Here is a 72,089-nt window from a genome sequence, read left to right as displayed (position 1 = left end):
AAATAGGAACTTAATAGAGTTAGATAATGGACTTACCTGAAGCAGAGTCAAACACTTTGACTTTACCATCCTTGTGGTCTTTCAGGTAAATACATCAGCTTTGCATACAATGCCCCTTCTCTTGGCAATAGAAGAAAACAAATTCTTTTGGAATGGCACACAGGACAATCTCAGACTTAGTCTTTCCCTTTCCATTGGGAAGACTTTTCTGGACTTCCAATGTTTCCATTGTTAATGTCCATGGAAGTTTGGGAAACAGATCTTCCAATCAAATTTGTTTTACTAGTATGTCAAATCATTGTTGATTCAGCAGCAATTATCAAATATGTAAGATCAATATGGGTCACATCGTGATCTGTCATATAGTAGTCTTTACCAAACTGACCATACGACTCAGGGAGTGACTGAAGAACCAAATCAACAGCCAACTTCCTCGGGAAAACGACACTCAATATTCCCAGCCTGTCAATATGCAACTTCATCTCCAAGACGTGAGCACATACAAACTTTACATCTTCGTGTTTACTTGCCAATAAGGTTTGAGTGACCATGAGCTTTTCAAGTCAACGAACATGTGGGCGAGGGAGAATTATTGGAGGAAATGGAGGAAATGAAGTATGATTTTTGGGAACATCATCTTCATGATTAGTTGTCAGAACTAGACATCTACAAGGGAGAAATTCAAGTTTAGTTGATTTAAGTCCTTAATATAACACCCCAAATGAAATATTAAGGCTAGGAACCAACACAATAATTTACATTTCGAAAGAGGGATGTCGTAATCCAATTGCAAACTATTTGTCAATAGGTAAATGACGATTTACCAATTAAACCACGAAAATGAAATTTTAAACGAATTAAGTTTTAAATGAAACTCCTAGATCTTTTGATATTCATTGAACGTTTCAATGGCATGTTTAATCTCGAGTATATCCTTCAAGTTTGTGACTGGGATACCAAGGATCACAAACAATGTGTGAATAACCATGCAAATTAGCTTGGTACTCTCGAAGTCATTTATCACCTAATCAATGTGCCGGTTAACCACACACGCTCTGTTGATTTATGACAAGCTACGAGCTACCCATTGCCACCCTTCATTAGTCCACATTAGTGTGTCGGTTAACCAAACACGCTCCACTAACTGACCAATAAGGTACATTGTGTCCTATCCTACCCGTTCGGCTAATGACCCTCCACTAGTCAAGAGTGCGGTGGGTAAGAGTGGATACCTAATGACGGTCATTTTACAGGCTGCTTCCTTAAACACCCCTTATAGACCAACTTCGTGAATGAGGCCTACTAACGGTAAGACTGACTTTTTTACTTATACATATATAATTTATTAAACTTTTAATTTTATATAGTATAAGTGTGAATTTTACACATTTAAAATACTAGGTGGTTTAATCTATTAATAAATTCAACTTTTAATTTAATTAAATTTAAACCATATGATTATGTATTTATTAACTATCTCTATTAATTAAACATTTAATTACCTTAACAAGATCCTTAAGAGTGTAATTGAACTATTCAAAACATCAAGGTTATAAAAATTCACAATTAAAACTATTTAATCAATTTTTAAGTTATGGACCCAATAGTTGCACCTTTTGAAACCTTTCAATTACTAGATGTTTTAGAATTCAATGTTTCAAATTAAAACCTTTTAATTTAAATTTTTCAAATTCCAAAACTTAATTCAAAAAACTCTTGAATTCCAAACTTGATGGCACGTTTTGTAACTCCTTAAAAAACTTTTGAGTTCCAAAACTTGATGGCAAGTTTTATAACTCTGTTTAGTCATAAAAGAGACTTTCCAAGTTCCATAACTTGAGGGAAAGTTATGAAACTCTTCAAAGCCATTTAGATCAAATGTTTAACTAATAAAATAATCATAATTTTATCCTTTTACCAATTTGACCTATTGCAACTCTTATAGCAAGATAACTTCAAATCAAAGAATTATAAACAATTATCTTACATGTAAACTAGTAATTTGAAACAGATTTGATGATATAAAACAGTTCATGGTAATGATCCTAATCCAATTCTGGCAAAAAAACCCAAAAAACTGCAAGCAGCCTATCCAACTCGTCGAGTCAGATACTAGACTCGTCGAGTTGGATTGATTTGAGCTTGACTTGTTGAGTCAGATCATAGGACTTGTCGATTCCACTATCTAGAGGGCAATTTTTCAATTTTTCCAGCTTTGAACAAATAACCAATACATCTATATAACAGAAAACAACCCATCTTTGATACCACTGTTGGGTTTTATGTAATATAACACTCCTATGGTGCACATACAACCCTAATGCTTTGGATCTAAGTTTTCTCTTTCGTTGGGGATTTCCTGGAAAAAATCATCGGGTCTTCCTCCAATTTCTTATAAAAGATATTCAGTCTGTCAGAATAGAAGTGAAAGAAGGTATTTATGCTCGTTGTGTCCTGTATATGGATATCAGAGGCCAGGGATCCATTCCATTGACTCGTACTGATGAGAATTTTACTCCACGGGAAATGGAACAAAAAGCTACTGAATTGGCCTATTTCTTGTGTGTACCAATTGAAGTATTTTAAGAAATGAGCCATAATGCTTTCTCAGCAGGAGGGCAAAAATGCAAGAATGCTCTTTTTCCATAGCATAACTTAATTGAGGTTTCTTCAGAACATTCATTCGAGTGAAAGCAGACATATATGGAATAAGTATAAAAAAAATATTTTGGGGATCTTTTAGATCATCCAAAGCATGAAGCCTACAACAAGCATACAATTTGATATTTGCAACATAAAATCAAGTTGGATGAATACATCTTATTGTAGCTTATAGAATTTAGCCTTTCAAGAGCTTAGCACCTCAAGTGTGATGTCTCTAATGGAATCATAAGACACCATGAACAAATGGATGATAATGAGAGAGAGGTCATGAACACACAATATCGACTAGGGTTATACTTGGAACTCTTGGGTTCCAATTTTGGAGCTAAGGGGTTACACTTATAGTGTGGAATTCCTAGAGTTTAAACTTGTAAACCCTAATCCACTCCTTAGGGCCTTTAATCCAATAATCCATATGATAAGTCCTTTGGACTAACTCTTAGTCCATTCTAATCAACATGGATCATTAGCCCAAACTATAAATATTATTGATTTACTTAATCAGTCCCCGTTAATTTAATTAGTCTCTTTTGATCACAAAATTAATTCCAAATTAATTCTTGATCAATACTAATTAAATAATATGATTTCTCAATTAATATATTATACTTATAATATATTAATAAATCACAAATAACCTCTTTCTTAAATATCCATCCTATCAAATTGTCCTGGTGAGTGCAACCCAAAAGGACCATGCTACTATCGGGTCAAGTACATATCAATTATAGTTATGGGCTTAGATACCTAATCCAACAAAACGCACCAAATCTTGAAACTGGTCCCTTGATCAATCTCTGTCCAAGCTAGGCTAATTAGAAATTCTTACACCCAGCCAACAATTTTCCCTCCGCCACCGATACTCGGCCTAAGTAATCCCAGTGGTTCCTCATCTATTCATTGGCACCCCAAAAGGAATCAATATCTGCAATGGGCTCCTTGCTCACCCACTTCCTGATGGGGGACAACCCATTGGTCTCCTACACACCTGCATATGATCACTACCTACTATATACCCCTTCCTTGACCAAACCCTGAATCGATATCCCACACACTCGCACCGCAGAACCCAAAAAGACATTCTTCAATACCGTGAATCTCATCAGATCGATGATCCACTAAGCAAAACGCCCAGTTCTCCCCCACTTAGGGTTCAAACTACTACCCACGGGTGTTGAAACCAATACCGACTTATGATCCAAAACATACACTCCTTGCCTGCAATTTCCAACCGCCAATCTAGTACCTGACCTGCCTATGACCCAAGAACACGGACCCTTGATCACATCACCAACATCCATACCACAACAACTCACCTGCACCATATCGTGTTGAAAATCTGTCTCCGAACACAGCGACCAACAGTCCCCATAATAGGTTACATCCCAACACTGCAATTCACAAGCCTGATTACTCCTCCTCTGAACCCGAAAGACTAAAAGGTAAAAATTGCTACTATTGATAGCGACATACCAAACCATTTATCAACCATTTTACTTTCAACTACAATCCCCAACTCAATCATAACAGTCGATCCATCCTTGAGTCCAACGACTCGAATATGTAGCCTTAAGCAAAACCCTCGAGGCTTTAAAACCAACAAGCTCCTTTTGGTCTGCACCAATCAATCCAAATCAATTTCATCACAGGGGCCGAACAATCCCAAGCCCATCCCCATGCCTAAGCAACCATAACCAAAGATCAACATATACAGAGCTACTACCACGAATAATGGTATCAAACCATCCTAATCTCTCACAACCAGTCTTTAGAATTCCTAAAATTGTCCTTGTTTCGAGTATGGATCATGTGCTTCCAATAGTACGGGACCAATACTACCTTCCACACCTATCCATACTTTCCTCAAGGTTCATCCCGGGTCCTCCAAGACCTACCCATAATAATACTTTTGATACCTTCTCAATAGCAAACAATCATGTTATAATACTTCCTAGGATCCCCCACCTCCCCTGCCATCAGCTATTGAAGAACTCCACATAATGTCAGTTAGCTACTTTGTGAACAATATCACATGTAATAAAGCTCAGATAATCCTTCAAGTAAAAGACTCATCCCTCCAACGATTGGACTCAGACAAGAGTTGTGCAATAGGGTCAAACTCATCACTTTGAGATTATTTAAGCTTGATTACATGTGACTTAACATATTCACTTAACAACTAACTCACACCACTTAAGAATCCCACAAAGCACAAAGTAAGCAACATTCGAGCAGTGGAGTCGACTGGCACTAAAACATAGTAAAATTAGATGGATTCTCATACGAAGTTTCGATCTCTATCTCCCAGCATCTCGGACACACACTAGCATACACATGCACTTCATCCTCACTCCCTAAAGAAAGGCTAAACATATCGCGACTGGCCGACTGACCCCACATAACTCATCCTACCACCAACTACCCCACGACCCTCCATTGGTGCCAGATAACTATCGCATGAACACTATCACATACTACACAACTTAAACAATCTTAGGCTAAAAGATTCAATCCTGTAACGGTTGGACTCAGAAAAGCGTTGCGCAACAGGACCAAATCCCTTGACCTAGGCCATTTAACTCATGTTGTTACTTAGCACATTCACTCAACAGTTAGTTCACACACGAAAGAGTCATACAACAACCAATAAGGCATTATACAAGAGATAAGTCATCATATAATCAGGAAATTCTATCGTGAAAATTCTTGAAGATCCCTAGCCTATCACTAGCATGCTATTCTAACATATCACAACATAATCTCAAATGGTTTTGTGGTAATTTGGAGTCTACTTACTGGTTCCGGCTGATCGTACTCATCGCATCCTCCTTGTTTATTTTGAAAACCATTTGAAAATCACTTCTAAAATCTTTTTCCTTAGTTTGAGACTGGATTCACACGAGTGTTCCTCTAATTCACTCAAACCAAGGCTCTGATACCAACTTGTAACATCCCAAAATTCAACAAAGTTAAAACTTTTCAAAACGACCCTTTTTGTAACATCCATAAAATTCGAGCCAAATTAAAATATTTTAATTCATTTAAAAACCATTAAGTTCATACACTTGTTTTCAAAATAGTTTAAACATCAGAGTATCTCCCAGAACCATATCATAAAAATCATAAGCATGAGGAGCGGTATGATCACGCCTTTTCCTTGCCACGGTCTCTTGAAGTACCTGAAACAATACACTGAAACTGTAAGCCTGAAAACTTATTGAGTTACCCCCAAAATACCAACCATAATACCATACACATATCATATCATATCATAAACAGAACAGCCATGCATATCGATTCTACGGTGTGACTGGTCCGCCTACCCCAGGCCTTCAGCCCACCCGGTCCACTCTCTCTCTCCGAGTCTACAGTATGACTAGTCTGCCTGCTTCGAGCCTTCAGTCCACCTGGTCCACTCTTTGAGTCTACAGTATGACTGGTCCGCCCGCACCAGGCCTTCAGTCTGTCTGGTCCACTCTCCGGGCCTCGGCACGTATGGTCCGCCCTCTTAGGGCCTTCAACCTATCCGGACCGCTCACCGGGCCCTCGGTCTAACCAGTCCGCCCTGGGTATGTTGGCCTACAGCACAAAGCATGACCCGCCTCAACCCAACCCCAATCCAACAACCACGTGCACATAAACATATAATCATATAGCAATTCACAACTAATCAACCGATCTAACAGATCACATAACATAACAACATCCTAACCAGGATACTGACCTAACCGGTCACTAACATAGCATCATCCTCCATACCAGGATACCGACCTTAACCAGGTCTCTAACATAGCATCATCCTATATACCAGGATACTGACCTTAACCAGGTCTCTAACATATACCATCCTAACTACCAGGATGCAGACATAGCAAAGCAATAACATAACAAACAACTACCCGGATTCCCATCCGATAAAGGGCCGGCCTTGGTTCCTTCGAACCTGTCGATATAGTGAGGATAACTCACCTGCTATAGCTGACTGAAGAGATAAGATCACACTGCTCCGACCACCGACACGAACTCCACCACTGAACACTACCAATTAACCAAATCCAATAAATGCCAATAATTACCAAAATACCCTTGGAAGTCAAACTGGTCAACCCTTGGTCCAAGTCAAAGTCCTCAGTCAAATTCAACCTTCCTGATTAACCCTACTCGCCGAGTCAACCCGTTGACTCGTCAAGTCCCTATACTCAGAAACTCCCAATCACGACTCAATTCGCCGAGTCACCCTAAGACTCGCCAAGTCCAACAATCTACGGGTCTCATCCTGCTCAACACACCGAGTTGTCCCCCAACTCACCGAGACACGGCTTAACCAGAAAAGGCTAGGGTTCCATGACCAGACTCGCTGAGTCCAAGAACAGACTCGGCGAGTCCAAGGCCATCTTCAACAGACTCGCCGAGTTGTTCTTCCAACTCGCCGAGTCCACACGTGTCATCTTAATTCAGACGATTAGTGGCCATTCCATTGCTTCCCATACATAGATCTGGACTCATAGGGTCAGATTCACACGTAAAGTTTCCAACTTTACGTGCATGCAAGGCTCAACAAGCTCCAACCAAGCTACAAGAAGGTTTTGGGACAAAGGCACTCTCAAACAAGCCCAAAGACTGATGTTTTCTGCCCTTATGGCTCTAATACAACCTAGATCTGAAGTTGCAACTTCAGATCTAACCTCTAAACCCGAAATGGTTCCAAACCAAGCCAAAGAATCCCCAAAACAACCACCATGGATGACAATAAGGAAAAAGGCTTAAGGCAGTGGCTTCTTACCCCAAAGATGAGTCTAAACTGATGTAGACTTCAGATCCACAATCCCTCTTGATGCTATCCTCAATTTCCTCCAACTTCTCTTCACAAATTTCTCCTTCCAAACTTTAATCTTCTCAACAATGGAGCCTCTCACGATTTAGGGTTTCTCTGGAACACTCAGGGAAGATAGAGGCTGAAATGAAGGCATATCATTCTTTAAATAGGGTGCAAACCCTGAAAATTAGGGTTTCTTATTCCACCACCGACTCGCCGAGTCTAGGCTCTGACTCGCCGAGTCGGGTCACTTATTCAGGCGACTCGACTCGCCGAGTCCAAACCTCCATTTACACTTTACACCCCCCCCCCCCCCCCCCCCCCGATCTCTTGCTTTGGAACTTGGGGTGTTACACTTTTGTCAAATAGAAGTGTTACAAAACTATTATTTCAAAACATTATTTAAAATCAGAGTCTCCTAAGATCCAATTAGTTGTAAAACCAAGGATGTGTACGGTCACACCTTGGCCTTGCCACGGTCCACTGAAGTACCTGAAACTATAAACCAAAACTGTAAGCACGAAGCTTAGTGAGTTTCCCCAAAATGCCAACACACGAATAAACAACATATTCAAATAACATCATGAATTGGGTCCGTAACTAAAAGACTGGATTACCCTTGAGCCCACAGTATGAGTCTGGTTTTCCTATCTGGCCCACAGCTCATATCTGGCTTGCTCCTAAGCCCACATCATAAGTTTGTCTTGCCCTCAAGGCCCATATCTTATGCCTGGCTTACTCCCTATTCCAATCAGTAATCATATTAGAATACAAATGTTCGGCCCTCAATACGAGTCTGACATACCAACCGATCCTACACTCATATCTGGAATGCTACTGAGCCCTCAGTATGAGTCTGGCATGCCCCACCCGGCCCACAGCTCATATCTGGAATGCTATAATATTTTTAATCCCTCAATACGAGTCTAGCATACCACCCAGTTCTCAGCTCGTATCTGGAATGCATCTGAGCCCTTAGTATGAGTCTGGCATGCCACACCTGGCCCTCAGCACATATTTGGAATGCTCCAGGGTTGGTTGGATATAAGACGAAGCAGTATAACCTCAACCCAACACAATATGTCTAAAAATAACAACATATACAAATAATCATGCAGACAAAATCATAGGTAGTCCTACCGATCTACCAGACTAGCATATCAATAACTAGCATAATCACGCATATCTATTCCATACTCAGCATATCAGCAAATATCAAGTTATCAAACCAATGGGCCGACCTTGGTGCCTTCGACTTGTAAGTACAATGAGGAAAACTCACTTCTCGATCTGATTCATAGCTGATAAGAACCGACTATGAATCTCAGCTATTTAACCGATACTTATTTCCACCCAGTGACCAATTCCATCAAAATACCTAAAATACCCTCAAGGTCCAACTTGGTCAAAGTCAATGGTTAAGGTCAACAGTTCATGTTGACCTAACACGCCGTGTTGACCTAGAACACACGATGTTCCGCCTGCACCCAAACAGTCGGGAAAATCCCAACCAACACATTGTGTCTATTTAGAACATGTCGTGTTTGCCGAAGATCCAACCGCTTAATACGTTAAGTCGTTTTCCTTGATTCCAAGAGCTCCAAAGCTCAGATCTAGGTTGAAATGTGATCTATAAGGATAAAGTTTCCAACTTTATCCATTGGGACTACTCAAAAAGTTCCAACACCCAATCCATGAAGCTTAAAAAATGCAAGGGCTTAACCAATAAGCAATTAATCCTTAAAGTCCGAAGTCCATCCTTTCCAGAAGTGAGTCTAACACCAAAACCATCCCAAAGGTTGGTGTTGTATAGACATACATGTCTAATGCATGTCTTGAACCTATATTAGGTCAAAATGAGGATTTATAACCTAATCTCCATGCATGGCATCAAAACTTGATTAAAGACTATATCCAAGACACTACTAGGTTACCTTGACTTAGAGATTCATAAAGTTTCAAACTTTTTGAGATCTAACCATTCCAACATTCAAGAACAAGAAGCAAAAGGCACAAAACCCAAGATCTAACCACTTTGAATGATAAAAATCGAGTCTTGGACACTTACCAAGGTCCAGAAGAGTATCAAACTAAAGAATGGGGGCTTGCTTACTGGATATTTGCTTCCTTCTTCCACTTTCTTCCTTCCTTAGCTCCAAAAACACCAACTAGCTCAAAAATGGGAGGAAAAGATTATTAGGGTTTCTTTTAGGGCTTGAGGGGCTGATGGGGGATGAGGACGAACAAACCCTAGCCTCCATATTCCTTTAAATAAGGAGCAGAACCCGAAAGATTAGGGTTTCATTACCAACCATCAACACGTCGTGTTCCAAGAGGTAACAAGTCATGTTGTCCTTGATAAAATCCACGTTTCCTCGTATTTGGACACGTCTTGTTGGTGCCTCCAACACGCCGTGCCAAATCCTCAAAAAGAGATTTGTTCCCAAAATTGCTCCTCAGACTTTCCGGGTGTTACAAACACCACATGGCTTAAGCAATAAGCACTTAATTTATAACGTCACTTGACCAACCACTCCAGAAGAGTTTCTAGCACCATACTCATTATAAAAATGTGTGCTTTTCAGACATGCATGTCTTGAACTCTTATTAGGTCAAAAATAGGGCAAAACGCCAAGATCCATGCATGGTCTCAAAGCTCAATCCTAGTCTAGATCCAAAGTACCAAATACTCCCAAAGGCCTGGAGATTCATAAAGTTACAAGCTTTATGAGATCAAACCATCCAAAACAGCAAGACATAGAGAAGGGTGGACAAAATCTAGAGATCTATCAATTTACTCATCAAGATAAAATCCTTATACCTCCTGGAGATGTTTGAGCAAGACAAGCTTCTAGATCTACATTGCTTTGGACTCCCAAGATGATCTACCACCACCTTCTTACTTCACAAGCACCTAAACACACACTTTAGGATAAAAAAAAACTCACACAAGAGGTCTAGGGTTTGCAAGGGACGGTTATGAGGGATAGAGGCTGATAGGAGGGCGGCTACAAGAGGTTGAGGTTGTTTAAATAGGGCTCAATCCCTTAAACTTTAGAGTTTTCTCCAACATCGGCCACCACGTCGTGGCACCTATTGCCACATCGTGGTGGTTCATTAAATCCCTGCGGCCCATAAACTATTGTCACGTCGTGGTGAGGCTCCACCACGACGTGGTGCGACCTAAAATCCAACACATATAAATATATAAGTACTTTAAACTAAAGTACCTCCACGAATCCGCATGTTACAGTTCTCATGAGCCTTCCCACTTATTACTTCTCTCTCTTCAAAGCACCAATTGGGATTATTGATGATCTTGAGAAATTAAGAATATGCTTCATATTTGATGGAGATGATATAAAATCAAAGATGCATTGGGTGTCATGGTCAAAAATCATTGCATCAAAGAAAGATGGCAAGCTTGGAGTGGGGTCTTTAAAAGCACAAAATATATCCTTACTACATGGTGGTGGCGACTTAAGATGGATACTAGGTCACTTTGGAGGAACTATATTGTCAGCAGACACAACCTTTACTTAAAACCTGTCACCTACATAGCTAAAAAAATCATGTACTGGTGTGTGGTGCAACATTGCGAAAGCCATTAATTCTCTCCCATACTTTCACATTAATCACCATGATCTCTTCTTGCTAATACCAGGTCCGAATGTTGACATCTTGTTTTGGAGGGATATATGGTGTGGTGAATATACATTTCACGATCAGTTTCCAAGGCTATACAAATTGGAATCTTGTAAGCGTTGCCTTGTAGCTGATAGAGTCACAAACTCGAGTTTTGTATGGAATTAGAAAACCACTATATATGAGGGGTATGGTTGTCCTTTCAGAATTCATTGAACTGTGCTCTATGTTAAACCCCATTGTTATTGATCCATCTTCTATTGGATTCCGCTTCAACCTCAATTCAAATGGCATTTACACGATCAACACTCTAAGAAAAAAGATTGTGCATTCGATGACGACATATTCAGGTCCAACGATTAACTGGTCGAAAGAAATCCCGCTTAAAGTTCATTGCTCTCTGTGGAGAGTAGTTCTTGGTAGATTGCTTGTCGCATGCAATTTAGCCTCTAGGGGTATTATTGTCCAGTCGAGTGTATGCCCAATGTGAGATGCAGTCCTAGAATTGGTTGATCATTTGTTGATTAACTGTAAGGTGGCAACTGAAACTTGAGATTCGATATTCAAATGGTGTTGCCTATCGAATGCATAATTTTCTAATGTGAAAGAACTTTTTGACTTTGTTGCATCTTGGGGTAATTGTCCTAGAAAAAAGATCATTATCAACGTGGTTTTCTACTACCTGTTATAGCATATCTAAAGGCTAGAAACAATGTGGTGTTCAAAAAGATTAAATTTACTCCAGTTACCTTCACAAGCAAAAGCCGAACAATTAAGACCCAAAATGTTTATTCTATTGCAAGTGCCTTGAGCTCGAGCACCTCTAGTGCTTCCACTTGGAATAGAGTCAATGTTTTCAGCGTGATTCACATAGTATGCCCCACATTCCATGTTATCCTGAAAGTTTTTAGAAAATATGACAAAAAATAGTGTGCATACTATGAAAAAAAATGCACATGTAAAAAAAACTGTATACGGTGAAAACAAAATGCATAATGTAATTCTGTAAAAAGTTGCATACTATGAAAAAAACTGCATACATATAGGGGAAAAAAAACATACTTTAGAAAAAAAACTACATACTGTGAAAAATAAAAGAACATATCGTAAAAAGACTACAGACTGTAAAAAGATACAGTCATTCATATATACGTAATGTAAAAAATGTTCTTGATGAGTAAAAACCACATAATGATGTGTGATACAAAACATAATAAAAGCATAGTATACTAAACATTTTATAAATGCTATAAAACATAATAAAAGCATAGTGTACAAAGAATGCTACAAAACATAATAAAAGCATAGTATACAAAGCATTTTATAAATGCAACTAATAGTAAATAGTTTAATAATAAATGCAATAAAACTAATAATGTACATTATAAATGCCGTCAATTGCTAACTTGACCATAACATGCTAATATTAGAATATAGCATACAACTATACATCTATATCTATAGACTATAATAAACATAATAAATGCAGTCAATGAGCATTATAAAACTACATTAAAGACAAATATATGCATTATCTATCACTTTTTTTTATACAATTTATAACACAAATGCCATGATATTTATGCTTGTATAATAATTATGTCTATTAAGAAAAACATTTAAAAACGATAAACTTATCAATAACTCTGTCTCGTAAGAAAATTTGTCTCGTAAGAAAGACTTTCAAAACTTGTAGACTTTATCATGGCAATCAAATTGAACACACAAAATCATTAAGTCAATTTTTTTTTGCTTTAACTTTGCTAAAAACTTGAAACAAATCACTTTACTTCAAAAAGAAGTATAAAAACATTTACCATGCTTGTAAATATTTCAATGTAAGAAATAAGAATAAACTTATATTTAAAGCTTTATTTAAAATAATTAATTTGCCATGTATCCATAGTGGGTAAATAAAAACAGCATGTACTCAACTCGAGAGATTAGATAGCATCTAATTTTAATCCATTTTCCAAGCTATTTGATCTTGCATCAAACCTATTTAATTCCAACAATTATATTTCTGCAACTATTTCATATTTCATATTGTTTAACTAGATGTAAGACTCATGTATTAAATGAGTTAATTAAAAAAATTAAATATTAAAATATAAATACTAAGTATTTTTTTAAAATTAAATTTTAAAATAAGGAAGAAAAAACATATTTATTGTAATTTAAGATCATATTTATTACATTTAATATTTTACTTATATAGCTATATGTATTACGTGGCTTTTTAATTTTAAAAATTAAAAAAACCTAGAAATTGACATGTGGATATTATTTATTTCAAAAGTACCACAAAATGACAAGTGTCAAAACTTTTGAGAGATTGACATGTGGCAAAAAAAACCTTCATTTATTAGAATAAAAATGTTTATTAGGTATTCCATTACCTAAGAATTCATTCTATAACGGTATAACCCTTTTAGGTCTTATTTTTCATACATAACAATTTATTTTATTTTACAAACTTAGTATAACTTAATAAGTTGCTTCATGACTCATAACTATTTCATGACTATTTTAGTCTAGTCATTCTAACATTATTTCAAACTCGTTCCAATAGTCAAACATGTCTCACAAGCCTTTCTTTTTTTTTTTTCTGCTTTTTCAGTCTTTAACCAAATTTCCTTGTTTTTTTTTCTTCAATTCAACTATCAGATGATGACTAATACATTCTAGTTATTCCAATAGCCTTTCATATCAAATTCAATAGTTAAACATGCTTCATAAAATCATAATATTCGTATTTGGACATTTTTGCTTTTTGTCACACTTTTTACCAATTAGTAATTTTCTTGCATAAATGTGTATAAACTCCATGAAATATAGCCCAAACATATACCAATAATGTTTAAAACATGTGTAGAGGTTCATACAACCTTTTAAACCAATTTCCATTTAGTCACTTTTTGACATTTTTCTCATTTAAGAGTCCTGCTTTTCGGAAATGTAGTTTTCTTATGTTTTAACATACCATTTAAGTAACTTTCAAGTTATAACATGCTTATAAATTCATTATAATGCTTAGAAATCAAAACATCTCTCTTTTTATTCTTTTATGTCATTTTTGGCGTTTTAGCCCGTTAAAGTTTCCAAAAATGGAAATCGTCGTAAGACCAAGTAATTTCCATTTAATTTGCTTCTATATGTTCCCAATTCTTTTAAAAATATTATTCAAAGTCTATCTCATATTCATTTGTATCTCAATGTACTAAAATATATATTTTTGATTTTAACTGTATCTGTTTAAGTCATTTTTAGACTAAACAAACCTCTTCTTATCTTGACCGAATTATGTTATTTTTTTTCTTTTTTGCACTTTTTTAAAACTGCAATTTAACTAAAATAATTAACTTCTAGTCTTTTTACAACTAAATGATGTTTAACAAAATACTTGTATTTCCAACTAAATGTTGCCATCTAATAGTTTCAAATTGTTAGAGTTTTCCAAATTTTTAATCCCTTCTACTTTTATGTTATTATCGATGGAATTCCAAATTCCATTCCATTCCTTTCTTACCCATGTCGCTTGTGCTTTAAACTAAATATTATCATGTAACTGGTACTTGTTCCAAGTAGCAAAAACTAACCATCATTTTAACTAAAATCATAAATTTCCAATTCTTATACAAAGTATGGCTTTTTTTTTATCAAAAGTCAAATATGTTCCCTTTTTAGCTTAATGATTATCATCAAGATACATAGCTACATTTTCTTGATGGTTTGATGGTAATAACTCTTTGTCAATAATATTTCATAAGTCCCAACTTAATTCTATTGTGTATTAAGGCTAATCCAAGTGATTTTGATTTTTAACCCTCACTGTTTGACTTTGTATAATCATCAATTTACATGCTTTTGTTCCATTCTAACTTCCAATTTTGACATCAAGCAGCATTATAGTTGCTAACTACTTTACAACATGTATTTTGTCAAGTTTCATTTCATCTAATATCTGCGTAGACTTGGTTCATTCATCACTTTAAGGCTATGTTTGGCGTACAAGCTGAAAAGCTAGCTGATAAAAAATAACGTTTGGTTAAACTAGCTGAAAAGCTATCTGAAATATATAAAATTACATAAAAAGACATATAAGAGTATGTGTTTCTATAATTAATTAAGGGGTGTATTTGGAAAATTTAAAAAAAAACATATAAAAAGTTAGTCTAAGTAGCTTTTCAAAAAACTAGCTTATAAGCTAGTTTATAAGCAACTTTTTGGTTTACCAAACACGATAATATAAAAAAACTCGAAAAATAAACTAGTTTATCAACTAGATGTGGCACGTCAAACACAACCTAAATTGTCATGGAAACATTTCAAGAACTTAAAGCATATTCATACAAGACTTCAAATCATTAACAAAATCATTCGATTCTTGATGTTTTTATGCTCCATATAAAGTGTATTCCCATAACCCAAATCCAATTTGACATACATTTAATTAATTCCAACCAATTTCATGTTTCTAAAAGCAATTTACTTAGATTTACTGAATCCCATACAAACTTGTGCGACAATAAGAATTCTGAACTTCCATTGATGTTTGCTTGAACAAGATTGCGTCACATGGCACCACCACCACTGTCGGACGTCACAGCCACCGCCGCCGGCAGTGGCGCTGCTGCCTTTCCTTCTTCATGTCGACCAAGTCAACCTCGATTTTCAGAATTTACCTTTTGGTCCCTCTCAATAACTAAGATTTGTCACATTTTACTCTTGTCTTCTATTTTTTTCAATAAGACCAACCATCAAATTTAAAATCAGAAAATATCAATAAATAATTAAATACTTATTTTCCTTTAAGTTCGAAAATAATAAGTAAATTTTGAAAACCTTGTATTTTAATCTTCATTCTATAAAATAGATGCTTAGAATTTTTTTTTTTCATGTGCCAAACAACTCATGAGCCCATATTCTAAATATACAAATCAATTACCCTTAAGTCCATTAGAAGCCCAATCCTATATATATTTTTTTCGTTACATTTTGGCTCTACAGTATTACACCAAATTTGAATATCCAGTTTGCCGATCTTATTATTCCCTTGAAAAAACAGTTGTTGAAGATTACTTTAACGTATTTCTTTGTTTAGAGTAGTCGGTATGGGTCCAAACGAGGTTCGACGAGGGTGATCTGGCATCTCTCGACGCCGTCGTAATAGGGGGAACACCCCCCCTGCTCGTTGCATCTCATCGAGGTGATTCTCGTTGGCGTGGCGACGGAAGAAACGGAAGAAAATGACCGTTTGAGTTTGCAACGGTTTGAAAAAAAAAATTATAAAAAAAAAACATTTTATCCTATAAATACTCTCATTTTATTAAAATTTTCACACACTTTCTCTTATCCTCTCTACATACTTTCAATTATCTTCAAAAAAAAATATGGATCCTTTTGACTCGTCCGATGATTCAGATGACGATATTTTCTTTAGGATGATGTATCATTATTACACTACCGACCTGCTACAACCAGACCCAACCCCGCTATTAACAGGACGTGCAATGTTAAACAGAAATCGCGAGGAAGGACACGAACATCTATATCGCGATTACTTTGTGGATAATTGTGTATACGTGGCGAAGGACTTCAAAAGAAGATTTCGTTTGAGTAGGGATGTGTTCTTACGAATCGCCAACGCCTTGGAAAGCCGGTATCATTTGTTTACTATATTTTTATACCAAATAAATAAAAATGTACTACATGTTTCTTTAATTTTACAACATATGCAATATATTTTTAAACTGTAGTTAATTTATGTTTAGGTACGAATTTTTTCAATTAAGATATAATGCTAGAGGTAGACGGGGGTTTACAACGTTGCGGAAATGTGTTGCGGCCATTCGTTTGATGGCTATGGGGGAGTCACCCGACACCATGGACGTCTATATGAGAATGTCCGAAAGAACCGAAAGAGAGAGTTTGTATACATTGTCAAGGGGTGTTGTTGAAACTTTTGGAGACGTGTATTTGCGGAAACCTTCGTTGCATGATTTGCAAGAATTGTATGCGGCGCATGAAGAACGTCATGGGTTTCCCGGAATGATCGGAAGCATTGATTGCACACACTAGAAATGGAAAAATTGTCCGGTAGCATGGAAAGGGCAATACGCAAGTGGTCATCACGGATCACCTTCATTGGTGTTAGAGGCTGTCGCTTCTCAAGATTTATGGATTTGGCATGCATTTTTTGGGGTTGCGGGTTCCAACAACGACGTCAACGTTCTTGATCAGTCGCCAACATTCGACGATCTTTTGAATGGAAAAGCCCTGGATGCTCCTTTCACGGTGAATAGAAACGAATACAAATATGGGTATTACCTTACAGATGTAATATATCCTCAGTATTCCACATTCGTGAAGGCATTCCGCCACCCGGTTGAAGAACGAGACAAATTTTTTAAGAGAAGACAAGAAAGAGCACGTAAGGATGTGGAACGTGCTTTTGGAGTGCTAAAGGCGAAGTGGCATATAGTCGAACATGCAGCACGACCATTGGATTTAGAAACTTTACGATATATCATGTATGCATGTATCATAATGCATAACATGGTAGTAGAAGATAAAAGGAGAAATATTGCACACTATATCCCAACAGAGCCCAGACACGTTCAGTTTCAACCAGGAACAACAGATTATTTGCATCGCGTTGTTGACATTCAGGACGCAAATAAACACAGACAACTTCGAGAGGATTTAGCGGATTATATCTTCTATGGTAACAATAACGATAACGAATAGCGTTGTCTTTTTTTTTTTTTTTTTGAATTTGGATGTTATTTCTTTTTTTGTTTTTGGATATTATGTGTAATTTAGTCTTTATGTTAATTTTAATCTTTAAAAATTAAATTTTTTTTTTAATTTTTAAACATTATGTTTTATTTATTATTTATATTTAAAAAATATTTGTATCAATTTAAAAAAAAATCGAAATAAATAAAAAATAAATTATAAAATGGAAAAAAAAAGTAACAAAAAAATGAAATAGTAAATAAAAATATTTATTTTCAAAAAGTTGGTGTTGCATCTTGTTGCATCTTTTTGCTCATTTCTCCACTTGGTGTCATAACACCATTAGCTTAGGTGGCATGTGAGGTGGCACAACTTGGTGTTGCATCTTGTTGTCCACACCCAATGCTCTTATTCTTCATTATAACGGAATGCCCAAATGCAAGTGTAGGCTTAGTTATAGAGCTATAATGGATGCTCAAATTCGAGCAACAAAAGGAAAAGTTGTCGATTTGCAAGTCATTAGATTTCATCAATAACCCTTTGCAATCTCAATGTTGTTTTTGCATATTATTAAAAAATTATCACAATTACATAATTGTTGTTTCTATGATTATGTTTGGTGTATTAGTCGATAGCTGAGAAGCTAGCTGATAAATAAAAAGCTAGCTAATAAAAAATATTGTTTAGTAAAACTTGCTGAAAAGCTAGGTGAAAAATATAAAATGATATAAAAAGACATTTAAAAGAATGTGTTTTTATAATGAATTGAGGGTATATTTGAAAAAAAATAATAACTCTAAAAAAAGCTAGTCTAAGGTTGTGTTTGGCGCGCCACAACACAGCCAGCTGAAAAGCTAGCTTATTTTTTGAGTTTTTTTAAGTTGTCATGTTTGAAAAGCTAAAAAGTAGTTTATAAGCTAGCTTTTTAAAAAGCTACATAGGGCTCGCTTGATAGTCAAAGCTGACTGGGTTAGAAGTTATGACTGAGTTAACTTCTGATTGAAACTTGATGTTTGGTTTTGTATACGACTGACCGTGCAAAATGACTATATTACCCTCCAACAAATTTTTTTATAATAACACATTAATTAGTGTAATTAAGTAAAATGCAATAAACTGACTGTTGTAACTTTTTGGATTTAAATTAAAAGTAGAGTTCTATAAAATGAAAGTAAAATACAACAAATTGTTATAAAATGAAAGTTATTAATAGAGGTTAATGATGTAAAATTAACATAAAATGCTATAACTTAAAGTGAAATACATTTCCGTCTACAGTGATGTGTAACCAATTGAGTACAAAAGATGGACCGAATATGGTTAAAAGTAGATGTAATAACTCATAACGTTACTCTTCTCTTCATTCACAGATACAATCTTGTTCTCATATTCCAAAGAAGATGATGATACCTTGAAATCAACTTGAGCCCAACTTGTTCCAAAACATAACCATATCGGAGTGTGGTGATTCTTTAGTGATGATATCTTAGAAACAATTGGAAAAATCAAGCAAAACTGGAAACCATTCCAAAAATCAAGTTGTCAAAGAATCAAAATTCAGAAAACAAGTGTATAACTATAGCAATTAGCATGATCAGAAACAATATTGTATATAATCACTATTGTAATTGTGTATCAAAATAAAAAAAACATTGTAAAAATCATCAACATTGAGTCAATTACAGCTTACCAGAAGAAATCAACAGTAATTGGTAACCGACATCAGGGGATTCGACCAACAAATCCAAAATCGATTTTTGAGGATCGACTATCAAAGTAAAAATTGAAAAATAAAGAACAAATTACAGATTGATTAAGAGAGGGAGAGACATTTCGGAGGATGTGGGAAAGAAGGAGGAGACAACGTCGATGGGTATGACGGCACCGAATGTGGGCGACGAAGGCATCGATCAGATGAAGTTGCGTTGGAGTAGGTGGAGGAGGAGGGTTGCACCGATGATGACAGAAGGGGGAGCAAAGGCGAAGATAGAAACGGAGGAGGGGGAAAAGACGGGTCATTCACGATGGGCAATGTGGGAAATGTTTGGTCGGCCTCTTTTTCACCTGGGACCGAGTCAGACGTTTTTCATGACCGAGTCAGCACATTAGACCGAGTCAGACATGATTAGATCTTTATCAAACAGACTAACTGGACCGATTCAACCAAAAAAGCTGACCGGACCCAGTCAGCTACATATCAAATAGGCCCTTAGGCTATGCTTGGCGTACTAGCTGAAAAGCTAGCTGATAGCTGAAAATCTAATTGTTAAATAAAAAGCTAGCTGATAGCTGAAAAACTAGTTGTTAAATAAAAAGCTAGCTGATAGCTGAAAAGCTAACTGATAAAAAATAACGTTTGGTAAAACTAGCTGAAATATATAAAATTACATAAAAGGACATTTAAGAGTATTTGTTTATATAATTAATTAAAGGATATATTTGGAAAATTTTAAAAAAGCTCCTAAAAAACTCGTCTAAGTAACTTTCCAAAAAGCTAACTTATAAGCTACTTTTTGGTTTGCCAAACACGACAACATAAAAAGAACTCAAAAAATAAGCTAGCTATGGTGCGCCAAACACAACCTTATATTAGCTTTTAATGAGCTTTTTTAAAATTTTCCAAATATACCCCTTAATTAATTATAAAAGCATATTCTTTTAAATGTCCTTTTATGTCATTTCTTATTTTTCAACTAGCTTTTTAGCTAGTTTTACCAAATGTTATTTTTTATCAGCTAGCTTTTCAGCTATCAGCTAGCTTTTTATTTAACACCCAGCTTTTCAGCAATCAACTAGCTTTCAGCTAACAACTAGCTTTTTAGCTAGTACGCCAAACATAGTCTAAGTATCTTTTTAAAAAAACTAGTTTATAAGCTACTTTTTGGTTTGACAAACATTAAAACTTTAAAAAAAAAAACTAGCTTATCAACTAGTTGTGGCGCGTCAAACACAATCTATATGTGTATAGCCCACTCAATATCATCATATTAATACCATAAATCATAAATTGTATATCAGTTGTAAGACAGACCATATTGATGAAGCTTTTGATTAGGATCTAGCTTAAAAGAATGATCATACATAACTCATACCATTGAGCAATATTTGAGAGGAACCATGGACAAGGAATTGGAATTGAAAAAATATCACTTTGTTCTAAGTGAATTATCCATCAAAAACTTCAAATTTCATAGTAAAGGTATGCAATGTTAAAAACCACTAAAATGGAATGATTATTTTATATATTTTTCACGTCCCAAACAACTTGTTCAAATTCCAAAAGTTATATTTACTTTTGTTATTTATCTCATTTATGGCTAAAGATTAACTTTTCCATAGATTAATGATATGCTATTCGGCATTCCCTACCTTTTGTACTTGATGATTAATAATCAAAGCTCAAATTTTTGTGTTAGTTGGTGTTTCAATAGCATGTTTATTTTCATTTCTATCTATCTGTGAACTAAACAATGTTTTTCTATTTTTCTATCATATTTATGATTTATTGTGAAAAGTGGCCATGGATTATGAGTGTTTGTAGGTTTTAAATGAAATTGATCTATTAGTTTACATATTTTGAATGAAATTGCTTCAGACTTTGGAAAAACATGTTTTCGAATGAAAAGAGATCCCCACGATACCAAAAGGAATTGACATTGTCACACCCCCGGACCAGGCGGCGAAAACGTCCGGAGGTGGGTGACTTCATTGTGCAGTATCACAACAATTGAGTATAAATGAAACATAGCAAATTCAAACATCATACATCAATATAACAAACTTACATTGTTTTACATCATGTTTATGTTTTTGAATTACACAAAAGAAACAATGGTGAGTAAGTTCAAAAATACATCAAACTACTTCAGCATACGCGACTCACAAACCTACTTACTGATTTCCATTTCCTAACCACTTTCAATATTTTGTTCATCAATTTGGTTTTGAGCAAATTTTTAGGAAATCCTTTGGAGTTTTTGTCATAAGACTTGTAACATCACATATTGTAAACATACTAGTTTTGATACTTTCCATCATTTGAGTATTATGGTTTAACCACTAAAATCATCCCAAAATTTCGAACTCAAGAAACTATTTCACATGGAGTTTTCAAAGATATAACACACATATAACTTAGTATACATGTCTAACAAGCAAGAATAACTAGATTCAAACAAAACCTTGACTTGTATCCTCCCCCAAAACCATGAAAAACATCAAAAAGAGGGGTATGAAGCTCACCTTGGGTAGTAGATAGTGTGGGTGAAGAGATGGGATGAGGAGTTAGAGCCTAGAACACTTGAAGTGTGGGGTGATCCTCTTGAGAATTTTTTCTAGGATAAGATTATAAACACATAAATTTATGTATGAGTTGGAGTTTAAAATATCTAACTGTATGAAACTCTTACTAGACATAAACACTTACAAGAACTTAGGAGGGTTGATGAAGGAATTGGTTCTTGAACTTGGATGAAGCCTTGAGAGTGTTTTCGTGGTTTACAGAATGCAAATGTGAGTTGTGAAATGGGGAAATGTAGTTCACGGTCCCTAATATGGGATAAGGAAATGATAAGATGTTTACTTTGGTTATTGTTGGATAATGCATGAATAACTGAGGTTGTATTGGATATCTACGCATTACAGCTTGCACCCACCGTGAACACCATTGAGTTGAAAAGGGTTCACGGTCCAAATGGACCATAAACTATGATTTACGCTCAAAAGGTAGTTCTCTAGGGTAGTTTATGGCCAAAAAGGTATCATGGGGGGGGGGGGGTGTTACGACCTAAAGTTTGCCTAGAATGGCGTTCATGGTCAAGATGCTCCCCTTTATGGTGGTTTACGGCCAATGTGTGATGGCTTGTGGGGGGTTTACGGCCAAAGTGTCTTCTTGGGGTGTGTTCACGGCCAACATGATCCCTAAAGGGTAGTTCACGATCAAAGTGTGTTTCTAGGGAAGAGTTCATGGTCTAGGTGTGTAGAAAACCTTAATAAGTGTATTTTGTTGTTTATGTAACTTGTATTTGACGTAACTTAAACATCTTTTTTTTTGCATAAACTTAGGAGGCTTTAGGGTAATATAATTCTCCAAAAACATTACATTACCAAGATATAATATTAGCATAGATACAACTATTACATGTACGAGACTCTTTTAGCTTGGTTTCTAGACTTGGAAATTTCTTGTTGTGACTGACACCTTAATGAGCCTTAGGGTATCTCAATGATATATCTGAAAGTACTCCTTGTTTTCTTCTTTTGATGTTTATTAATGGATTTTCTACATTTCTTCTTAAAGAGTGTTGTAATTTGTGTATTATAGCATATAGAATAGCAACCTACTTCCATTATTTGTATCTTATAGTATCATACTTTCTTTCTTACTATTACCTTTATTCTTTTTAACAGTTTAGGCAATGCATTTTATTTACCCATAAGTAATATATGTACATGTATTTATCCTTTATAATAAGTAATAACGTAAACTTTGTTTATCGCTAATGTCCTAAAGGTTAACTGCTTTATATGTAACTCTGTTTTACATGGGTTATAACCTTGTGTGTGTGTGTATATATATATATATATATATATATATATATATATATATATATATATATATACATATCATATCTTATCCTATTCTATTCTATCCTATCCTATCCTATCCTACCCTACCCTATCCTATCCTGACGTAAACACCCACACCCCCACCCCACAAGCCATTCTAAATTGTTTATGTACATTGTGAAAATGTATACACATTTAATAATGACAAACATAAATTTACACAAATGACACCATCCATTTTCTTTAATTATGAAAAGCGAAGAACCACATTTATAAGATTTAGTAGCTTAGTTGACTTATAGAACATGAGTGACACAAACAACAAAATCCCCAAATCTAATTACAAAGATTTTATTAAAAAAGAAAACCTAAAAAATAATAAAATAAAAAGTTGACTTGATAAAAAATAAAGAAGAGACTATATGTCGAGAGGTGTACCTCAAGGGGTGGGCGTGAAGATCTGTACCGATGGATGACGATAGTGGTTAGTGAAAATCCATGGACGGTAGCGGCGTTGGAAAAAGAGTCACCGACGATAGGGTCTTGGCTTGAGGTGGTGCAAAAGAGACAATGGAAGATCTTTGGGAAGAAGTTGATGTCGATGGAAGAAAGAAAGAAAAATATGTGTTTTTTTAAGTATATGTGAACACTTGTAAAGATGTAAGAAGTGGTTAACCCAAGTGTGTTCCAAGAAGAGGACACACTAACATTTTTAGTTCTATGATATTCTAAAAAACAAATGGTCTATGAGTTAAAAGGTTTGTGCAATGTAGACAAAAGTGGCCAGAAAGATCTTTCAGGAAAAAACACAAAACACCATAATCAATGAAATGAAATTAATAATTATCAATAATTTAAGGAATACGAACCTTTTTAGGTTTTAAACCAATATGAGTTGAGATATCAACTTGTTCGTAACCATATATAAAAAGATAGAGTTAGTGTTACTATAACTCTATGAAGTATTGATTATGTCCTTATTTGGTCACTAAAACCTTTTTTTGAGTATTATAGACCCCTAAAGTTTCAAAAGCCATGTTAATAAAGCCATTAATAGAAACATGAAGCGTTCATTCGGTTCTTATGTCTACGTGAGTATATGGCATGTCATGTGGTGATGATACCAACATTCGATTCTTATGTCTACGTAAGTATATGGCATGTCATGTGGTGATGATATCAACATAACATGTAGTATTTTCTATTTAGTTATATCTTTTTCATACATATTAAAGTAATAATTATACTAAGTAAGTAATATTTATAAATTTTTATTGAACATCAAGAAAACCTTCTACTACTACCACACACCACTATTAGCATCACCTCCAACCAACATCACCATAGACATCCATCCATCTCTCACCACTATCATCAATCGATTTATTCCACCACCACTACCATCGATCTCCCAATGAATATAAAATCAAACCCTGTTGAGCAAAAAGTTGTCAAATTATAGTCTTTACATGTGAAAATCAAAAGGGAACATGGAAAAAGAAAAAGAAAAACGATCAATGTTTCATTTAGGTGTTAGAATAAATGGGGATTATCGACATCTGTGTTTCTTCAAGATCAAAAGTTGATAGCTCCACCAGTGGTATTATGTAACATCCAAAAAATCAAGGTAAAATTTTCATTTTTAAAACCATTCAAAAACCGTAAATGCTTACAAAACTTAGTTTCCAAAAGTCATAATCATAAATCAGAGTATCCCAAAATCACAATCTCATAAAAATCTGAAGGATGTGCACAATCAAGCCTTCTCCTTGACCCTATCCTCTGAAGTACCTTAAACCATAACAATAAAACTGTAAGCCAAAGCTTAGTAAGTTCCCCCAAAGTACCACATACAACCAAACAGATAATAACATACATATATGAGCCTTCAGCCTGACTGGACCGCCTCGCATGGCCTACTGCTTATCTGGACCGCTCTTTGGGCCTTCGGCCTGACTGGACTGCCTCTCGGGCATTCAGTCTATCAGGACCGCCTCGGGTATCTTGGCCTTCAACACAAAGCAGGACCGCCTCAACCCAGCAAACCATAACATGCCGACAGATACAATAACACTCAATAACCAGCAAGTACAGACAATCATACAGATCTATCAGTCTAACACATACTCAGTGAACACAAGTAATCATACAGATCTACCATCTATCATATAACTAGCATAACATCAATCCAATATACCAAGATATATAATCCAGTGGGCCACATTAGTACTTTCGACCCACAAGTATAGTGAGGAAATTTCACCTGAAAATCTGAAATATAGGTGAAATGAATGTTGCTCCAAATACCAATTCTACATGTTACCTATACAACAAATAGAGACCTAATCTCAGACTACTTCTCAAATTACCCAAAATTCCCCTAAGTCAAATTTAGTCAAATTCCCGGTGAAAGTAAAGGTCAAAAAGTCAAAGGGGTCACACAGATTGAGTACATCAAGCGTACTCAGTAACTACGCTTGACGTAGTAGACCCTTGGCCAGGTTATAGGGCCTTTGCATAGTACGCCCAACGTACTCGACCTGAATCTTCTTTTCCTCATTAAGTGGTTATTATATTAAGATTTTACATCCAAAGTTTAGATCTAGTGCCAAATATCATTTTAAGTCATAAAGTTTGCAACTTTATGACATTCCACGACTAGAAGTGGTCCAAAACCCAAAACCCTAACTTAAAACACAAACCCAAGCATCATAACTCTTGCATGGAGGGAATAAAGGGACTAAGGTCACATTTTTATGGTTCCTAGAACTCATAAACGTCTAAAAGGACAAGTTTTATGGTTTAGAGTAAGACGTATTCATGAACACCAAGATTATGGGACCAAATGCACAAAACTTAAGAACTTAGCAAGATTTAAGGAAACATTCACCAAGCTCCTAACTTTATACTGTGACATCCCCATTTTCACAGCCAGAAAAGACCGATTTGTTTATGCTTCGTTTTAAAACCAGAGTAACCGTTTAAAGAAAATTGTTGCGGAATTTGTTCCCAAAACAAAAGGTGATAAGAATTTATCAAAAAATTTCTTTAAAGAAATGTATTTTCATTAAATAACAAAATCTCGGGATGTCATGTTCCGATACAGACCAAAAGCATAAATAGTATAAAATAGACCTTACAACAGTTATTTATACCTACTGATCTATAATCCAAAATCTCTCTTCAAGTCCACCAACTTATACTCTTGTGCCATTACCTATAATGCAAAGAAAATTGAGTGGGTCAGGCTTGAGAGCCTAGTGAGCATATAGGGTTTTCAACCTACAATAATATAATTATTATATTCAATCATCAAACAATCAACCCAATTACCCATCCCCATTATCTTCTTTATTTATTAAGGTTTTACCCTAAGAATCAACTATCCTTTATTCATTCGTTCCTAAGGTTTGACCTAAGGAATTGGCACAAAGTCCATTGTTGCCCGAGGTTCCTATAACAAACACTAAATCCATAGCTACCAAGGTTCATCTACACCGTACTAAATCCATAGCTACCATCGTATTATTATAAGGCACTAAGTCTATAGATGCTAGGGTCAATACGTGTCCAGTAAGGGTTTGGGTATCATCGCATGAATACGTAGTTACAACATCGCCTGAACTCCTAATTCATAGTAAAGGGTTAGAGTATCATCGCATGAATACGTAGTTACAACATCGCCTGAACTCGTAATTCATCACCAACAGGTTATCAGCCCACTGGTGTTTCCACATGACTGTCTAGAATAGTCAGTGGTCACCATCTATACTCTGGTAGATGACTACATTTCCACATCGTCGGTCGAGGATATGGTACCTCCTCTCATCTCACATCACCTATTTCTCACCACCTACATATCATCACCTTTCTATCATCACCTAACTCATCTTTCATCGCACACCAGCTATTTCATCTACCCATGTTCTACCCAACATATTTGTAGATATAAATTACATATATAGTTTAAATCATTTAAAAACATGTATAAAACATTCATTCAACAACCATCTCAAGTAACAAACAATGTATAAACACATAACATGTATTTCATAGCAAATACTTCATATCTATGCGGTAGAAGAAAGTAACTACACACTCACTTGATTAGATGATGCTCGAATAGCTCCTCGTCTCTTAAAATTATCTTTTCCGATAAAACCGGGACGTTTTCTCCAAAACCGGGCTTCATGCGGGCAGAGTTTTTGGCTTGAAAACTATTTTTCTCGGGATCTTTGGGGCTTCGGGACTTGCTTCGGGTCTCGGGATGATACCAGGGCTTCGGGGGTATAACTTGCACGTAGATCGATGAAATAAGGGTGAGAGAGAAGAGATTTGGCAACCACAAACGGCTGCCCTTTGTGTTCTATTTATAGGGTGAAGTCTGCCGCGAACGCAAGGCGTTCCCCAAACGAACACAAGGCGTTCCCCGAACACAGGGTTCCGATCCTATCCCTTATTCGTTGAGTCAGCATCGATGTGGCCAATCCGGAGCCAAGCACTGAACGCGAGGTGTTCCCCAATTGAACGTGGGGCGATCCCACTTTGGGATGCGTGCCTCGAACTTCAGAAATTCATAACTTTCGCATATGATATCCGTATTCGACGTTCTTTATATCCACGTGTAGGTGAGATTATGCTCTACAACTTTCGTTTAGACTCCGTTGGCTAATTTTGACTTTATTTTTATTATATTATTTTTAGTAGGTCGGGACAGGAAAACTCCGTTAGAAAATCATAACTTCTTCATCTGACGTCCGTTTTCGTCTGTCTTTTCACCGTTGGACTACTATCAATGAGATCTTCGATTCTCGTTTAGATTGTTTTGGCCAAAACTCTCTCGATCTCAAATTCGAACTTCGGGCTACATACCGCTAAGTTGAAACTTACAAAAATCATAACTTCCTCATACGACGTCAGATTTGGACGTTCTTTTTATGCACGCTCTTGGTTTAATGAACTCTACAACATTCATTTAGATCACTAAGGCTAAAAAACATTTTATCGTAAATTCACTTTTTACGTCACACAACGTCGTGTCGGTTTTGTAGCGAAACTTTGACAAGTCATAACTTCTTCGTTATAACTCGGATTTACGCATTCTTTATATATCTGGAATCCTTGTCACGACCACTACAACTTAGTTAAGATTATTCATTCTAAATAATCTTCTACCAAAAAGTCATTTTTGACGCTTATCGTTTCTAAATTGACTAACTCGGATCTATGGGCGTTACATATACCTTATGGAGGTTTCTTGCAAGGTGAAAGTTCCAGATCTATAATTACTTGAAGCTTCCAAGATGATTCCACTGCCTTATTCTTCCTTCAAGAGCACAAAAACACACTCTCAAGCTCAAAAAGGCTCACACAAAGGATTAGGGTTTGCAAGGGGAGATTTAGAAGAATGGATCCTGAAAGTGGAAAGGGTTTTGAGGGATAAGGATGCTTAAATAGTGCTAAAAACCTAAAAGTTAGGGTTTTCATATCTACTAAGTACGCCTAACATACCCCATGAGTACTCGCAACGTACTCATATCTAATGAGCCACGCCATGCGTACGCCCCAATTACGTATGGCATAAGGACCAACTTTGCAACAAATTTTCATATTTAGGGATAAAGTGGAAAATACCTAATGTCTGGGTGCTACACATTAGTTATGAATTCAATAAATTATTGCCTTCATTTTTGTTTTATTAATAATATTATTATAACATAAATATTATTATAACATAAGTTACAATCGTTATTATCATGTATGATTTTAGAAAGTAAATTAGGTAACCATATGAGCATATATAAAAAGTGTGGTTTTAATAGTCATTTCGACCACCACAACTAATAAATTTTATTGTAACTTTATCGTCAATGATTTGAAGTTGTATTGCAATTATAGGTCTGTTGTTGATCTTGAGCATGATTGTAACACCCGAAATTTTGAGGAGCAACTTTGGGGATGAATCACCTTTTAAGGATTTGACATGGCGTGTTGGAGGCACCAACACGGCGTGTCCAAATATGAGGAAAAACAAATTTCATTAAGGACAACACGACAAGTTGCCTCTTGGAACACGGCGTGTTCATGGTTGGAATGAAACACTAATCTTCCGGGTTTTGCTCCTTATTTAAAGGAATATGAAGGCTAGGGTTTATTCACCCCCAACCCCCATCATCCCCTTAGACTCTGAATGAAACCCTAATCATCTTTCCCTCCTATTTTTGAGCTAGTTTGGTGTTTTTGAAGTTAAAGAAGGAAGAAGGAAGCAAAGATCCAGCAAGCAAGCCCCCATTCTTCAGTTTGGCACTCTTTTGGACCTTTGTAAGTGTACAAGACTTGATTTTTTATCATTTGAAGTTGTTAGATCTAAGATTTTGCCCCTTTTGCTTCTTGTTCTTGAATTTTGGAATGGTTAGATCTCATAAAGTTTGCAACTTTATGAATCTCCAGGTCAAGGTGACCTAGTAGTGTCTTGAATCTGGTCTTTAATCAAGTTTTGATGTCATGCATAGAGATTAGGTCATAAATCCTCATTTTGACCTAATATGGGTTCAAGACATACATTGGGCATGTATGTCTAAAAAGCACCAACCTTTGGGATGGTTTTGGTGTTAGAATCACTTCTGGAAATTAAGGAGGGACTTCGGACTTTAAGGATTAAAGGCTTAATGGTTAAGCCCTTGAATTATTAAGCTTTATGGATTGGGTGTTGGACCTTTTTGGGTAGTCCCAATGGATAAAGTTGGAAATTTTATCCCTATGGATCATATTTCGGACTAGATTTGAGCTTTGGAGCTCTTGGAATCAAGGAAAATGGCTTAACGTATTAAGTTGTTGGATCTTCGGCAAACACGACGTGTTTCTAAGTCAACATGACATATTGGTCGGGATTTTCCCGACTGTTTAGGTACAGACGGAACATGGTGTGTTTCTAAGTCAGCACGATGTGTTGGGTCAACATGGACTGCTGACCTTGACCGTTGACTTTGACAAAGTTGTACCTTGAGGGTATTATGGGTATTTTGGGATTTTGATGGAATTGGTTACTTGGTGGAAACAGGTATCGGTTTGAGAGTTGAGATTCAGATTCGACCCTCATCAGTTATGTTCAGTCAGCGAGGTGAGTTTTCCTCACTGTACTTACGGGTCGAAGGTACCAAGGTCGGCCTTTTGGATTGTTATTCTGGTTTATCGTATGATGGTGTGCTGTAGTGATCTGTTAGATCGGTATCCTGGTATATAGGATGATGCTATGCTATGTTTAGACTGCTATATGATTATCTGTTATATGTGTGCATGTGTGGTCGATGGCTGAGGCTTTACTGCTTTGTGCATAAGCCAACAAGCTAGGTTATTCTATCTCGAGGATGATTGGACCCATAGTATGTTGGCATTCCAACCTGATGGTTGAGGGCCTAGGGTATTCCATCCCGAGGATGATTGGACCCATAGTATGTTGGCATTCCAACCCGATGGTTGAGGGCCTAAGGTATTCCATCCCGATGATGATTGGACCCATTGTATATAGGCATTCCAACCCGATGATTGAGGGTCTGGGGTATTCCAACCCGAAGGTTGACTGGGCACATAGTATGTTGTTGTTGCATTTGTGTTATTTGTTTGTGTTGGTATTTTGTGGGAACTCGCTAAGCTTTGTGCTTACAGTTTTGGTTTATGGTTTCAGGTACTTCAATGGACCGTGGCAAGGCGAAGGCGTGACCATACACATCCTTGGTTTTACAACTAGTTGGATCTTGGGAGACTCTGATTTTAAATATTGTTTTGAAACAATGGTTTTGTAACACTTCTATTAGACAAAGGGGTTGTTTTAATTTTTTTTTTAATTTGTTGAATTTTTGGGATGTTACAATGATTATTGTTGTCACCACCATCAGTGGCAAACTTTGGAAAACCAGGGGCTGCACAAATTTTTTAAGGGTTGTAGTATTAGAAAAAACTCATTTTCGAACGAAGTTTCCAACACAAATTCGTCACTAAACCGAAAAATTTACACTACATTTAGAATTATCAGACTTTGTGATTGATTGCTAATGAATTTGTGACAGATTTTTTTACGGATTTTCAAACGGGTTTGTGATGGATTTTCGAAATTTTTTCACTAAATTTACATTTGACGAGAAAATTTTAGAGGTAGCCCATGCTACCCCGTGCTACATAGTAGTTCGCCTCTAACCATCATTGTTTGTTGGGTAAATACTCTTAAACATCTACAGTCAAAAAGTCTTATGTTTCGTGTTTTTTCATCATACCTTTGTTACATTTCTTCCTTTCCATCATTATCACATGATCTCTGTGTAACGTCCAAAAATATGGTCCAAAAAATTTTCAATTTAAATAATTGATAAAATAGTAATTTCCCATATCATCCAAACATTTGAAGTAAACCAGTGTATCAATTTGTCATAAATCAGAGTAAAACATCATAACAAAATCCCAATGGTGTGTGCGATTCAATCATCCCGAGCTCTTCCCCTTGGAACCAGAAGTACTTGAAACATAAACTGAAAACCGTAAGCACAACGCTTAGTGAGTTCCCCAAAAATACCACATACCAATCATACAATAACATATAGTGGGCCCCTCCCGGCTTCGGACCCCATCCAACATCGGGCCTCGCCCGGCATGGAGCTGAGCTCGGTAAAACGACCCCTCCTAACATATAATAACATATATCAAAATAAACACATACACATGCTACAATTCATGGCCCTGGAAATCAGCTCTCTCAACCCCTAAACAGAAACAATCCCTTAGATACCGATCAATATTTCAAAACCCCATAAAGGTCAAACTTGTTCAAAGTCAAAGTCAAAGTCAACATTTCGATTTGACTCAACTCTCCGAGTTTCCTCATTAATCAATAGAATTGCGAAAAGCTGGTCCAACTCGTCGAGTTCACCCATGAACCCGCCGAGTTTCCCCTTTAGCCAGCAAAATCGAGAAAAGTCGATCCAACTCGCCGAGTTCTTCAGGAAACACACCTCTTAATCCATTAAGTCACCATTCTCGAAACTAAAAGGTCCACCACTCAGAGCTGGACTAAAGTATAGACTAGAAGGATAAAGTTTCCAACTTTACCCTTAAGAACCATCCTAATGGGTATAGAACCAAATCCCTAAGCTTAAAAGGTTAAGGCTTAAACAATAAGCACTTATTCACCAAGACAAAGCCTCAAAATACAGATCTGGTCCTTAAAGGCTGCAAACACACGTAAAGTTTCCAACTTTACTCTCAAGTACGCTTGGAAGAGACTCAAATGTTCAAAAGAAGCCATAAGATGGACTTAATGCATGCATGGAGCCCTTAAGACCATAAAGTTGGCACCTTTGTGCCAAAAGACCTCAAGAGGACCATGAATTTAGAAGAATAGCACTTGGGACGACCTTCAACCCCACCAATCACCAAAACATGGCTAAAAGCCTCAAAACTAACCTAAAAAGATATCTAATCAAATATTAAGCAAGGTTAGAACTTTATACCAGAAATGAAGTAAAGAATCAAGATCTTGAAGGCTCCAATTTGAATCACCACCTTGCACCAAGCTTCTCTTTCTTCCAAGGGCTTCAAACATACCAAAATACACTCTCAAAGGGCTCACAACACTAAAAAAGGCTTTAGGGTTTCAAGATTAGGGTTAGGGACTTTGGAGGCTGGAGATGAGGCCAACACCTTGGACTTAAGGTGTTTAAATAGGGTGCAAAACCCTAAAATTAAGGTTTCCTCCAGAGCGGTCAACTCGACGAGTTGGGACTCCTCAACTCGTCGAGTTGCCTCATGAAACCCAGCGGCTAAAACAATTTCAACACGTTTAGTTGGGGCTTCAAACCCGACGAGTTCTTCAGAAAAAATGCAATACTTTGAATTAAAATCATACCGAAAATAAGGCATTACACTCCGATGTCCACTTGAGCTCATTGACGAATTCATTAGCATACTAATTTCCTATCTTCATTAATCGTTCGTGATTAGTGGGGCTTCGAGTGTACTTTTTTTTGGAAATGAAACATCCCTAACGAGGGTTTTCGGGAAAAATTTCACGTACTGACTAGTTCTAGAACCAATATAGGTGAACCTTCATGGCCACATCAAGATTTGAACACGAGTCAATGTGTTATTATATCTTCCACACGCCTTACCAAGTCACCATAAGTCACAACACAAGTGGTTACTTCAGATACAATTATAAACCCTACGATGGGGAAAATGAAAGGGAGAGACATAATGTTGTAGGGAGAGAGGGATGAAGAAGAAGAAAAGGTGTGAAGAAGAATATGTGATCAAGAGTTAATTTATTTTTTTGTTTATTTTTATCGATTTTTCAAAAATTCAAATAACTAATATATTTATATGGACTCGATATAGACACCCAATCATTCCATTTGACATAGTCGCTTGACTCACCCCCATAACCATTAAAACCTGTAAAATAAAAGGCTCTATCTTTTATTTAATAGTCTTTAGGACCTACACTAAAAAAAGAATAACACAAATGACATCATTGCTGTATGAGAAGTAAATATGACATTAACCAAATTTAATCGACACTAGTTTTTACTTTTTTATGTACATCCGAGTCGCTAAACCAAATCAAGTAATCAGCAATGCATCCGAGTCGACTCACTCAAGATGATCGAGAAAAAACCATATAGGCATATAGCACTGTAGCGATATGAATTGTAGTTGACTAATCTATCTGCTTCTCAATACTCGTTTCCAAGAAATCGTAAAATCGGGCGCCAACATTCACAAGTCAAAAGATATGAAGAAATTGTTCCCCAATCGGATATTGTTTAGTTTTACCATCTCTATTGTCTGTTTTTTCTCCACCATGTTCGCCGATTCCGCTGAAGACTCGCTACTCGGATCAGCTCGCGTGGTTTTTCAGGTTTAATTCCTCCAAATCACACAAACACATCGTTTTGCTTGCAATTTCTTATCAAAAGTGTGAATCTTGGTCAATGCTTACTTGATAATCATGTATTTGCTTCTGGGTTAGGTTATTTTGCCGTGTCTTGGGTTTAATCCTCAAATGTAGCTCATCTGTTTCAATTTCCCAAATTGGGGATGATCAAAGATACATCTTTTACTAAAGAACTCTAATTGCATAACGGGTGAATCGGATCTTTAACCAGTTTTTACTTCGTTAATCGCGTATTGGCATCTGGTTTAGGGTTTATCTTAAGATTTTTTTGGGTTAAATTCACAACTACAATTTTTTTTTTAATAAATGCTACACTATTCACTCTTTTATTTTCGACCTTTTGCCAAAGACATGATCTTTGATCACTTGATTACTTGAAACATGTGCTAACTTCTGGTTTAGTGTTGTTCTCTCATACTTTTAGGTTTCATTAAGAAAAGTTAATCCATTTTTCAGTCTAGGAGAGTGCCTATGAGTTTATGATCTAATGATTACTTTTTCCTGAATGCAATTTGTTGCCATAAAGTTGTGATTTTAAATCTCTATGATTTGAACATGTAAGGCGACTCTCATTTAGGGGTCTTTTGTCATGTTTCTGTTCAACACTGAAATTACCTTCTATTTGCAATTTAATTCCAGAATTACAATTTTTATTTTTTACCCAACAGTATCATATATATTTTATTAGGGTTGAATACAAATTTCATGTTTGATTGTGAAAAGAAACCGAGTGATTGATCAACTATGTGACTAAAACTGCTGATTGTGAAGTGAACTAGAGCAATTAATTGAAAAGAATTTGCAATAAAAGAAAAAGGTGATCACTTTCGGTTTCAGGTTTGATTCCAAAACGATATTGTAACAAGTATTTACTCAACATGCGTGTGTTTGGGTGACATAAACATAGTGTTGGAGTGTTGGATCACCTTTGAGGTATACTTTACTCAAGAAGGTCAATGCAATAGTCACTTAGTCAAAGCTGATAGTAATTCAAGTCAAATGCGTTGTTTACTTTGTCTCTGCATTTTGTATTAGTCGGTTACATAAGTGGTTATATTCTAGAAGCCAAGGAAGGGATATAAATAAGAGTGTCTGATGTCATAAAGGCATTCAATCTTTATGTAATTTAATCCGGGAAGATTTGAAGAAATTAATTCTCAATCAGTTTAGTAGTTAAATAAGATTCTTTGGTAATGGAATACAAACGAAAATTTGTACTGTTAGCAACACCTTTGAGTGAGATTGTTAGAACCATAGGTAATTAGGGCAGAGGTTCGTTTATTAGCTCCAAATGGATTACAGAAACCAATGGAAAGAGGAGATGAAAGGAACAAAATAATTCAAAAAGGTACAAATATAAAGCCCTTCTACAATTCTAAAAGAGAGTAGGAGAATTCTAGTGATAGAGAATGTGGGAAAAACAAATTTAGAAAACAAGTTCAAAGACGAATTCAAAAGACTTTCCGACAAAGAATAGCAGCAAAAAGAGCTTAATATCATAATTGTCCAAGAAAGTTTAGAAAACACAAGGTTATGTGTTAGATTTTGGGTTTCGAATATCAATGAAATCGCTTGGATGAATCAAGGATCGTGTATGAGAAACACTTTCCAGAATCTATGATTTCGACCCAATTGCCTAGGGTATCATGATCATCCGATTTGGGCTAATCCAAGATCAAATCGATTTGGAATACATGCCTATTCCAATTCTGAAACACAGAAATATACCTTGCAATCGATGTCTTTTCTTTGCTGAGAGAAGAAAACAGTCTTTGTTATGTTCTTACTTTTCTGCAACTTTCTAGTGTTCTATATATATACATAGAAGATGATGGTTTTAAGGGTGAAAATTGCTCCCACTTAATGGACACAAAGTTTGGGTCATTTGGCAGGAAATATTCGGCTTGTCCCTTGGACCGCCAGGGGCTCTACCCCTTGAAACCCTACCACGGGCGCTGTTGCCGGACCACTGTGTTCCCAAGTCCATTTAAGTCATTTGAGTGTGCACCTCCATTGTCGAAATATAACTAAAAGGTACATGACTTGTCTCAAATAGAATCCTGACAACACTAAAACAACACTAAAATATGGATGACACTAAAATCATCAACATTATGAAGATGTAGAAAAAGAGAAAGATGAAGTGAAATCGTCTAATGTAATCAAGAAAGAAAAAATTGAGGTTACTTCAGTAATTGGTTTTACTACACCTAGAACAATGATGTTAGAGGGCTTTATGGGATCATCAAAGGTTGTAGTATTGATAGATTGTGGGGCATCTCACAATTTTATCTCAAATGCATTGGTTTGTAAAGCTAATTTGAATTTGAGTCCAAACGAAAGGTGTAGTGTGTCTATGGGAGTAGGCGAAGAAGTAGGAGCTCGAGGAATTTGTAAAAAGTCAAAGTATGGATGCAGTGGATTAAAATAATAGAGGATTTTCTACCTTACTCTTAACAAATTCCGTTATAATCCTTGATATACAATGGCTGACCTAATTAGGTCCAATGGAGGTGAATTGGCAAACTCAAACAATGAGTTTGAATGACAAGGGGAACAAGTCAAATGGCAAGGAAATATGTCTTTGAGGCGTTCTTTAGTATCTCTCAAAGCTATATCAAGACAATAAAACAAGAAAAACAAGGTGTGCGATCGAATTGGATTGTTTAGAAGAGATGAAGACCCATTAACATACCCACTTATGCAAAGGACATTTATGAAATACTAAAGACCTTTGAAGGAGTTCTCAAGAACCCAGAGGGATTATAATATAAACCAAATTGGAACTTCTTATTGAAAACAAAACATGGGATAGGGTTCATGACTTTCTAGACACATGGTATCCCCTTAACCCAAAAAAGGCGTATAATTTCTAGACGCCCATCTAACCCACCTTCCCCTTATTTTTTCTTATCTAGACTTGAACTAGCAAATTATTGTGAATTAAGCAACTACTTAAGATATGGTAATAGTAATTAAATAAGGTAATGATATTACTTTCCCTTTAACTACTAAAAATTAACAAAATAGCCCATGTACTTTCTTTCCTTTGCGTCATTAGAAAGCCTACCCTTATCTCCAACCTTCCTGTTGACTTGGGTGTCTCATGAAAGAACGTATAGAACCAGTTAACATTCGACCATATAGATATCCACCGTTCCAAAAGGATGAGATATAAAAGTTGGTTAAAGAGATGCTAGAAGCCTACATAATAAAACAAAGGGGTCGTTTAATAGTTGCTGACTAAGTTAGAGCTTGTTTGATACCATGTAGACTAGTCCGAATTTCGGACTCGGTCCGAAACCGAGTGTTTGTTTTGCATGTTGTCATTGGACTCGGTCCAAAATTTGGATTCGTTCCTCACAAATGCTTCAGTCGGATAGATCCGATCCGACTGGAAAAAGGGTGGGATTCAGTCCTCAAATTTGTGTCTATTTTGCCCTATTAGAAGAAACACAAGAAGAAGAACAACGCAACTCCTTTTGTCGTTTCTTCCTAATCGTTGTCTTCTTCCTCAGGTATGTTCCCTTGCTCCCATTTCTTTCACTCCCAAGTATTGTTGTGTACATGTTCTCAAATATCATCAATTCAAAATTGTAAAACCCAAAATCCATTGCTGTGTAAAACCCAAAATCCATTGCTGTGTAAAACTTGAAATCCACTGCTGTGTGAAACTCAAATCTTGTTTTGATGAAATCAGCCTTTAAATTTGTGTTATGCTTATGAAATCAAACCTTATGTGTATGTTAATAAAATAGAATATTGCTTCAACAAATTGATTGCTTTTATCATTCTTATGTCTATGAAACCAACCCTTATGTGTGATGTGTGTATGTGTATAAAATCAGCCCTTATGTGTATATATGTGTATGGTTATGAAATCAGCCCTTATTTTGTTTATGTGTGTTATAGATTTTATGTTTAGACATGACAAAAAAGAGAAGTAAAGCTAGTTGGTTTTCAAATGTTGTGAATAAATGTTTTCTAAAAGCATGTATACAAGAAATAACAACTAACAGTTGGGTGGGTAGTTGCTGAAAAACTGAAAATCGAACATGAATTTGTAGTTGAAAAAAAAATGAAACATATCGTTATGACTACTTGAAAAACAAGTATGCAGTTTGGTTGAAGTTCAATAACACAACTGAGAATCCTTATAACCCTAAAACAAATACGTTTCACATGATAAAGGAAGAATGGCAAAAGGAGGCGAAAATAGTCTTTTATTTTAAAACACATGATAATTTTGTTAATAATTTTTTCAAACAATGAACAAGATGGTTGACAAATTAAAGAAGTGTGTCTCTCCCTTTCCCAGATCTATGCACCCAATTATTTGACGGGGCTACCTTGACCGGTTGTGACAGTTGAGGACCATCTTCGACACTCCCTCATCATACCGAAATGTTTACTACATATGATTTTGAGAATATTGAGATAGAAGATCCAACACTTCATATAGATATCCTAACCTTAGCCTCAACAGTATCCCTACCTACAAGTGTCTCACTTGCAAGTGAAGAATCCTCTGGTGGTCAAAAAACAAGAGAGGAAAACGAAATGCAGCCAAAGATACACTAGATGATGGCTTAAGAGAAGTTGGCAAGAAAATTTAAACATAAAAATTCAACTAGTACCACAAGAGTATAAGGAAAACTAAAAATTCACCTTCTTTATCCATAAGTGACCTATTAAATGTTAAATAGAAATTACACATTACAATCCTAAACATAAAAATCTATAACATGAACCTTAACATAAATCCATAACATATAACAATAGTAAACATCATACATGACAATCTTAAACATAAAAATCCATAACATGAACCATAACATAAATCCAAAAAGATTCTAACCCATACTAAAATCAACCAAGTAATCCAAACTTCTTTGCTGTGTGCCACGACTTACAAGTCGATGGCTTGAAGCGTAACCAAAATTTCCGATTACCAACATTTTAAGTGAATAACATAAGAGCAGTAGTGTATTTCGGATCAAATTCTCCCTATTCCAAGCCTTATAACTTCTTCATACATTCGTCCATCTCTTTGTCAAGATTATTTGCTTGTACGAATGACAATTTCCTTTCTAACTTCTCTTAAGTCATCATATAGTGTCCTTGGGTGCATTTTGTTTTCCTCCTTTGTTTTTTGACCGATCAGAGGATTCTTCACTTGCAGGTGAGACTTGTAAGTGGGGATACCGTTGAGGTTGAGGCTGAGACATCCATCTAAGGTGTTGTGTCTTCATTCTCACTATCCTCAAAATCATGTGTAGTAAACACTTCGGTGGGATGAGAGAGTGTCGGAGATGGTCCCCAACTATCGTAACCGGTCGAGGTCGCCCCGTCAAATAATTAGGTGCATATATTTGGGAAAGGGAGGGGCATATGATAAGCCCCCACATTTCGGTTATCTTTTTGGCCAGGGGTAGAATGGTCTTTTATGGTATTATGGTTGCTATTGGCTGTTTTGTTAGTGGGAAGAGCACCTGAGTATGTTGGCTGTGATTCCCTTTTGTCTTGTCTCTAGTAATAGTATATATAGTCCTTTGTTTTAGAGAGTCAGTAGCTAAGAATTAATTTGTATAGAACTTTGTTCTTTTGGAGAGCCCCTTTCCTCTCGAATGACTGAGAATTATCTTAATATTATCAAGTAATTTTGTTAGTATGTCGGGAGTATACGATAGATTCAACAGGGGTCTATCAAATGGTATCAGAGTAGTTGATGCTGGGGAAAGAATGATAGCAAATGAACAACAACAACAACAACAATCTTTGTGGATTCAACAACAAGCAAAGGACCAGGAAGAGCTGAGGATTATCCGAACAAAGTTGCTAGAGATGGTGAAGATAATGGAGATGCATCGGCAGAACCAGATCAAGAGAGAGGAAGAGACAGAAGCTGAGATAGCAAACATGAAAAAGGCCAAGTGGAGACAGATTTATTACTCAACCTTGAAGGAGAAGAAAGCGGTCAATGAGGAGGAAGAAGAATCCTTGGAAGAGTCTGAGCCGGAATTGGAGCCCAACACGACACCACAACTTCCATTGTCTCTGCTGACGACTCCACCAACACCATTGCCGTCATTTCCATCACCACCTCTGTTGGAACAGGAATTATTGAAGGAAGGAACGATGGGATTCATTTTGAACCCGAAAGAATTGCACAAGAAGCGGAACATGCCGCCGCTGGCGTCTCCACCGTCAACACCACCAAGACCACAACCGTCGTCTCCACAATCTCTAGGGTCCAAGTACAGCAGCGGGGCAGCGATTTTGAATACAAGAGGCGTAAATCGATATGATAGAAAGATGGAGGTGCACATGTTCGATAGCTACAGACCACCGCCGCCGACGCCACCACCACCACTGTCGGGAATTCAATCAATGAGGAAAGGAACGATTGATTCAATGCCGGACCAGGCGGGAATGAACCTGTTGTTGCGATGGGTGTTTTCACAAGACGGAATGCGAACGGAATGCCAACTGCGTTACTGGGAGATAACAGTTCCGTTGAAATTAGGTCATTACCGATATGGGCTGAAAAAAAATATATGGGCTGAAATTAGAATGTTGAGAATGGGGCTTCACAAATTAGGTCATACGACGGCCTCAACTATGAATGACGAACGTAAATTAAGCCCAAAAGAAAGTAAATTGGCGGTAACTAATTCAGCCCTACAACTGGAGACAAGCTATTTCTCTATGTTGGCACCTGCGACACAGTTACCAGCAGCAGCTTCAGACTCTCGAAAGATTTTTGAATCTATCACGACTCTCCATTACCAATGGTGTTTTTATAGGGAGCTATTAAAGTTACTTGGTGAGTCGGGGTTGAAAGATGCAGGTAGTTGTGGTATTAGTCCTAAATACCCAACTAAACAGGAAGGGCAGTTGTCCCCCCAGCCATCATGGCATTCTATCTTATGTTGTTTGGGACTTAGCCGTCAATTGGAGGGTTTCATAAGAGATGTTGCTTTTTACCCTACTATGTGGAGTACACCAGGTCTGGTTCCTTTACAACTTTACCCTCTTACGGATAAGAGAACAAAGCATGTTGTTTCCATAGGAGAAAACCATAGAATTGTAGATATTCCTGTTAGCAACTGCCTCAACAACATATCCAAGTTTTATGTCGTTACGAAGATTAATTCAGCAACACATAATCGCCATTTGTCATGTGTGTATGCAAGCAACAGGGGCATTGGTAAGGATGAAGGGTTAGTTGAAGTCGTTGCTGCTCAACAAATCCTTAAAAACCCAAATGAGTTCCTGGATACCATTAATGAAGTAGGGTGGAATTTAGAGCTACATGAAGAGAAGAATGTTCTGGAGTACCAACTCCTTGCTGGAAATCATGTATACCTTATGAATTATAGGAGATTTATTCAAACTCGAAGGGAAACTAATGCTGACACATCTGTTCTGATCCTACCAACGCATGAAAAACATGCAATTGGATTTGGGTTAACGGTGATTGATGAAGAAAGAGATAAAGAAATACTTGATAATGTTAGCAAGGGAAAATATGTTGTTATCAAAGATTTGATGTTAAGGTGGCTGCAAGATAAGTTTCCTCGGACAAATGGAAGTGGAAGTGAAGCAAATCTTGGACTTGAAGCTGAACTAGCAAGTCTAGGTAGCAAGGGCTTTAATGCATTAGTTACTTTTGGTGGGGTTAGCTTGTACATCACCTTGAATCCTTATGAGAATGGTTTGGAGGTTATGAAAAAAGGTGAGTATGCACAGGTCATTAGTGAAGTCCCACATAAATTCAAGAATGTTTTTGAGGTGATGAAGACACCAAGGGAGGGTCTCAGTTTTCAATACCATTACTTCCCCTCAGGTGTGATGAGTAATACAAATGGGAAGGCTGATGAAGTTGTCAAAATGATCCTAGAAGAATTGGAGCCAATGGGTGTAGTAGAGCTAGTGGAGGAAGTGATTGTAGGGCATGCCACCAAACAAGGATTCGAACTTGGAGAGACGGAAGGAGAACAACAGCAACAGGAGTCTCTTAAGAAGAAGTTTGCGGAAATTTCAATATATTCTTTTAAGTTATTGATGTTACATGTGCAGTTTGAGTTGCTTCGGGTTTACCTTTCATTTTGGCAGCCACATTTGAATAGGAATACAAGGGCGGCCCATTTTTTCCTTCACCTTGAGGACAAGGTGAAAGTTTGGGCGGCCGGTATTGATAAGCCCCCACATTTCGATTATCTTTTTGGCCAGGGGTAGAATGGTCTTTTATGGTATTATGGTTGCTATTGGCTGTTTTGTTAGTGGGAAGAGCACCTGAGTATGTTGGCTGTGATTCCCTTTTGTCTTGTCTCTAGTAATAGTATATATAGTCCTTTGTTTTAGAGAGTCAGTATCTAAGAATTAATTTGTAAAGAACTTTGTTCTTTTGGAGAGCCCCTTTCCTCTCGAATGACTGGGAATTATCTTAATATTATCAAGTAATTTTGTTAGTATGTCGGGAGTATACGATAGATTCAACAGGGGTTTATCAGCATACTTCTTAATTTGTCAACCATCATGTTTAACTGCTTGAAAAAATTATTAATATTATCAAACTTTTAAAACAAAATAATCATGTGTTTTAAAATAAAAGAATATATTTGCCTCCGTTTGCCATTCTTCTTCTGTTATATGAAACGTGTTTGTTTTAGAATTATAAAAATTCCCAGTTTTGTTTTTGAACTTCAACCAAACTGCATATTTGCTTTTCAAGTAGTAATAATGACATTTTATTTGTTTTTTTTCAACTACAAAGTCATGTTCGTTTTTCGGCTTTTCAGCAACTACATTCCATGAGGTTCCTTTCAGGCCACTACCCTCCGACCGTTAGTTGCTAGTTCATGTATACATGCTTCAAGAAAACATTTGTTCACAACATCCGAAAACCAACTAGCTCTACTTCTCTCTTTTTGCAATGTCTAAACATAAAATTCATAACACACATACACAACATAAATGACTGATTTCATAAACATACACACATCAGACATAAGGACTTAAGGGCTGATTTCATACACATCACACATAAGAGCTAATTTCATACAAATAAGAATGATAAAAGCAATCAACTTGTTGAAACAATATTTTATTTTATTAACATACACATAAGGTTTGACTTCATAAACATACATACAACTTTAAAGGTTGATTTCATCACAACAAGATTCAAGTTTTACACAACAATGAATTTCGAGTTTTAAGGGCTGATTTTGAGTTTTACAATTGGATTGGATGAATTTTGAGAACATGTACACAACAATAGTCGAAGAAGAAAGCAAATAGGACAAAGGAACATACCTAAGGAAGAAGACAATGAGAACGAAGTAAACATCAATTAGGAAGAAACGGTGAGAGGAGCTGCCTTGTTCTTCTGACAGGGCAAAATTGGCACAAAATTTTGAGGACCGAATACTACCATTTTTCCAGTCGGATTGGATCTGAAGCATTTGTGAGGGCCGAGTCCCAATTTTGGACAGAATCCAATGACACCATGCAAAACAAACATTCGGTTTTGGACTAAATCGGAAAATGGACCCAGTCCACATGGCATCAAACAGACCCTAAAAGTCCTTTCTCAAGTCCAATTATATTGGTTACGAAGGATGAAAGTTTGCGGTTTTTTATTGACTACCGAGCTCTAAATAAAGATACCATTCTCGATAAATCTCCAATTCCAGTCATCGATGAACTTCTAGACAAATTATTTGGAGCAAATACTTTTCAAAATTGGATTTGAAATTGGGAAATCACCAACTTTGAATTAAGAGAGTGAATGTGCTCAAAATGGCTTTTCGTACTCAAGAAGGTCACTATAAATTTTAAGTAATGCCGTTGGGACATACAAATTTATGTTGGTTTTCTTTGATGACATCTTGGTTTATAGGAAAACAAAAGATCATGGGGAGCATTTTAGGAAAGTATTACAAATCTTGTTAAAAAGTTGATTGTATGCAAAAAAAAGAAGAGATTCGGTATTTCAGGCTCATTGTGAAGCTCATCATTTTAGAAAATGGAGTCGAGCAACAAAACAAGGTGTTTCTAGACTTAAGGAACAAAAGCTTATTGTTGTGTTGACATTCAAAACAAAAATAAAAGCAACCTTGGATTAAAGTTAACTTGATTAAACTTTCTGTCAAAATTCACTTTGAACCATATAAACCGTGATCATATATTATTATTGATTATTGATGTGGATTTATGTCAAAATTTGAAATGTAGACAAATTATGGGGACATTGAATTTGGTTTCTACCCTAGTGTGGCTCCTCAAACAGTGGAACACATTTACAAACTTGTTCGTTTGGGATGCTATAATACAAATCACTTCTTTCGGGTAACCTCTCAAATCTAAAAAAACATTTTTTTAAGTTAAATCAATTAACTATTTTCATACGGGTAATAAAAATTTGAAAAAAAAAAACAGGTGGATAAGGGATTTGTTGCACAAGTGGCTGATGTTAGTAATGGTAGAACAGCTCCTATGAATGAAGAACAAAGAACCGAAGCTGACAAAACCATTAAAGGTGAATTCAGTGATGTTAAACATGTAAGAGGAATTCTTTCTATGGGGAGGTAATTAGTAATTAGTTAATTACAATTATGCCCTTTACTTTTTATTATTTGCACCTTTAAAGGAATAATGTAGCTACTTGAATTATTTTTTAGGTATTCAGATCCGAATAGTGCTCAATCATCGTTTTCAATGCTTCTTGGAGATGCTCCACACCTTGATCATGAGGTTTGACTGTTGTTGACTTTCTTTGAATTGATGCAAATGAAAATTTTGGAAAAATTTATTAACTTTTTTGGTAAATATCTTTGCTTAGTATGCGATTTTTGGTAAAGTTACTAAAGGTGATGAGACACTAAAGAAGCTTGAGGAATTACCCACTCGACGTGAAGGAATATTTGTAATGGTATAATTTTTTTTTTCCCATTTTTGTAACACCAAATTTAGACCATAAAATATATAATCCTTCATTCTTTCATAATTCATATATATTATAATTTTTATATTTTTCTCGTCGTTTAGCCAACTGAGCGCATCACAATTCTGTCAACATACTACTATGGTGAGTACTTATGTCTTGTGTATATTTTTCTTTTCCTTTTATTTCAAATATAAAAGCAACAAATATTATGTAATTTGTAAGTTAAAACTGATATTTTTCTTATTTGTATTTTTTGTTGGTAATTTTGAAAAATATGATTCTAGGGAAATAAAAAGATTGTAGTAAAAGTATTTCTCAAAATGTCCTAAACGAATCCCAAAATTTCTTTTTTTGAATATTGTATGAAAATGGCAATATTTCCAATTTTTTGAAAGTTTGGAATCTAAAATTAAATATCTAACTTAATATATTATCCATCAAGTGTTAGTTATTTTTATTTTTATTTTATTTGATGATTTAGTTTTTTGTTTAATTGATAGATACAGAGATGGAGAATTGTCAACAGGATAAAACCGTGTTGAAGAGGAGACTTGCTGCTTCTGCTGTTGAGATTGAAAGACAGGTAATTAATTTAATTTCCTTTTTAAGTAATTATTTAACATTAGTAGTTATTTTTATGAAAAAAAGATAAAAATAGCCATTTTTCTTTTTTGACTTTTTCAACAAATAATTAAACTACCAATTTTGCAATGGGCCCACTGCAAAATCACTATTTACTGACTGCAAAATTAAATTGCCCCCGTTATTTAAGGCATTTTTTTAGATTTATTTTCATTTTTACACAGTTTTTTTTTCCGAAAGTCTCTCTCAACCTAACACTCCATTATTTTAGGCATTTTTTCTGCGACAAATGGTTTTTGAAGATCCCCACAAAAAAAAAAAAATTAAAAAAAAGTTTTTTTTTTTGATAAAAAGTTATGATTTTTGCAGTAAGTTGAACAATTTCACAGTATATGTCAGGAATAAAAATTTTGCAGTATACATAATATTTTTTAGTTTTGTAATATGTTTTTAGTGGGGACCATACAAAAAGAAAATTTTGCAGTAAATAGTGATGTGGCAGTGGGGGTGGGGAGTGGGGCCATTGCGAAATTGGTGGTTATTTGTGGAAAAAGTAAAAAATAAAGAAACTTTTACAGGGAAGTGGCTATTTTTGTCTTTTTCATCTTTCTAAAAATTATAATATTCAATAAGCGTATATCACACACCTTATAGGCTTATATTTAACTAGACCCAACTTGCTGAGATTTATACACGACTTTCAATCAATGTTTTAAAAACCGGTTTTTTAGTTGAACCGGTATGGTGACCGGTTCCCGGTTCAACCGGTTCGACCGCCGGGTGAACCGGTTTCTATATTTTTCATATTTTTTTTTTAATTTTCCTACATATACATACATATAGAAATTATGAATTTGATGTTTACAAGTTCAAACACTAAAAATACACATAAAAATAAGTTGTAGATGAATCCAAATACATTAAAATAACACATAACCATAAGTTTTAGTGTTTTACATCAATCCATATACGTCAAAAAAAAAGTATAATACCGAAACGAAATATAGTTTTTGATGAATACAAACACATCAAATGAATTTATAACATTTACTATATGTTTTTATTTAGAGAAAACTAAATAGATTTGAAAAAAATCACCAAAGTTTATTATGTAAATGGTTTTTTTTCACGTGTTTTTATTCGGTTTAACCGGTTCAACCGGTTTTTTTCTAAAAATCGGCCGGTTCAATCCGATTCAGAAATCAATGTAAAACCGGTGATAGTTGAACCGCTCCCTCTCCCGGTTCCCGGTCCAACCGGTTCGACCGGCCGGTTCAAACCGGTTTTTAAAACATTGCTTTCAATTTGTATTGAAGTTAGTTTTGTCCTTCCCTACTCACCCTCCACATCATATTTTCTCTCTCTCCTCTCTCTTCTATTTTTATTTCCAATCCTTCTTTATCTTTTCCAACCCACATAATTTTTAATTTTTGAATAAACACAAATTAATAAAAATCATACAAAACTAATTTACAAAATATTAAAAACATACAAAACTAATTCACAAACTAATTTAAAAACATAAAAAATTATTTTGGTACAAGTCTTAAAGCAAGAAGTACAAGTACTCAATGCATGAGGGAGTAATTGGTTGAAGCGGGTTCTTAAAGCCGCTGACGTGCGTTACTACCTCCACCCGCTTGACCCGCCTGCTTGACGGTACCACAAACCGGCAGTAATGCCCTAACCTATCGGCGTTCCGCTTTACTTTTATATTGATTTTTAAATGTTAAAATTGATACAAAATATATATCCAAACATATTTTCTAATTTTCTAAAACGGATAATGACTTAAAAGGGTAATATATTTTTCGATTTGTACACATTTGGTCAATGAGTTTTTTTTTTCGTCTGCATTTATCCCTTCAACTTGTTAAACTGTACACATCCAGTCCTTATGACCGGATACTTTAGGTTAGCCGGTAAAAATGACTTAATAGGGTAATATATTTTTCACTTTGTACACATTTAATCCTTAATATTTTGTACACATTTAGTCCTTAGTATTTTTTTGTTGTAAAATAAGTCCTTTTTGTTTTTTGTACTCATTCAGTACTTATGAATGATTTCTTTAGGTTTTTCTCACGACATCTTACGTGGGACAATCACTAATGAGGTGTTCGGGGCTTTTGATGCTTATGTCCATCGCGATCTCGACTACTTAGTTGCTTAGGTCATATGTTCTGAATGTCATAACTTCTTCATACGATCTTGCATTTTAACGATCTTTATATTCATGTGCTCGTATTTTAGTCTACTACAACTTTCGTTTAGATTACTCCCGTTAAAAAGTAATATATTTTTACTTACGATCTTTATATCCATAAGTTTTTTATGAATGTATGTATGGATGTTTTTTTTTATAAAACGGTAAGTAAAAATATATTACGTTTTAACGGGAGTAATCTTAACAAAAGCTGTAGTAGACTCAAAAACCGAACACGTGGATATAAAGATCATTAAAATTTGATATCGTATGAAGAAGTTACGACGTTTAGAACACAAGACCTAAGCCAAACCACAAGACCTACACAACCAAACAGTCGAGATCGCGATAGACATAAACATCAACAACCCCAAACCTCTCATCAATGCTTGTCCCGCATAAGATATCGTAAGAAAAACCTAAAAAATTCATTTATAAGTATTGAATGAGTACAAAAACAAAAATGACTTATTTTGAAACAAAAAAATATTAAGGACTAAATGTATACAAAATGAGAAATATATTATACTATTAAGTCATTTTTCCCGATTAACCTAGAGCAACCGGTCATAAGGACTGACAGTTTAACAAGTTGAAGGGTTAAATGTAGACAAAAAAAAAACTCAGTGACAAATGTGTACAAATCGAAAAATATATTACTCTTTTAAGTCATTATCCCTTTCTAAAATGAAACTCAATTAGTTTTAACAAAATACATTTTCTAAATTTTCTATTGAAAACTAAAAATGAAAACTCCATTCCTTTTCTGAAAACTTTTCCAAGAAAACTGAACTATTTTTGACAACCAAATGTATCCTAAGATTTTCGCCTTATCTTCCCAAAATAACTTCAATGTGTGACTTAGGGACAAATATACATTGTCTCTAAGGCATGCATGTATGTACTTTTGAAAAAAAATTGTAGTATATAAAATAAATTCATATTTTAGTGCATTCCCTAAAAAAATGTATATCTTATATACACTTTTTGTCATAAATTTGTATCTTAGTATGCCTTCACACTCATTCATTTGATTATTACTCAAATATCTAAATACTATTATGATATCGCAAAACATACGAGTTTCTTTTAGACCAAATCAATGCCATTAGTTCATTTGTGGTGATGATAATATAGTATACACTGCAATTATCATGACACATCCTAGAAAAGGTGCTCAATTTTCATGGAATAATGCAAAGGAACATTTCATATTTGCAATATCTTTCTTTTTTGGCGCCTTCTTTGATCACTATTTCATTATCGGGCCATTTTCATACAGATATTTGCTAATTAATATTGATTTGGGTCCACATGATTCTCTTATTTTGTCATTAGTAGTTATTGCATACAACCAACTTCAAACATTTCCTTACCACTACACTCCCAATAAAAAAAAAAAGAATTGAGATTATTTTCTTTTGTTGTTAACAGAGGATGAAGTGTTTCCCATGACCAAAAAGGACATAGGTATGAAGTAACAACAATTCTTGGGTACCCATGTTATTTTAAGCTTATTATTATATAAAAGTAAGGACCTGAATCTCTTTATTTTTGCAGAAACGAAAAAAAAAAAGAAAAAGATTTGTCGAATTACATGGAAACATGTAATGGTCAATGTGGGCCTAATTTCATTGACCTTCAAAGACAACCCAACCATGCTTATGATAGACATACCCATGTGCATATCACATGCTTAAGGTAAATAGGATACACTAGAAACTTTATGATGATGGCTACATGATTTCGCAGACACATGTGGATTGAGTTTGTTTGTTATGCTAATGGACAAGAGTGAGGGTGACTGTTGTTGACGCTTTTATCTTGTCAATGTCATTGAATTTCTTCAATTCTGGTATAATGGTTTTATCACAAAGAAATTTTTTGACAAATGTCTGCTCCTGGGGTTGTAACATGACCTTTCCTTCTAGATTGGTCAAATCTTCACAAATAAGCATATAGAGTTGTCTTGTGTGGTAAAAGATTTGACCTTACTTTCTCAAGATTGTGAAAATGTTATAATATTGCATTTGCTTGGTATCCTAGGAGTGATGTAATGGTTCCTAGGGTAAATGCTACCATAGGAGCCGCTATCAACTCAAGGGGTTAAGGAACATGGAGGAGGTAGATCATAGTGTTTCATAACAAGAAAGATGATATACAATCTTGAATTTGAGATCTCACTTATGGATTCCATGAGTGTTTGGTTTTTATATTCGGGTTTCGAGTTGGGTTAATCAGGTTTTTTTGTTTGTCGGACATTTGACTGATAATTGAACTTAACTACAATCTAGTTATTCGGGTATATGGGTTTGGGTTGTTATATCTTAAATTTACCTGAAAATTATGTTTTTAATTAACACTTTAAAGATTGATATTCCAACTACTATTATGCTAAAAAGATAGTAATGCAATATTATCATGCTTACCACCACCATAACAAAAATAGTGCCATATCCATTCTTGCCACCTACAATCAAGTTTAAACACCATAAAAGTGTGTTCAGCCTTACAAAAAAATAATCCAAAATCAGCATGTATCTAGTTCCACATGAGTTAATCTTCTTGCACCTTCATATTGTCATCACATGTTGGTATCTAATCTGAGCTCTGTTTAGATGCACCAACTTATCCGAATTCGATATAAAAGTTATATATTATAAATATTAAAAAAGTAAAAATATAACATATCCAAACATTAAAATATTTATTGATAAACAACTATCTTTATCAATTTATTATATTGTTTCTCAATCTTCTTCACACTCGGGATTATCATTTGTACTACCTGAAGTCGATCTTGGGCGTAAATTAAACTTTCAAAAGTTTTAAGAGTCAAAAAATTGCTAAATGGATCCAAGCCCCATCCATTGGTGCCAAAAACCGATTTTGAAGCCACGGTTGAGACGAGAATGACTAACAAATGTCGAGTCATTATGGATAAAATCGAGAATTTAGGATTATTTACTTTCCACCATTCTAAATTACTAAATATTAGAGAATCATCTCCAAATAGAATCATGTTCTCGTGATGTTCGTGGTAATTTTGCAACAAAGTACATGGTAATTTCATAACATTTTCTCGTAGGAATAGGTAACGATTGGACTTCTTCTTTCAGTTTCAGTTTCTGGTTGTTTTTCTTCACTTGTAAACAAGTTAAACAAATCTCGACATATCTTCCAACATCTCTTTTCATTTCGGTCCACCAATACATCTTCTTCAAATTTAACTACATTTTTGTGCTACTGGGATGTACCGTATAACACATAAAATAAGTATCATCAAGTAATAATTTTTGCGCCTCGCCATGTCTTGGATCCATGTGTCTGATAAATGTTTTTATACCTTGGAAATTCTCAACTAGTTGGTTAATATAGCTAACCATATCTTCACATTTCAAATTCTCTAATCTCTCAGCTATTTTTTGATATATTCTCTAATCAAATATGGCCGTCGGCTAACGATTTCCATCCGTGAGGAAGTAATTTGGATTGGTTTCTCCTTTCGACTTAAGGCATCAACAACAAAATTAGCGTTTTCTGGATGATAATGAATCTTACAATCATAATATTTGAGTAATTCCATCCACCTCTGTCGACGAATATTCAACTCTTTTTGATTGAACAAATGTTTTAAACTCTTGTGGTCCGTAAAAATCTAAAATTTTACCCAGAAAACTACTGCATAGAGCTCTAAATCATGAACGTGATATGACTGTTTTAATTGTCTTGATGCATAGGCAATTACTTGACCTCTCCGCATTAAGACACATCCAAGGCCGACTCGTGAAGCATCAATATAAACAACGAAGTTATCTTCTCCCTATGGTAAAGTTAATATCGGAGCTTGACACAATGTCTCTTTTAATTGTTGGAATACTAGTTGTTGAGCATCTATCCATATAAACTTCTCATTTTTCTTTGTTAGCTTTGTCAACGACGCTGCAATCGAAGAACAACCTTCTACGAACCGTCGATAATAACCCATCAATCCATGAAAACTACGGATTTCTGATGGGTTTTCAGAGGATCCCATTTCATTATTTCCTGGATCTTCGTAGGATCTACTTGTACCCACTCTTTACTAATATCATGTCCCAAAAATTGGACATCTTGGAGCCAAAATTCACACTTAAAGAATTTAGCAAATAATCTCTCCTTTTACAACATCTCTAAAATTTGTCGCAAATGCTCTCGATGCTCTTTCCGACTTCTTTAGTATATCATAATATCATCTATAAATACGATTATGAATTTGTTTAAAAACGAAAAAAAAACTCTATTCATTAAGTCCATAAATGTTGCAGGTGCGTTCGTTAGACCAAACGACATTACCAGAAATTCGTAATGACCATACCGGGTTCGAAAAACGGTTTTTAGAATATCTGACTCCTTCACTTTCAGTTGGTGATATCCCCATCTTAAATCAATTTTTTGAAAAGAACGAAACACCTTGGATTCGATCAAATAAATCATCTATACATAGTGACAGATAACGATTATTTACCTTGAAACTGTTTAGCTCTCGGTAATCAATACACAGACGCATGGTGCCCTCTTTTTTCTTAACAAACAAAATAGGCGCACCCCATGGCGACGAACTAGGACGTATGAAACCTCTATCTATAAACTCTTGTAACTGATTATGAAGTTCTTTCATTTTTGATGACATTTATCGATAAGGTACTCGAGCTATCGGACATTATCCAGGAATCAAATCGATAAAAAAAACTCTACTTTTCGATCAGGTGGCAATCCCGACAATTATTTCGGAAATACTTTAGGATATTCTATCACTAACATCATTTATATCTCAATTCTTTGTTATCAGTTGCGACACATAAGCAATGAAAACCACACCTCCATTCTGAATATCATTTCTAGCTCGTGCCATATAAATTATTGGGATATTCTCAAATCGTCTTTATCCTCGTATAGTTATCTTGGATCCACTCGGGGGCTCAATAACAAGTAATTTATCATCATAAATAATTCGGGCCTTGTTAGCCGCCAACCAATCCATCCCCACGATAACTTCAAACTCTTTGGTAGTTATCGATTTCAAATTGTTGGGATAAATATTCCCGTCAATTTCAAATCGACAATCTAAATATTGATTTTTAACTAAGATCCAACTTCCATCCATCATCTTTACTACAATACATTCGTTTAACGGGGATAATGGTAAATTTAGTTTTTTAGCAAACTGACTAGACACAAATGAAAATGTTGCACCCGAATCAAATACAACATATACGGGGAGTGAGTTTAAAGAAAAGGTACCTAACACAACATCGGGGTTGTTTGTAGCTTCTTCGGTAGTCATCTGGAAAGCTCATCCTCTCGTAACAATGCTCATTTCATCATTCTTCTTCATATCTATGGGTTGTCCTCGATCGCTTTGCCCAACATTTCTCGGGACATCAACCTTCACCTTCGAACAATTCGCATAAAAGTGAACACTTTCTCCACAATTAAAGCATAGTGGTTTACTCACCGAATAATTTCTGGCTGTGTGTCAAGATTTACCACACTAAAAACATTCTGACGGGATAAAAATACTATCACAAACTCCCCCGTGTCTTTTGCGACACCTTTCGCACCATTTATCATCATCTCTTCTTGATTCAGTGAAATATGATTTTCTAGACACTTTTCCTCTTTTCGAGGATCCTTCAGTCATGCTTTCCCAATGACATTTTTTCTCCTCTTTTTTCTCTATCTCCAACCCTTTCGCTCTCTTAATCTTGACGTCTTAGTTCTATCTCACGATATCTTGTAGAATCTACCACCTGACGGAAAGTGGTATACTTGGAATCTTGTATATATTCACATATCTGGGTCGTCAATCCCCACTGGTATTTGTCAATCTTTCTTACTTTAGTATCGATGAAGTGTCTTCTAAATCAGGCTTTATCATTAAATTCAACGTTGTGTTCTTGAACTGATTTCATTCCTTGCATGAATTGGGAGAATTCTTGTTCTAACTGTTGTACTATAGTCTGAAAACAGTTTTCTTCACAAAGTTTTACTTTAAATTGCTCTCAGGTCAACATGGCCACCACGACAGGCGCTACAATGTACCTAACGAATCAAACAAGGTCTAATGTTAGTCTATACACTAAATCCAACAATCTTGACCAAAATTCAATGATCAAGGTCAAAGTAAATGATCAACAAAATATACACCTGACCCTCACTTTATAACCATCTTATTGTCACGTCGTGAGAACGTACCCGACCTAATTCCAACCCGACCATGCTCGAACCCAGCCAGTTCAGTCACAGACAACCCAAACAGTAGACAACACAATGTGAACCCTCCTTGGTCACGTCATGAAACACTTTTGGACAATAAAAAATAACTGAGGAGACCACCACCATCATATCGTGTCACTCTCCATGCCACGTTGTGACCACCGGCTGAAGGAAAATTCTTGTGGATTGTGTCCTTAATCCCTTAAGCCTTCAACTCTAACTTTTCATAAAGCTTCAAATAGCTCCTAAGGATCATAAAAATGTCAAATTTATGGACATGCATGACCTATGCATTTCCTTAACCCAAACTAGGTCAAAAGGCAAGAATATGACCTAAAAATCATGAAAAGCTCCCAAAATATGCAACCACATTCCAGATTTGAAAGCTATAAGGCTCAAGGGACCTTAATGAGCCATAAAGTTCCAAACTTTATCTAATTCCAACATACAAACTCTTCTAATGGAGAAAAACATACAAATAAAGCTAGATTTGCAAGGGAGGATTCATAAAGGTAGAAGCTTTAAGTCTTACAAATGGTCCAAAGAGCGATTCAAAGGGTGGAGTAAAGTCGCTTTCTTGATGTTTGCTCCAAAACCATCTTCTTCTTCTTCAAAGTGTACCAAAACTCCAAGAATAATCTCAAAAATTGAGTGGAGGGGGTTAGGGTTTTCTCAAAGCTCTAGAGGGTGATAGAGGTTGGAAATGAAACCCTAAATATGATATTAAGGTTTTAAATACGAAGGAAACCCTAAAAGATCATGGGTTTGGGATGCAACCCTTTTACGTCGTGACATTGCTCTGGGTACACATTCTAAATTTGGCTTTTCACGTCGTGACCAAGCTATGGTCACGTTGTGACACATGAGTTTTCCCAAAAATATACCATTGACTCATTTATGCGCTACACTGATCCGATCTAGAAAACGGTTGTTACAACTCTCCCCCACTTAAATTAGATTTCATCCTCAAAATCATTCCTTACAAATTTACCTTACTAAACTAGCTGTCTATATCTGAAACATCCTGAATTCAAAATAGAACTGAGAAATCATCTCATATAGATGATTGCCTTCTAACATTGCTACTGAAACCCAATCTTAGAAGAAATCTCATAACCTGACAAAGAAACGAACTTTAACACTCCTCCTTTAACCCACAAGGAGAGAAAATCCATCTACCCTTCCTAAAATATGAAAACTCTATACCATGCCTAACTTCTAGACAGACAAAACCATTTAAACCACATCTATTATGACCCTAATCCGCATTCCAAACCGACCAAAACCCATCCATCCCTGAATTATCTCACTGATAATTGGAAAAAAGAATCCGTAACCATTTGCCGATGCTGACTACCTTGCATCCGATTAACAAAAGCGACATCCAATACAAGTCGAAACCATTGGTGCTATACCAACATATACATCACACCCTGCTAACCATTGTTCACATATTCGATTTATCTGAGATCCCCCTGATTCCGTGCTATCCTACTAATAACTGGAATACAAAATTCCCAACTGATGGCTGAAGCTGACAACCTCACACACGGTAGCATCAAAAGACCCAAACCAAGGGTCTAACTAACAAAGGATATCCTAGATTGACCATTAACATGGCTCCAACGATATACTTCATAACTTGGGAACCCATCAGTGTAACTATAGTAGCCATGCCCTAAAAACCGAAAATCATCCGCTTGACATAATTACCCTTAGTCCCCTTGACATACTTACTGCTGAAACATGCATAATGAAATCTTAGAACATCCCGATCCTGGATCCTAAAAATTTTCAATACATAATTCCTGCCCAAAAGACTTCGTGTATGTACTTGGTTTTCTGCAAAGTCATCCTTAGCCCACTGCTCTCACAAGCATAATAGTGGACAATCCAAAAATCTCACGCCAACCCAGGTGTACAACCACCAAACAAATCTTTCAAATACTATCAATCTAAACCCCAACCATGCCAAAAATCTCATGCCAACCCAGGTCATTATTCCTTGCATAAACCTCGACTCATACAACAACCATAACTGGGTCTCCCCTTGTCCTAGGATATAAAATTCCACATTTATTCACACTTGAAAAATATTCCCATTAATCCTAATGATTCTCCCCCACTTGGATTCAACTACACTCTACCAACCTCATAACCATTGGTTATCCGGGCCATCCCACCAACTCAATGCTTAACCACCACCATCCTAAGCTTACAAGAACTAAGATTCCATGACCAAAAAATCTAGGGTACACACACCCAAACCAGATTAAACACTTCGTTACACTTGATGAAAGATTGCTACATCCAAAGCACTTTCCTATGATACAACTCCAAATCCTTGAACAAACTCAACCGATGATAAAGAACGAATAAACCCACTATCAGAAACGGATAGATAGCCAATCCAATGACTCACATGCTATTGGAAAAAACCAACGTGAACATGCATCAACCATGCCCTGAAGTTGATAGATCAAAAAAGCTCTTTACCTACTAACGATAGCGATTGGTGCAACGAGTTAACCAATCCCTCAACTGACATCCAACCTAAGCACCACAAGCACCCATTAACTCTATCTTTGTTTTCCCAAAAGGGGTAATTGGCTACAACAAGATATTTGCCTAGAAGCTTCCGATGCAAGGATCACACGCACATCCCTGAAGGCATGAATCTGTCATCAATTCACCATGCACTCACGTTCTGACCAATCCGTTATACCTCACAACCATGAAAGATATCAACAATCTTGAATACTAAAATTTAAGTAAATTTACACTACAACTTCCTTATACCCCTTGAGTTGAAATCATCAAAATCAATCTGGTATCTAATCCTCCAAGCAGAACACTCAGTTCGCTCTCACCTAGGGATCACACTATCATTGTCCGTGTCCTCCCGTTTTGATGCCTACAATAGGAACCAGATTCACTTCAAACATTACTCTCGACATGAAAAATGGCATATCAAAAACCATCGAATAATAGTAACCAAGAAATCATAAAGAAACTTCGGTGTTGAGGTCTTGAGGTCTTGACTCTACTTCCTGAAAAACCACAGATGATGGGGTTTGAGCTGCCCCGATCGCCAAACATGGGCAATTTTCCCTAATGTGACTAGGATGATGCAACTATGACATAATTCTACCTCCAGAGTGCAATATTGGTGAACATGACCCTTCCATCCACACCTTCCACATTTGAACTTGCAACGCAAAGGCTCGTGGGTTCCTCCACCCTTAAAAAAATTGTCATGGTCCCTCAGGTCTCTAATACTTAGCACAACATCATTAAGTTTCTTAGATGTTGCTAGAAGAGTCGGGTCATAAGTCCACTTTCTCTTTTCTATCTGCATCTCAAAACCAAGATCCCACTTATGATTTACCTTATTAGTCTTGACAACTATCTGGTCGGTTGCAATATGCTCCTCGAACATGGCAACCAACCTGTCAGAGATATGCCCAATAATGCCAGACAATTACTCTAGTAAGGTCTATGAGACCTCTGCAACAATCCAATCATGGAATCGATCTCTCTAAAGGTAGGATGAAAATCCCACCTTCGATCCCTTAAGGAAGAAACTACCCTGCCGAGTATTCTCAATGTCAACAGTCCACCACCTACTCGTAATAGGGTCGTTCTTCCCGAAGAACTCTAGGGCTCTACAAGCCTTATACTCCCGAAAAGAGAGTTTCCGTGCCCCAATCTGACCCACCGCAATCCCTTCACGAAAAGCCCCAAGCCACTCATACAAAAACTCCATGATCCCCTCTTTGATGGTACCAAACATCACAAGTGTCACATCCAAAATAGTGCAAGCGATCTCAGACATAACAAACTTGCGTATCCTCTCATCAACTGGCTCAACAACAGAACCTGAGCATGAGCTAGAACCAGAATCTCCTCTACGAGTGATCATCACCATACTGTAAAGCAACCATACAAATAATCACAATATATCTAAAGCATCCTCATTCTATAGGCTTCTTATAGTCCTCATGAGTTTCCTTGATTCGAGTATGAATCCTATGCTTTTAGTAGTACAAACCAATACTACCTTCCACACATATCCATACTTTCCTCAAAAATCATCCTAAGTCCTCTAAGTCACATCCTCTTACTAATATTCCTAATACCCACTAAACAGTGCACCAATCGCACTAAAGCACTTCCTAGGATCTCCTTAGATTCCCACCACCCCTTCCATCAGTTGCTAAAAGACTACTAGTAACGTCAGCTAACTACTTCGTGAATACAATTACATGGGACAAAACTTAAACACCCTTTCAACTAAAAAACCAAGCCATACAACGGTTGGACTCAAACCAGAGCCGTGAAGTAGGGAAAAAACAATCATTCTAAATATATTTAACCTTTGTAACATGTAACTTAACATATTCATTTAATAGTTAAATCACGTCAATATGAGTCCTACAAAGCACAAAGCAAGCAACATTCAAGCAGTAAAACTATATAAACCACAAAACATCAAAATACATCCTTCTTAATAGGCATCTCTCCTAATAGTCATTCTAGCATGCAACACTGAACATATCATTATGCTATCTTCTAGCATGAAAAACATTCCACATCACATATAACATATCAACAAGTATCGGTATTTTGGGAATCACTTACTTGAGCTCGACTGATTGCACGCATCACACCCATTTCTTTGTAAAAATTTTTTTTAGAAAATTTATTTTCTTTCAAAAGGATTATTAATTCCTTAGTTTGAGTTTAGACACACCTGAGAGTGAGCCCGAATCCCTTAAACTAAGGCTCTGATACCAACTTGTAATGTCCCAAAAATAGTAGTAAAATTTTGTTTTTTCAAACACACAAAAGATACATCCAATTGTTTCAAACAAAACAATGCAGAATAAAATCTAGGGGATGCTGTGCAATCATGCCATACTCATCCCTTTGGAACTCGAAGTACCTGAAAATGTTTAAACCATAAACTATATACACAAAGCTTAGTAAGTTTCCCGAAATACCACATACCATACAACGAGCCCATCCCAACATACAAATGGGCACAACCCAGTATATCAATGGGTCCAACCTAACATACCAACGGGCCTAAAGCGCTGATAAGGCTCATAAAAATGTCAAATTTATGGACATGCATGTCCTTTACCCAAAGTAGGTCAAAAGGAAAGAATATGACCTAAAACTCATGCAAAGGTCGCAAAAATGCAACCATATTCCAGATCTGAAATCTATAAGGTTCAAGGGACCTTGATGAGCCATAAAGTTGCAAAATCAATCTCATTCCAACATACAAACTCTTCTAATGGAGAAAAACATACAAATAAAGCTAGATCTACAAGGGAGGAGCCATAAAGGTAGAAGATTTAAGTCTTACAAATGGTCCAAAAAGTAATTCCAAGGGTGGAGTAGAGTGGCTTTCTTGATCTTTGCTCCAAAACCTTCTCCTTCTTCTTTTTCTTCTTCTTTAGAGAGTACCAAAACTCCAAGAATAAGCACACAACATGAGTAGAGGGTATTAGGGTTTGATCAAATCTCTAAATGGTGATGAAGGCTAGAAATGAAACCCTAAATATGAGATTAGGGGTTTAAATACGAAGGAAACCCTAAAAGATCATGGGCTGCAGCCCTTGCCACGTCGTAACTAAACACATGTCATGTCGTGACATTGCTCTGGGTACATATTTAATATTGGCTTGTTACGTCATGACCACCTTATGATCACGTCATAACACAAGATTTTCTAAAAAGTGATGCCTTTAACTCCTTATGCCTTACACCGAATCAGTCTAGAAAATGAGTGTTACACCTATCTTATTAGAAGTCTCCCCTTTTTGGCCCTCACTGTCTATCTCACCTTGTTTCTATTTATTAAAGTCCTCTGGGATCTTATCTTTCTTTTGTTTATGATTTGATTCTTCTTGAGCATCGAAGAGAGTATGCAACACATCTCAGAGGGATTTAGCTACCCTTCTGCAATTGTTGCTCTAAGTTCTGGGGGTTATTTGGGTGGTCTTTCCTGTCCTCCTTGGCATACAGAGCCTTGTGATTTTTCTTGTCCATCATGAGAACCACCCCTTCCATGTGATCCACCTTTGTTATGGGTATCCACCATCCTAAACAAATACTTCAACAATTTAGTCCAATATCTCAAGGTAAATCATGATCATCATAACATTTATATCACATAATTCTCTAGTTATTTTTCATTACAATTATACATATAGTGTCGAGTAGCCATGTCAACTCACTTATTTTGGTTTAACTTTTAGATAAAATCTCATTTAAAACCCAAGTTCACTTCAACCTCAATCTTTAATACCAACTTGTAACACCTGGCTAAAAGAAAGTACACGCAATGTTTTTTTTTTTAATTTTTATTAAGGAATAAATTTCTAGGTGTAATTTATTTTAGCCGGGTGTTACACATTGTCGATATTATTAGGTCCTGTAACATCCAACATCAATAAAGTGTAAGCTAAAAAGATTAGCGAGTAACTATGCAACAATTACATAACCACATTTCAACATAATCAATATTAATGCCAAATAAATCAACTTAATTAGAGTATAAACAACAAAATTTATATTGACTTACAACATCCACAAGTCACGGTAATGTTTACTTGCAACATCCACAAGTTTCATTATATTACTTCCAACATCCCCAAGTATAAGAGTCACTAATAACACATCCCTAAGTTATAACAACTAACACATATAGTCTAAACATAAAAGAACACATACTAACATCATCATAATACCCCATGCATATATAGTTACTCACCTTTTTAAGGTATATGAGGATGATAATAGCTCATTTGCTTCACCCACTGTAATACACATATAAATACATGTATTAAACCTGCTTTTAATCAAATCAACACATGTCTGTCATGTATACACTCTTGACAGAAAGTTGGATTCTGTTTGGAGCAGATATGTGTCGTGCACCATACATCGACGTGTCGTGTAGATGGCGTATTCCACCTCTTCATAGATTAATTTATGTCTGCATCCAGCTTATTAACCTTTCAAACTTAATCATTCTTTCATCATAACATCTGTTAACAACTTAAAATAAGTTGATTCACTAAACCATGATCTTTATCTAGACATTCAAGAGTTACCAAGTTTGAGTTCATTAATTTCCCTCTTTGCTCCATCATAAAAACTACATGAATATATTTGTTATTGTGTATTTGAGCTACTACATCACTCAAAAACATCATTTTCATATTTGATTTTCGGATTCCCATTTTAGTTCAACAAAACCTTTACCTCACCAACAAAACCAAGAAATAGATGCAAGGATCATGATTTCTTACCATGATTTAGAGCATTGACGGAAAAATCCTTGTAATCTTCTTACTCTAAGCCTTCTGAAGTCAGTAGGTGAAACTCACCTTAAGTGTATGTTTTAGAGGTGAATGGACTGAAACATTTATCAACAAACGAGTTTTCTTTTTTAACTTGGTCAACATTTCGTGCTCCTTACTTGGACGCATCACATCTCTCCATTAATTCTCCTTTTATTTTCCAGTTAAATCTCAATTAATTCCTCTTTTTCTTATTGGACTCTTGGGTCTGAATTCATTAAAGGGATTCTCCATTGGATCCTTCATCCATTGCAAGAGTTGCCAATTGCAAGGTCTCAATCAAAAGATCAAGAGTTAAGTGTTTTATCCTTCTCTTTAGTTAAATTGAAATTAGGTTGCTATAATTAGTAAAACCTAGATCATGTAGTGCATGTACACATATGGATTGTTTTTTTATTCCACTATGCATATCTTGTGTGTATAGATGTATTAATAACCCAACAGTGGTATCAGTGTCTAACATGTTTTAGTTAATTGCACAACTTTGTAAAAATAAAATAATGGAAACTTGAAATATCGACGGAAGGGATGCGTCCGTGGCTAATGCGGCATGTGTGGCCGGATTCTTTAGATGTCGTTTTTTTAATTTTTCGAAAAACTAGGGATAAGCCTCTTAATTAAAATATTATTTTAAATCTTTAAATTTGAATATTTATATCCTAGATTAATTTGAAATATCGGTTAATAAGAATTTAAATCTGAATAGTTAATTAATTAAATTTGAATATTATTTAAACTTAAAATTAAAATTTGAATAAATATCTTTGAATATTATTTAATAAGAGAATTAAATTAGAATATTTAAATTGAAAAGAATATAAATTTAAAAGGTTTAAATTTAGTGTATGGTATGATTACTATATGTATAACAACCATACAACATGTGTCCTCCCATTTTTAATTAAATAATTATCGTCGAATCAACACTAGCGGTACCCACTATAATACTATAAGAGAGATTTAAGGAGGTTTCTTTGATTCTGAATGAGGTCGGTTTTTTAAAAGCATCATTGCATACCACCCTTACCATACTTTTGTATTTGAGAAGGGAGTTACTGAAAGAGTTCGATCGGATTTCAATTCAAGATTAAAAGTATTAATCAAGTAATAAAATAAAATTCTCGTTTAAAATTAAAAACGTAATTCATGTCTTACCCATGAAAATGCACGTCTTGTTTATATTTTGATTATGGAGCGTGTGTGGTTAACCGACACGTTATTGTGAAAATATAAGTTAATATGATGTGTTGCTCATAAAATTATCTTGTTAATGGAGCGTTGGTGGTTAATCGACACGTGAATATGATAATAATTTATATCAAGGGTCACACAGTTTTGCATGGTTGATTCACTATCTATTCAATGATCTGCGACATTCCCATCACTGAATCGAGATGGGCATAATCCGTGATTAACATGCCATTGAGTGTCAATTAATCTCAAAAGATCTAGGAGTTTCATGGAGTTTGAAAACTGGCAAAGATCTTTGCCTACCTAAATAACTTTGTAGTGTATTTACGATGTCCTTGTAAGGTCGAACCTTATAATATGATGATGTTTGAAACTGATCCATCAGCATCAGTGTCAGCATCAACATCAGCGTCAACATAAAAGTTGTTCAGTATATATATATATATATATATATATATATATATATATATATATATATATATATATATATATATATATTGTCTTATATGTAACAGATTTAGTATTTATCTTGTTTCCATAGTTATCATATATTAGTTAGCTGGAACATCCCTGATTTGTAGGGATTGTCTATAATAGTTCTATATAATCTTTTGTACGGGTTTGTGAAGGGGTTGTCTTTCACAAACCCTAATAGCCGCTTTGTGCGAACAATAATCTCTTTGTGAGATTATCATTCTTAGTGAAAGCTCTTTGTGATATTTCGTTGTTTTGTTCTTATTATTAGTCATTGTTTGATAAATCGATTGATCTAAGGTCCTTTCAATTGGTATCAAAGCAGGTTTCTTTTATCATACAAATGGCTTCATCTTCTTCTTCTTCAAACTCATCAAATCATCCTTCTGCTAAAATTCCTTCGTTTGATGAAACAAATTTTGCTATGTGGAAAATAAAGGCTCTCTATGCATTAGAGTCGGTAGATGAAGACATGTTGGACATCATCGAAAAAGGTCCATATGTTCCGATGTATCAGCCCCTGAAAAACAACGTTCCTGATGGTGCCATGAAGAAAACACCTAGAGAAAACTGGACGGTAGATGACAAAAGAAAGAATGGTCTTGATGTTCGTGCTCGGGCTGCAATCAGCTATGCTTTGCCATACAATATCTTTGGGCTGGTTTAGAATTGCATCTCAGCAAAAGAGATGATGGATACGCTGACTTTATCTTTTGAAGGCACTGAAGAAGTCAAGGCTACTCAAATAAATGATCTAAACAGAAGGTATGAACATTTTTTTGCAAAGAAAGGTGAAACCCTAACTCAAACCTTTAACAGGTTTAATACTCTTGTTAATGATCTGCGAAAACTAGATCAGTTAAAGCATCGAACTGTTCTAGTGCAGAAGTTTTTGGATTCTCTGGGTGCAGGTTGGGAGAACCATGTTGATGTGCTGAAAAATAGTGAGAAGATCAATACTATGGACTTACAAAGTCTCTATGGAAACCTACGATACTATGAGGAATCCAAGCTTCGGAGAAAGGAGCTGATGAAGGATTCTCAACGTGAGTCATCAGTAGCTTTATTTTCAAACAAAAAGCAAGTGTTAGAGTCAGACACTGAAAACCATTCAGACACTGATTCTTCTAAAAGTGACACTGATGATCTCGAAAAGGTTGTGGCTAGTGCGACTTTGATTGTGAAGACTTTTGAGAAATCAGGCCGAAATTTCTCAAAGTTTCAGAAGAAGATGGGTGGGAAATCTTCAAAAAGATCAGACGCTGATAAAAAGCATGGTACTGATAGGAAAGGGAAAGCTCAGTGCTTTAACTGTGGGAGCACTGATCATTTTGCAAAAGAATGCAAACAAAGAACCCAAAGCTCGGATGAATACTGGAAGCAGAAGTACAACAAGCTGGTTGAGAAACTGAAAGCAGAGAACTTGAAACATAAAGTTCTTGTCGCTGAAGAAGAAAAATGGAAGACTGATGAGGAGTCATCAGATGATGAAGTTAAGTGTCTGATGGTCAAGATAGAAGACACTGATGAATGTAAAGTCAGCAACAGTTCATTTGATGCTGATATGTCTGATGCAGTGGAAAACTCCAGGAAGCACAACACTGATTCTCCTTCAATGTATCAGGTTCAAAACTTTTTTTCATAATCAAAATGTTTGAGTATTTGGGTGTTCTTAATTCTAAGAAGAATCAAACCATAAGAGATATGCAAAATCAAATTGATCTTCTTAAAATTGAACTATCCTTAAAAAATAACATTATTGACACTACTCAGGAAACTCTAAGACTTACTAGTTTATCAAATTCCTCACTATCTGCTGAAATTGATAAAGTTAAAGATCTCTTGAACAAAGAACAAACTGTTTTAAAACTTTGGGCTAAATCTCACAAAAATGCTAATTATGTTATTTCTGCTCAAATACCTCACTCATGTGAGAAAATCCTTGGGGGAAATTTTGCTGAAGCAAAAAAGGTTTTTAAATCTCAAGAAAAGGAATCTGATTTTATTCCATAAATGAATTAAAAGAAAGTTTCAAAAACACATTTATCAGCAACACCTTTATTAATCAGAGTCTCGTTGATGAACACTGTGTTACTGACTCTAATGGTGTTACTGAGTGTAATATTGAAATTACTGGAATTGATCCTACTTCTTATCCTGCACATCTTGTCAGACCAACTCCTCTCACTGAAAATATTATCGCATTTCCTATCTCAAACGAAGTGTTTCATGCTGTTCATGAACAACTTGAACAATATCCTGATTGCAGTGTTTCAGTACATAAGTCTAAATCTGATACTGATGTCAGCTCCTCATCCATCACTGATTGTAGTTCTTCTGACACTGAATTCTTTAGTAATTCAATGTTAAATAAAAGGACTCAAAGTTCACTTGGTGAATCTTTCAAATATAAATGTGTTAAATCTAAAAATGTGTTTACCAAGAAAAACTTTGGTACTAGAATTTGCTACAGGTGTGGTGATTCGACTCACAAAATCAGTGAATGCAAGTTTGATAAAACATCATTAAGAGCTGATAACATCAAAGTTAGAAATGAAAAATGGACTCTTAAATCAAATTCTTTAAACTGTCTTCCTAAAGAGTGCTATAATATATTGTTAAATAACTTTGTGAATGACCCATCTTCCAATGGGTCAGTGTGTTCTAACTAGTTTCTCAGCACTGCAAGGTCAGGAGCATCTTTGGTACTTAGATAGTGGTTGCTCAAGACATATGACAGGATCCAAGTCTCTCCTGGAAGACTATGTCAAGAAAACTGGTCCTGCAGTAACATACGGAGACAATGGAAAGGGGTTCACTAAAGGATATGGAAATATCAAGTGCAATAACGTGGTGTTTCAGAACGTTTCATATGTAAAGGGTCTCAAACACAATCTTATCTCAATCAACCAATTGTGTGATGCTGATTATGAAGTTCACTTTACAAAGAAGGAGGGAAGAGTTGTCAACACTGACAAGAAAATCGTACTTTTAGCAAGTAGAAAAGATGATATATATGTTCTTGATATGTTCTCAAGTGACAAGGCACTGATGCAATGTTGCTTTACAAAGTCTCAAACCAATCTCAGCTAGATTTGGCACAAAAGGTTCTCTCACTTGAACTTTAAGAATCTATCCAAAATATCCAATCAAGATCTAGTTAGAGGTCTCCCAATATTCAGCGTTGTCAAAGACAAGATGTGCTCAACGTGTGAACAAGGAAAACAAACCAAGTTATCATTCAAACCCAAGTCATGTTCTAGCATATCTGTTCCTCTTCATTTACTACACATGGACTTGTTTGGACCTATCCCTGTTCGTTCCCAAGGAGAAAACAAGTATACTCTAGTGGTTGTGGATGAGTTTACTCGATTTACATGGGTGGTTTTCTTGAAGAAGAAAAGTCATGCTGCATAGGAAATTATCTCGCTGATTCGTAAAAATGAGACACTGACTGGTCTCAAAGTTAAGCAGCTAAGGAGTGATCATGGCACTGAGTTCCGGAATTCAACTCTTGAAGAATTTTGTGATTATAAAGGCATTGAGCAAAACTTTTCAGCTCCTCGTACTCCTCAACAAAATGGAGTTGCTGAACGAAGAAATCGAACACTGATTGAGGCAGGAAGGACCTTAATGATTCATGCTGGTCTTCCTATGTCATTTTGGGCTGAAGCTGTTAATACAGCATGCTATACTCAAAATTGATCTCTAATTCACAGGATTCACAAGAAGACACCATATGAGATGCTGAAAGGTCGAAAGCCGGACGTATCCTTCTTTCACGTGTTTGGATGCATTTGTTATATTCTTAATCAGCGTGATCCAAGATCAAAATTTGAGCCTAAGGCTGACAAAGGTATTTTTGTTGGGTACTCATCTATTTCAAAAGCTTTTCGTGTTTTTCATGTGAACAGGCAGTGCATTGAAGAATCCATTCATGTGAAGTTTGATGAGGAATCATACACTGATGAAAAAGTAGCTCATTCTTCCTTTATTTTTCAAGAGCTTCTCTCTTGCCCATATGATGAAGTTTCTCATGTTGAAGAAGAAGCTACTATTCCTAATCCTATCGTTCCAGATCCAAGTTCCTTGAATCAAGATACTGCAGTTAGCTCAACAACTCATTTGTCTGATACTGATGAAACTCTTGAGAATGAAGACCCTCCTGCAACTGATGTTCCCTTCAGCAATAACACTTCAACGTCAAATCCAGTGGAATCAGCTTCTGGACATCGAGATCACCCTGTTGATCAAATTATTGGGAATCTTCATGATGGTGTCCGAACCAGATCTCGTGTATCTAATAATTTTTGCATGTATGTTAATTTCATTTCAATGATTTTACCTGACAAGATACACACAACTCTTCAAGACGCTGACTGGATTAAAGCCATGCAAGACGAGCTGAACGAGTTCGAAAGGCACAAGGTTTGGACCCTTGTTCCCAGACCATCAGGAAAGACCATCACCGGAACACGCTGGGTCTACCGCAACAAGGTTGATAAAGATGGCATCATTACTCGCAACAAAGCAAGGCTTGTTGCTCAGGGGTTCACTCAAATTGAATCCATCGACTACGGGGAGACTTTTGCTCCAGTTGCTCGCATTGAAGCAATCAGACTGTTTCTCGCATACGCTTCATACATGAACTTCATTGTCTACCAAATGGATGTCAAAACGACATTTCTTCATGGTGAGTTACAAGAAGAGGTATTTCTCAAACAGCCCCCAGGCTTTGAAGACAAAGAGCACCCTGACTATGTGTACCGACTAGATAAAGCTGTATATGGATTGAAGCAAGCTCCCAGGGCCTGGTATGAGACACTGACATCATATCTTCTTGATAATGGCTACAGAAGAGGAGTAATTGACAATACTCTCTTCATCAAACAGAAAGGCTCAGAACTGATTCTTGTTCAAGTCTATGTTGATGACATCATCTTTGGATCTCCAAATGAGAAGCTGAGCAAAGAATTCGCTAAGATCATGTCTCAAAGGTTCGAAATGAGCATGATGGGGAAGATGGCTTTCTTCTTAGGTCTTGAGGTTCAGCAACAAAAATCAGGTATTTCAATTTGTCAAAGTAAATACATTGCTGACATGCTAGTTAAGTATTCTCTCAGCGACTGCAAACCGGCTTCTACTCCGGTGTCCAAGACTGATAAGCTACACGCTGATCCAACCGGCGCTGATGTTAATCACTCTCTTTATCGAGGAATGATTGGATCTCTTCTCTACCTCACTGCAAGTCGCCCTGATATCATGTTTGGAACCATTCTCTGTGCTAGATTCCAAGCTAATCCCAAGGAGTCTCATCTCATTGCAGTCAAACGCATCTTTCGATACTTAAAGGCCACTCAGAACTTGGCACTGTGGTACCCTCGTGACTCAGCGCTTGAACTCTTTGGATACACTGATTCCGACTATGCAGGTTGCAACTTAGACAAAAAGAGCACGTCAGGTGGATGTCACTTCCTTGGAAATCGACTAATCAACTGGTCCAACAAGAAACAAACCTCAGTAGCTATCTCCACTGCAGAAGCTGAGTATGTTGCAGCTGGGAGATGTTGTGCTCAAATCCTATGGATTCAAAATCAACTTTTAGACTATGGGCTTAAATTCACAAAGACTCCTATATTCTGTGACAACACCAGTGCCATTCAGATCACACAGAATCCGGTTCAGCACTCAAAGACAAAGCATATAGAGATCAGACATCACTTCATCAGAGACAATGTTGAGAAGGGCAAGGTTGTTTTACAGCATGTAAAGACTTCCGATCAACTAGCTGACATTTTCACCAAGGCCCTGGATACTCAAACTAATGCTCACATCATTTGCGAACTTGGAATGATCACTCTCGATTGAAAAATTGTTTTACTAATGTTTGTTATTGTCTTATACACAAATATTTTTTTTGTACTGATGATGATGCGCTGATGATGTTTAGCATGCTGAGTACACTGTATGATCTCTTATCTCTTTCTCTTCTACAAATCTTCTAAACTAAAGTTGAATGATTCACTGTATTAAACCATACACTGATAACAACTTGAAACTCTTTGCCGATGGTTAGACAAAACACTAAGTTCTATCACACGCAACTATCCACTCTTACCAATCTTACACTGAATCTGTGATTCGGTGTGACAAAACACATGCTGATGAGAATCTAACAATATTTGCCGATGGTTAGACCAAAACACCAGTGTCTATCACACGCAACAATCCTCTCTTCACCTTCTTCTCACTCAGTGTCTAATTATTCAGTAAGAAATACCACTCACTGATAAAGACTCGACACTCTGTGCCGATGGTTAGATAATTAAACCAATATCTATCACACGCACCAATCACCTTGCTAACCCTAAACAAGCAAGTTGTACCTTGAATTGACGACACACTATCTTTCAGCATGTAACTTTCCGTGATAGCAATCTCAGCGCTTCCGCAGTCACTGATTATCGCTTCCTCTTTGGTACAACGACTCTATTTACCCAATGGCTATTTTTTTTGATTTGACAGTCTGGCAAGATACGCAGTTATTTTCGCTAAAGATAATCATTACTTTTTACCGTTTCATTCCCTATTTAAACCTTTTCACCTCTTCCCCAAACCTTTTTACCTTCCTTCAATCTTCTCTCTCGCTTAAAAAAAAAGGAAAACCCTAGAATCCTAAACTTCTTAAATGGCGGCATCACTGTTCACCTTCTCCTCCACTTCAAGAAGAGTCGTCCCAGCTCAAAACTCTCCTCCTCTTCCCATATACATCAAAGCCACCAACGTAGTTTTCAACCTTTATATTCCAGATGTTCATCGAGGTCTTGGACTTGATGATTTTGTTAATTTCTTAGTCTCCTGCCGACTCCGATACGCAATCAGTGACGTTCAATCAGAGTTCTTTCCCGAACAAGTCTGTGAGTTCTATTACACTGCAACAATTAATGATGAAAACAACATCATCTCCGGGACTATTGGCCATGGAAGAGACTCAGTCTTTATTACCGCTGACCTCCTCAGTGCTGCGCTCAGGTTACCAATCTTTGAACCCTTCTCTGAGCTTCCACCTATTGAACGCTGTCGACGTCTCTTTGATCAACTGGGATATGATCACTCAAAGGCTGGTACTCGATCAACTCTCATTCTGCGTCAATGTATGACTCCAGGATGGAAGTTCTTTACCAGTGCTCTGTGCAAATGTGTGGGTCACAAATCTCGTAATGGTGATCAACTGAGCACTTATGAGCAACAAGTCGTCTGTTCCCTTCTTCTCAACAAACGACTTGATTATGTGGCTTTCTTTTTTGATCAACTTGTTCAACTTCTTCGTGCAAATGTACGCGCTGATCATGTCCCCTTTCCACGCTGGATTGCTCTTGTGCTAGATAAATTTTTCGCTGAAGCTTACAACTCACACTCTGGAAACCCCATCCAATGCTCACGCATGTTAGTACGAATGTATCAGGATGATCCGTTGGAAACTAACATCGGCATCTCTGATCGGATGAGAGAATGGATTACAAATCCATATGCTATTCCTTCACTAACCGCTGATACTGATGAAGGAGCTGATGGTAACAATGAAGATCATGCTGATCAAGAAGCTGAATCACAGGATGGTGGTCATCTCTCCCCTCAACTTTCTCATCATACTCTCTCTGTCACTGAGAGAGTTCACTCAGCTCAAGGGGAGCCACTAATTCAAGGGGGGAAACCATCCCAGGGGGAGCCACCATCTCAGGGGGAACAACCATCCCAAGGGGAGAACCCATCCCAGGGGGATCAACCTTCTCCGGGGGCGCAACCTCACTCACAAGAAGTTCCAGGTACTTCATTCCTTCATATACCGGCCTCAGCATTTAATGAGCTTCTGACATTGACTCGGGACATGATTCATCGTCTTCTACGAATTGAGGCCGATGTACATCAGCTGAAGGAAGTTCTCTTGCCAACGTCTTCCCCTAGCCCACAAAATGATGATGATCAAAAAGGGGGAGACACTGATGATGATCAAAAAGGGGGAGACACTGATGATGATCCAAAAGAGGGAGACACTGAATATGTTGAGCTTGAATCTGCAGACAACACTTTAGTCCAGACTGAGCCACCACAGCCGATGCACGAGTCTGATAGACTAGTTGCTGAGGAGCCTGATAGACCAGCAGATACTGAAAAGCTTGCTGAAGATAGTAAGCATGATGATGAACATGATGATGAGTGTCAGATCCTGGACATGAACTTCATTGATCCCACTATTCCAGCTCAAGGAGATGTCTCATAGGATAATGAAGATGAACATGATGATGAATGTCAAATGCTAGATATGAAATTCATTGATCCCATTATACCAGTCCAAGGAGAAGATTCAGATGTAGTTAGTGAGGATACTCAAACTCTATCTCGCAAGCGCAAGGCAGCAGATACTGAATTGGCTTCTTCACACACTGATACTTCTTTGCCTAGAAAGAAACCTAAGTCCATAGTCAGCATATCCAACTTGGCAGCTGAATGGAACATGTCTCCTGATCAAGTTAAGCAAATTCTTGATGAAGCCAATCAAGCTCAGCTTCTAAAGAATATTGCTTAAGCTGATGAATCTCTCATTCAGCATCAACTTCAGGTCAAAGGATCCTTTGAAGCTCAGATGCAGAAGTTCTTAGAATATCAGTCCA

General features: G+C 36.2%; 2 protein-coding genes across 4 annotated transcripts; both read left to right on the top strand.

The window, feature by feature from the left end:
- The first annotated feature begins 15,703 nt into the window (after positions 1 to 15,703).
- On the top strand, positions 15,704 to 17,875 carry LOC128132775 (protein ALP1-like). Its single transcript, XM_052769722.1, has 2 exons — positions 15,704 to 15,785; positions 17,229 to 17,875. The coding sequence occupies exons 1-2, from the start codon at positions 15,704 to 15,706 to the stop codon at positions 17,873 to 17,875; spliced, it is 729 nt and encodes a 242-aa protein (XP_052625682.1).
- A 16,205-nt stretch (positions 17,876 to 34,080) lies between these two features.
- On the top strand, positions 34,081 to 49,968 carry LOC111891129 (peptidyl-prolyl cis-trans isomerase CYP23). 3 transcript variants are annotated; one of them, XM_023887213.3, is made up of 9 exons: positions 34,092 to 34,340; positions 44,619 to 44,732; positions 44,823 to 44,971; positions 45,065 to 45,137; positions 45,226 to 45,315; positions 45,432 to 45,471; positions 45,831 to 45,913; positions 49,553 to 49,588; positions 49,679 to 49,968. In XM_023887213.3, the coding sequence occupies exons 1-8, from the start codon at positions 34,215 to 34,217 to the stop codon at positions 49,571 to 49,573; spliced, it is 696 nt and encodes a 231-aa protein (XP_023742981.1). In that variant the 5' UTR covers positions 34,092 to 34,214; the 3' UTR covers positions 49,574 to 49,588; positions 49,679 to 49,968. The 3 variants fall into 3 exon arrangements, with proteins under 3 accessions (XP_023742980.1, XP_023742981.1, XP_052625266.1); XM_023887212.3 differs by lacking the exon at positions 49,679 to 49,968 and having other exon boundaries at positions 34,081 to 34,340; positions 47,988 to 49,588; XM_052769306.1 differs by lacking the exons at positions 44,619 to 44,732; positions 44,823 to 44,971; positions 45,065 to 45,137; ... (3 more) ...; positions 49,553 to 49,588; positions 49,679 to 49,968 and adding an exon at positions 36,269 to 42,853 and having other exon boundaries at positions 34,203 to 34,340.
- Positions 49,969 to 72,089: the final 22,121 nt, after the last annotated feature.

The sequence above is a fragment of the Lactuca sativa genome, chromosome 3, assembly GCF_002870075.4.
Source record: "Lactuca sativa cultivar Salinas chromosome 3, Lsat_Salinas_v11, whole genome shotgun sequence".
In the NCBI taxonomy this organism is placed as follows: Eukaryota; Viridiplantae; Streptophyta; class Magnoliopsida; order Asterales; family Asteraceae; genus Lactuca; species Lactuca sativa.
The sequence above is the reverse complement of the archived record's forward strand: the minus strand, read 5'-3'. Positions and strand labels throughout refer to the sequence as shown.

Excerpts from the sequence above, each read along its gene's own strand:
- LOC128132775 (XM_052769722.1), top strand. The coding sequence starts at position 15,704 with ATGGCACCACCACCACTGTCGGACGTCACAGCCACCGCCGCCGGCAGT. Across the intron at positions 15,786-17,228 it reads TCCTTCTTCATGTCGACCAA|CATGGAAAGGGCAATACGCA; the intron begins GTCAACCTCGAT and ends ATTGTCCGGTAG.
- LOC111891129 (XM_052769306.1), top strand. The coding sequence starts at position 40,047 with ATGTCGGGAGTATACGATAGATTCAACAGGGGTCTATCAAATGGTATC.